General features: G+C 34.8%; 5 protein-coding genes across 8 annotated transcripts in view; 3 read left to right on the top strand and 2 right to left on the bottom strand.

Moving 5' to 3' along the window:
• Positions 1 to 25,143: 25,143 nt before the first annotated feature.
• Positions 25,144 to 29,289, top strand: LOC131643569 (protein NLP7-like). Its single transcript, XM_058913821.1, has 5 exons — positions 25,144 to 25,553; positions 25,893 to 26,458; positions 26,571 to 26,618; positions 26,742 to 27,639; positions 28,063 to 29,289. Exons 1-5 carry the CDS (start codon positions 25,280 to 25,282, stop codon positions 29,157 to 29,159), a joined length of 2,883 nt encoding a protein of 960 aa, XP_058769804.1. The 5' UTR covers positions 25,144 to 25,279; the 3' UTR covers positions 29,160 to 29,289.
• Positions 29,290 to 31,321: 2,032 nt separating this feature from the next.
• On the bottom strand, positions 31,322 to 36,019 carry LOC131612609 (large ribosomal subunit protein eL36x-like). 2 transcript variants are annotated; one of them, XM_058884382.1, is made up of 4 exons: positions 35,995 to 36,019; positions 32,420 to 32,526; positions 31,695 to 31,894; positions 31,322 to 31,572 (listed from the first exon to the last, which is right to left on the bottom strand). In XM_058884382.1, the coding sequence occupies exons 2-4, from the start codon at positions 32,519 to 32,521 to the stop codon at positions 31,542 to 31,544; spliced, it is 333 nt and encodes a 110-aa protein (XP_058740365.1). In that variant the 5' UTR covers positions 32,522 to 32,526; positions 35,995 to 36,019; the 3' UTR covers positions 31,322 to 31,541. The 2 variants fall into 2 exon arrangements, with proteins under 2 accessions (XP_058740365.1, XP_058740360.1); XM_058884377.1 differs by lacking the exon at positions 35,995 to 36,019 and adding an exon at positions 32,669 to 32,786.
• Positions 36,020 to 55,433: 19,414 nt separating this feature from the next.
• LOC131612627 (uncharacterized) lies at positions 55,434 to 58,153 on the top strand. Its single transcript, XM_058884391.1, has 5 exons — positions 55,434 to 56,669; positions 56,900 to 56,958; positions 57,132 to 57,260; positions 57,408 to 57,543; positions 57,613 to 58,153. The coding sequence occupies exons 1-5, from the start codon at positions 55,965 to 55,967 to the stop codon at positions 57,925 to 57,927; spliced, it is 1,344 nt and encodes a 447-aa protein (XP_058740374.1). The 5' UTR covers positions 55,434 to 55,964; the 3' UTR covers positions 57,928 to 58,153.
• A 5,121-nt stretch (positions 58,154 to 63,274) lies between these two features.
• Positions 63,275 to 65,220, bottom strand: LOC131612638 (uncharacterized protein At3g49055). Its single transcript, XM_058884401.1, has 5 exons — positions 64,454 to 65,220; positions 64,227 to 64,303; positions 64,035 to 64,146; positions 63,817 to 63,933; positions 63,275 to 63,712 (listed from the first exon to the last, which is right to left on the bottom strand). Exons 1-5 carry the CDS (start codon positions 65,156 to 65,158, stop codon positions 63,368 to 63,370), a joined length of 1,356 nt encoding a protein of 451 aa, XP_058740384.1. The 5' UTR covers positions 65,159 to 65,220; the 3' UTR covers positions 63,275 to 63,367.
• Positions 65,221 to 69,309: 4,089 nt separating this feature from the next.
• LOC131643570 (U-box domain-containing protein 32) overlaps positions 69,310 to 72,089 on the top strand; it is an 8,326-nt gene continuing 5,546 nt past the window's right edge. The window contains exons 1-3 of one of the 3 annotated variants that reach the window (XM_058913822.1): positions 69,310 to 69,749; positions 69,923 to 70,044; positions 71,104 to 71,225. In XM_058913822.1, coding sequence (XP_058769805.1) covers positions 69,557 to 69,749; positions 69,923 to 70,044; positions 71,104 to 71,225 — 437 coding nt within the window. In that variant the 5' untranslated portion in view covers positions 69,310 to 69,556. The remainder of the gene's footprint in view (positions 69,750 to 69,922; positions 70,045 to 71,103; positions 71,226 to 72,089) is intronic. The other 2 variants (XM_058913823.1, XM_058913824.1) reach the window with 2 other exon arrangements.

Raw genomic sequence — 72,089 nt, forward strand, 5'->3', positions numbered from 1 at the left:
ATAAGTGAGTCCTCTTTTTGAGTCCGCTTAGCGGAGCCATCCCGCTAAGCAGAAGTTAAAGATAAAAGAGATATTTTGTGTGATCCGCTTAGCGGACCTAGGCCGCTTAGCGGACCTAATTTTTAGCCACTTGTGTTTAGGCACTTAAGATGATATTTTGGGGAATGTTTACCTACTTTTTAGAGAACACACTTTGTAATAGAAGTTAGGGCAAAGGAGAAGAGAAGAGAAAAGCCATTTCAAGTGTAATATTCAAGATTTCTAAGCATCTTTCTTCATCTTTATTGAGTTGGATGCTACTAAATCTTGGTTTGTTGTGTGTTTGTGACGCTTCCATGGCTATGGAGAGCTAAGTTTCATCTTGTGTCAAGATTAGAGGTAGTTAGTTTGTAAATATGTATTTATTTTAATCTTTTGTGTATGAACTTGGTTGATGATTAATATATGGTGAATATCTTGTTATTCATCTCCTATTTGTTGCTTTGGATCACTATTGAGAGATATGTTTCAAACCTTGACCTAAAAGATATTCATCTACCAATAAACAAACTCTAGAAATAGATTTGTGAGTTGATAATCACTTGTATCGAGTTTTTAAAGATTGTCATATTGATTGTCGGCATGAGAGATCATCTGCGGTTAATATGATAATATTCACGATATTGCGTTAGAGATAAACGGTATCGAGAGGATACGTGGTTGTATTAATCATTAATAGGTTCATATACATGATCATCAGAGTATATATGAAGCAAACTAATGAACACTAATATTGGCGCAGTTTTTTCAAATCGTTTTCAAACCTTATTTTATTGTCTTTATTTACCTTTTTTATGATCTTTACATCTCATGTTACCAACTTGTTATCCAACCTTAGCTCAAAATACACTAAACTGTAGAACGGCGGTAGTATCACATCAATCCATGCGGAAACGGTAAAAAGGAAATACTTATCCTTCTAACATCCACTTAAGGTCACAGGTGAATACCTCATTAACCACAAAAAAAATATCTCCCACCAACCCCTCTAACTGTTGATAGTTAGAGAACATAAAAAAAAAAAAAAGAACTTAGTCTTTAAAGGGATATACCCTAACCAAGAATCCTTCTAAAAGAAAGTTTGAGAAAACCCAACCCAACTCTCCTAATAACACCATCTACAAACCAATTTAAACCACCAACCTTTTTAGACCCAAGAAAAGACTTCATTTTCCTCCAGGTCGAAGTAGAATGAAAACCTTCAATCCTCCCCCATGTTTGTTGCGACCATTTCAACTTGAAAATGACTATATCTTGGCAAGTCTATGTCAAACCTCTACTCTCCAAAAAAGTGTTATACCAAAATTCCCATCTAAGGATTGACACACTATTGCATTCCCTTATACCTCTTTCCAACCTCTTTCCAACCTCTTTCAAAGGGATATATAACTGCAATTCCATCATTGCAACTCGTATAATCTTCTTCGTTTTCAATTTCTAGGTCTAGGAAACCCCAATCACCTTTTATAAAAGCTTCATTATTGGTTAAACCATGCTCCGAACTGGAAGAAGTACCATCCAAATTTTTATCCTCTAGTTTTTTATCCATTTGACCTTGAAAAGCAATACCTCATCTTTTTCAAATAAACAACTTACATACTCTTTTACGACCCAAACATTATAACGAAAGGACCATATATATAAAATAACATTTTCATATACCAAGGGACCTAACTGAAATACCACTTTAACTCTTACTTTATCAAAAAATTGATTCCTTTTGGTAAGAGACAAGAAAAATTGATTCCAAAACTCATCTTCCTTTATTCTCAACTCACTCAAACTTACTTCACCAAATGCATTAAGAAGGAGATAATCTCTTTATAGTTTGGACAGATTGAAAGGGGAGAAACCGAAAAGGAAGAAAAATTTTACGACATACTTATAAGAAACTGAGTTTTCAAATTCCCAACTAAAATAGGAAAGGCCAAATCAAACTAGGATCAGCCTTTTAAAATTGTAACTTTTTACACGAATCTGAGGATGGAGATGGAAAAGGGGGTCCTCCCTCACTTAGAAAACCTTTTAAGATAGCTTGCTTAAAAGATTCATTCCATACCTTTCCTACCTAACTTTAAATCTTGAGTAGGAGGGGGAGGAAACCTTTTTTGCCCAAAAGACTCCCGGTTGGTTTAAAAAACAAAGTTAAATGGCTTCTCAGCTTATAACATCCAAATCGCATTCCTTTAATCTGTTCTTGAAGTTTCTTTAAATTCTTGACTTTTCTAAACCTTACAAACCTAAATCTGAAACCTGTCTTACTATGTTTATTTGGTATGAAAATTAGGGTGACAAAATGTGTTCGGGCTGTGTTGAGCATGTTCGTTTTACCCACACTTTAGTGTGGGGCGGGATAAGGGTTTAGGCTCGCATCCTCAAATGTGTTTGTCCCGCTCCGATCTTTTTTTCTTTGTGGACTTTTGCAGGTACGAGCATTTACATGAATTTTTGTATTTTTAGACTTAAAATGTGCAATGTCTGCAGGCCTACCCCGCCCTCACTTTTAGTGCGGGGCGGGTCAAGATTTCAAGCTCTCCCTATCAAATATGTCTGCTCTGTTCCGCTCTTTTTTTTGCGGATTTTGCAAATTGGACATAAATGTAACGGATGTGCTCGTTTACCACCTCTAATAAAAAAACTTCACAATTGAACTATATTCATCGAAACGACATCGTAGATACGCGATGTTGACATGTTTAGTGAAGTTAAGGAAATAAAATGAAAGAACACCTTTAAATTATAATGTAATAATTTGACGGTTCTTAGAGTAATTTTGCATAAACTATTATAATATTATAATTTTTAAAGGTATGTTTAATTTTTTAATTTAACATGAAATTTATTTTAAATATTTATTATTTGATCAATAATATTCTTAAATAATTTTTAATACTTTGTTCTAAATTATTTTTTATTATAAAAATACAATTTACAAACAAATTAGAAGCACATGTCATGAGTACTAGTCGCACGGTTAAGTTGTCTAGATTCTTTTATTAAATTGTACAGTATAATATAAGATATTTTTTATGTGTGAAAACTATAAAACATTTATAATATGAAACATACTACATTGATTAACTGTGTACTGATGAAATGTACGTGAAGTCCATATCACTATGCCTTAAATGTATTCCATCTTTTAAAGAAATGTATATTATGTCAAAGAAAATATGATAAACAATTACACATCTTAATCATCATTCTGTTCTAGTTTTAAAAAAAACCATTATATCCTTTCTGTAAATTATTTTTTGTTTTTTGTTTACTTCCTCGTGATTTAAACCTTTAAATCATAAAATAATCTTTATGCGGCAACTTACTTACAAGCAAACACTATCCCTTGTCATCAAATAAAAACTAAGTGCCATATTGGATGTCACTCAGGATTCAGTTGTACATTGACCTTCAAACATTGAATATTTTACTATTGTCTCTTGTATCACTAACTTTTTTAGTCGATTCCTACTAAGTCTACTTAGATATTTAATACTGGTATTAAAAATCTATTAGTTGTATTACGTAAATAACATTTTTATTATTATGGTGAGTGTATGCGTATAATATATGTTTAGAATTTTTTTTTACCAATAACAGATTTGAAATTAAAATACATTAATAATTAAGTTTTCAAAAAAAAAACAGAAATAATCGGGTTTCAGAATTGATTAAAGCGTGCAGGACTGATGAAATGGCGTATGCACTTAATTTTCTATGTTGGCATCAGATGAGATTGCGCATGCATTGCATACTCGAAGAGATGGAATCAAAAATGATGGTAGAATTAATGTCGAGTGTGAAATTCGCCAAAAAATTAACACATGAATTACCTTCTCTATAAATGTGAGTGATGACAATATGGAAAAAACTAAAGTGGAGCAGATACAAATGCCATTTGTTCCTAAAAATTAAAGGGACTAACTTTTGGTTGGAGAAAGCTTTGACAACCAAATTAGAGTCGGTTTTCACCCAAAGCTTAGACCAAGTCATATCAATAGTGATTTCCATAGCCTAGATCACAGCTCCAAATTCGGCATGAATAGATGATGCACAAAGAATATGTTCTGCAAAATCCAGAATGGAGTCTCCCCCATGATTACGAAATAAGTCGCCACCACACGTAATGGAATTTTCATGAATAAAAGCTTCGTCACAGTTGCACTTGTACCATCCATAAGAAGGGGGTCCAAATAACTTCTTTGATAGAGGGAGCCTTAGGAGTGATGGTGTTGACCTTGAACTCTTTAATGTAGAAAAAGTCCAGCATATTGATATGAGAAGATTTGTGAGTAATGTTACCTGAGATTTGAACTTGAAGCATAATCCAGTCAATAACATTACCAATAGATGTCTCGTGCATGCTGTGTTTAGCAAAATTTCTGGCCTGCCAGATTTTGAGCAGCATGTTAATTACGGCAGCACAATGGATCAAAGCTACCTGAGGCGATTTATTTCTGTAATTAATGTCTAACTAGCCAGCAATAGAAAGAAGATTATTAGTGATTTGAAATTTTATTCATAACCATCTCCAGAGACTTTTGGAAAACTAGCAACAAAAAGAATGTGATGAAAAGATTCTGCCTTTTCACTGCATATCGAGCACCAGGAAGCCATAATGAAGTCATCGGTAGAAATCTTATTGTGAATTATTCTCCAAATAATAATGGACCTACTGGGGTAAATATTTATGTGCCAAATAACTTTGCTCCAAGGGAAATCCGGTGATGGTTTGGCTTTGAAATTGTACGCATCTTTAAGCTCTAAACAGCTAGTAGTGTTATGTTTCCAGCAAATAAAGTCATCAGAGCTATCAAATTGAGGCATGATATAGATAATACGCGCTTGCAGAAAAGGGAACCAAGAGAACCAATCGGTCGGAATGTTCCATTGGCCCTACGAAGAAAGATCAACAATCTGAATGTGGGGGTTAATACCTTTAAGGAGCAGAAGCTCAATGCTCGTATCAATAAGAGGATCACATGTCCAAGAGTCGGTCCAGAAGTTAATTTTGCTGCCCAAACCCATGCACCAGCAAGAATTATTCAGCAGAGTTGAAGTTCAGCCTTGATGTTGGTCTAGATCGAGAAGAAGATGTGGTACTTGATATAACCATAGGGTTTGAGGACCCTATTTCTCAAAAGAATGACTTGTTAGCTCCTTGCTTTCGGGGTTGGCAGAATTTTGCTAAAACATGGTGCTTGAAGAATGTTAATCAAGATGTTATAACATTTTAATCTCTTGTTACAACTGAGTATGAGCTTATAGGAAAAACCAGATGTCCTGACATCCTGTATCAGAAGATCAGCACAGGCTATTTGGAATCTTGACAGATTTGACTTGTTTTAAATTTATTCTGTGATATTTCCTTTGGATATATTTCAATGATTACGCAGGTCAAGAATATTTAATCTAGAACTTAGAATTTTCATTCAAGAAGTAAATCCAAGTTTTACGAGTGAAATCATCTATAAAACTTAGAATGTACCTCTTGTTGTTGTTTGAATTTGGTTTAATTGGTCCACATATGTTTGCATGCATAAGACATAGCTTGTTTGATGTTCTCCGTATTCTCTTATTAGGCATAAAGTCTTTATCTAGCTTGCGGGTTAAGCACTCTGTGCATGGTTTCTTTGGAATGTTGAGTGAAGGCAACCCATTTATCATCTTTTTATTAAAATAGTGTCTCAAACCTTCAAGGACTCTTCGCCTCATTGCTCGAAGCATATATGTTGGTAAGATTAGTTAATGAAATACACCATATTTTTAGGTTAAAAATATGAATTATAATTTTCATATATGTATGTATATTTAATTTAACATGAAACTTTCTTTTCTTTATAGCTATGGTTGGATTGGTTGCTATAATCTTTCCATTTTTCGGAGGGCTATTAGGATTTTTTGGAGGACTAGCATTTACAGCAACATCATACATCGTAAGAAATAATACTTATTAATATTATTAATCATGTCTTGAAATATTCTCAAGTATTAGTGTCATTTTACTAATTTTAAAATACTTGATGCAGATACCTTGTGTCTTATGGATTATGGCCAAAAAACCTAAAAGATGGAGCTTTCATTGGATTGCATCAGTGGTAAATTTTATTTTGAAATTAATCAAACATGAATTTAATGTTAGTAGAAAATAATAATCTATGTATCTAACTTATGTTTTTTTTTTGTTACAGGCTTGTATAGCTCTTGGCACTGTGATATCGATTGTTGCACCGGTTGGAGGAATAAGAACAATTATTGTTTCGATAAAAACTTATAAGCTTTTTTCGTGATTATTAGAAGGTAAATTAATTGATGTTCTAGGTATTTTTTCAATCACTAGAACATCATTTCATAGATTTTTCAAGTTTTTAGGTTTTAGTTTCTAGCTAGATTTGGCAGATTTTTTAGCTGCTTAGTTATTGATGAGATTTTGTAAATATCTCATTCAAGATAGATGTGTTGGTTTAGCAAAGTATTACGCTAAACCATAGGTAATATTTACCGGTGTATCTGTTTTCAATTTTTAATGGAATATTTATTTTATATTTACTTTAAAAATCTGTTCTACATTAAGGTACTAATTAGTTAGAAAAATACGGCATGCATTTGAAAAAAATCAGTTACAATTAATTAGGCAGGAGCCGTTTATATTATACTTCAAAGTCGGCAAGAATATTGTCATTGAATAATCTTGTTTAAACAATGTTTTTTAGTTCCAAAATTGATGGAGTACAATTTAACTACTATTTGTTTTATATCAGCCATTTTGTTATTTACTTCAAACATATTTTCTCATTTATAGTTATTTTGAATAAGTCTTCATTCTTTTTCCTTTTTTATATTTTGAATAAATCTACATAACATAAAACATAAGTAGAATAATAATAAATTTAGTTAAGTGGTATTTAAAATATTCATCAAATCAACATCCATTTATACGAATCCCACGAAGATATCAATGTAAAAATAGAGAGAAACAGAATACTATCTCGAATACTTATTAAAAAATTTCTTTATCTCACAACTATTTATTTAATCATATCATCTTGAAACATATCTTCATCCTCTTTAACTTTTCTTTTTCAATTGAAATACACTTATGCAATTATACCTTAGCTCAATATTTTTTCTCCAAAATTGACAAAAATTATTTTAAAATTTTATTTTAAATGGGTCAGCCCAAAGCTCGCTTGGTCGACCCAACCCAGCCCATGAAAAACATAGACCATATGGGTCGGCCCAAAAAGATAGGATTGTGTTTAAATATATGGCTTTTGGGCCGCCCCAATGGACCGAGCTCATTTTGACAGCTCTATTTTGTGCTGTTTAATACAATGTCGCTTGTCAAAAAAACACCATTTAAAGTGAATTATTTAATGTGATATTTTTTTAAAAAAATTAATTATTTGGAACATTTTTCTATAAGAAGGACTATTTTTTTATATGAATTGAAAAAATATATATATTCTGTCAATACTAATTTTTTTTATAATTAAAATGTATTAAAAAAATACAAGGGATGCTAACTCAATACAAAAGAAAACAACAAGGAGGAAACAAACAACCCTTCCCTGTCATACCCCAATTTTTGACCCTAAGATCATACATCATTTGCATCTCAATCATTAATCAAGAGTTTCATCTTAAAGCTCTGCTCTCGGTGTTATGCTCACTTCATCTCTAAGGGGGATCATCAAGCACCAATGTTTTTTTACTTGTATATATTATACTAACCAAAATACCAAAAATATTGCTTTGTGCTTTTGTACGTTTGTGTTTTGTAGGTACTAATTCAATACATCCATCAAAAAAGGCATTTTTCAACAAGCAATCGATTACACAAGTAGAGCAATCGATTGCACCAACTTGTTTTGCACCAGATTTGTCTTCTGACTTCTGTGCAATCGATTGCACAAAGAGAGCAATCGATTGCACCAACTGTTTTTGGACCAGGTTTGTGTAGAGCAATCGATTGCACGAGTGCGAAATTGGAAAAATGAAGGCAATTTTCGACTTTTGAAGAGTGTGTCACCATTTTCATGCGTGGGGTGAATGATCTAGATTGGATAATCAATTATCTACATCATTTTGATCAATCTTATCATGTACCCTCATTTGATGACATATGAACCATTGGATCATAGTTTTGGCTCCAAATCCATTTACCAAACCTAATTTCATTTACCAAACCTAACTCCAAACCACCACTAATCCCAAGCCTAAATACTATAAATAGAGGTCTTCACCTCTTAATTTATCAAGCTTGAAAAGCCAAAGAAACTCTTGCATTTTCTCTTCCCATCCTTTCCAAACCTCTCACCCAAAGTTCATTTTCATAGAATTAGTAAGATTCACCTTGAATCCTACTAATTTTGAACTAGACCTTCATCATTTCACTATTTTCTTTTGTTGTTCATCATCAATTGTGGAAGATTAAGGAATTTGTGGTTGTGTTCTTCAAGTAGACTCAAAGTTTGTGAAAGAAGTGGTAATTCTCTTGATCCATTCCATAAGCAAAGATGTGGTCCTTTGTTGTTTGTGTGTGATGCACCTTTGGTGCTACATTGATGATATTTGCTTGCTTATTTGATGTATTCTCGTGCTCAAGTTGATACAAGATTACAAGGTGTTTGGTTTTATGCTTAAACAAGTGTTTCTCCCTTTGTTGCAGTTTTTTTCAAAAAATTGCTTAGTGCAATCGATTGCTCTCTTCATGCAATCGATTGCACATCTCTGCTTTTGCGAGTTTTTGAAAAATGAAGAAGGAGCAATCGATTGCACCATTAAAGAAATCGATTGCTTGCTGGCAGATATGTGTTTTTTTGCCTTTTTTGAACTTATTTTGGTTCTAACTCTTCTTCTACTCCCTTCTTTTGATATGTTCTTTGAATCACAAGTTTATAAGTCTAATTCCTCTCCAATGTCAATGGACTTAGGGTGTTAATAGGATGAAAATCCGAATCTGCAATATTAAGTGATTGACCTTGAATATGGAAGGAATTTTTGAATGTGGTTCCATCTTTTATTTCTTTTGGTCGATGAAAATCTTCAACATCATGAGAATTCTTTTAGATTCTAGATGAAGATGAGACCTCTACCTATTTTCTTTTCTGCGGTATTGCTTTCGGATAACAATCTATATATCGTTTCTCTCGCATGCATTAGCACATAAATTGTTGACCGGCCTCGTTGTAGGGTGACTTCTACATAATTCAATTGGCAATCGGCTTAACATAGCGCAACATTTCGTGTCCCGAATAAAAAGATCCAATATGACAGAGAATTGTATGCGCTTGATTTAAGACTTATGGAAGTTTGTCGTGTAGTCGCTATGATTTTATCAAGCTTTTGATAAACTTCCATCAAATTTAAATCCGAGAACATCCTTCACTCACCATCGATCTTCATTACTAACACTTTGATGATATACTTGACAAGTTTCAAGATGGTCATCTTTAACAACTAACAATTGACTTTAATTTCCGCATTTTTATTATATTGTTCTTTATATTTCTTGCTTATGCTTTATTTTATCATTCATCATGTTTATGTTTCCGCTATTTTCTCTTTTTCCATTTGGACGCTTTGTTTATGTGTCCGCTATTTTCTCTTTGTCCATTTGGACACTTTGTTTATGTTCCCGCTATTTTCTCTTTGTCCATTTGGACGTTACTCTATTTTTGTGCTAAAACATTAATAAACAACTCAAATCATAAAAAATACTTAAGGCTCTATGGACTATTGGTTACAATCCCGAGCATTTTGGAGACCTGGACTTAATACCTCTGGACCCCATTATGCTGATGTTATTTTGTCTGGCATTGGATTGTTGTCTCTCTGTGTGCACAGGTATTTTCTCGAAATCCCTTGATGGTTAATTCCAAGGCATCGTGATAAGGATTTCGCCCATATACAGCCGTTACTCTGCTCGATTTTCGTTAGAATTGTATGATGCGTTCAAGTCGTGCTAAAGACAGTAAGTTCATCTGGATCCCCAAGTGGTAATGCGGTGGTTTAGTGTTGGTAGTCCAAAGGATGGGAAATTTACCTTGACTCTTAATGTCAAATGTTGGCTTCTTATTTTGGTTAGATTGTTCTTTCCTTAGCTTTTATTTTATGCTCTAAGATAGTCCCTTCATCTCCTCCCCTTCTTAGATTTTCAAAATCTTCTCCCTTTTCCAAAAACCTTCTTATGTTTGCAATCTCTTTTAAAACCTTTATTTAAAAATATCTTTTGCCCTTAGTGGTTTTTCTTCAAAGTTTAGACACGATTAATTGTTGTAGTAAGTTACGATACCCCACAATTTTGAAATTGATTGATATGATGGAATCTTTTCCACTTGAGAGAGCTAGTGGCATACTTGTTGATTTTATCAAAGTTGGAGCCCTTCTCTCATTTATGATGCAAAGAATCCATTTGTTGTCATGCTCAAGATCAATGACTGAGTATTCTTTCCGACGACGAAAAAGTATCTATTCCTTTTAAAACCTTTCCCCCTTTTAAGCGGAACTACATTGGCTCTGACTTCTCCATTGCACCGAGGAGGTATGTAGGCACAAGATGTAATGTCTTGCCGAGCTTATTTTAAAATTAAACAAACCTTTCTTTGCACACACAACACAGATTTTCAAAAAGGTTCTTGTGGATTACCACAAACATGAGAGGTGCTTAAAATCTTCCCCTTATATAATCAATACCCGTACCTAAGATCTCTTTTTGTTTTAAAAACAAACTCTGGGTTTTATTTCGCTCTTTTCCCATTTCCTTTGGAAAAAATAAAGTACGGTGGCAACTTTCACTGAAATAATGAGTCGAGTCAACCAATGGCTTCGATCTCAGATTTTCTCTGGTACACTCCCAAAACCAACCAAGTACAAACCAACATAAATCTTAGGATTATAGTTTTAAATATCCCTATCCATATCACAAATATCTTCGATAAAAGGGAGAATCGATCCCAACCCATCAACTTGATTAACAACAAAGAGTCACTACTATTTCACATCTTGTTGTTAAAAACAACATTGTTTCTATTCAACCAAATACACCAACAAACTAGTGATCAAAAGAAGTAAAAAACAAACAAGTTTAATAAAATTACATAACCTTAACTTGATACTCAACAACAATTGAATTACTGAGCCAACCATCATCACCACATCCACACCAGTCTCGGCTCCCACACCACCAGCTAGCCACTTCAAGAGATCCCTCCAAACTGCACCAGATTTGTTACACCGAAAGAAAAGGTGACCAATGGACTCCTCAACCAACTCACACAACGAACATAAATTATTTCTCAACAAATGAGTCATGCCTTTTTTACTTAATTCACTTTTTGTAGGCAAACTATTGAGCATATGTTAGACGGTGACAACTTATCTAGAGGCATGACCATCTTTGAGGGCGTACAAGGCAGGCTACCGCACAAGGCCTCAAAATTTCCAAGGTTAAACTATAATTAAATAGAGACTTATAAATTATTTGTCAGGTTAAATCTTGATTAAATATGGGCTCTATTTATTTTTCCACAGATAAATTATAGCTAACCTACACAAGGCCTCCAAAAACTTTAGACGGCTATGTGTAAAAACGTTTAAACTATGGCGAGCGAAAGTATCGTGTTTAAATCGAACCGATTATTGGAACCTCGGATATGTGCACAATCTTTTTTTTATATGTGCACAATCTTTAGTATAGAATAACAATGATACAATTAATTAACAAATTAAATTCTTAATTAAAAGTTTTAATGTGATCACTAAGCAACTAATTCCCAATGAAATTTAACACAAAAATTCAAAGTGTCCAATTATTGAACACTTGGCGTGCGATCGGTTTTTCAGATTTTCCTTTAACTTTGATATCAAAATTCTCTTGCAATATAATTGATTGTAAGACAATCAACAAATCAATAATGCTTTGAACAATTAACAGAAAATCGTTACGAATCAATCGCTTAATCAATGTACTTGAAAATTTGATTATGAAAATTTAAATTGCAAGAGATAAAGAGAGATAGAGGACATGAGGAGTTGTTTAGGCAGTTCACTGATCGTCCTCGCTATGGCTACGTCTGCTCTCAATTCCAATTTGGAATTGAGATATCAATCTTATTATGCAAATAATTGTTTACAAGAGATTTGAAGCAATCTAACCCTACTAACCCTATGCTTGATTTTGATTCTTGCACTTCTCTTCTCTTGATCTGAGTTTGATCAAGTCATTCAACAAACACCAATATTGATTCACCAACTCGCGTTACTCCTTTGCAAGAAATCAACGTTCTTCAAAGCTTTTATTCGGTCGAATCCAAATTGCGAGTTGTTATCACCCAAGATTACCAATTGATTCACCGTCTCACGCTACTCTTTTGCAAGAACCTCTCGTTCTTCAAAGTTCTTCACTCGGTCGAATCCAATTGCATAATTCTTGTCGAAAACCTCCAAATCAACACCTTGATCTTGGAGTAAAAAGTAAAAACCCTCACAATTTTTTTGATGAAACCCCCTATGATTCTCAACTCAACCTTATATTACAACCAACCTAAATTGAACGTTATCAACAAAGTCTAGATGGCACCCAAACAATGAATGACTATGTATACGTTTCTTCTCCTTCAACTTTTTCGCTGATTTTGTGACTCCCTTAAGATCACTCCCCTAAACTTAAACATATCTCGTAAATAAATAAATTACTTAAAAATAATCCTAGGATCGTTAGGGATAACTACATGTATCCCTAACCATTTAAATGTTCTACACCACACCAAAAAAAAGACTAGATCACAAGTAAAAAAGAGATGAACAACTGTCTGAACCGAATGACCACACAAGGGACAAAAAATCATGTTGGAATCTAAAATCACCCATCTCTTATCTAGATTTTCTTTAGACAAAATTATGTCTTGTAAAAGTTTCCAAAAGAAGACCAAGATCATAGAAGGGGCCCAAGTTAACCAGATAAGAGGGAGGATCCAAATTTTTGTTGAAATAGGAGCCAAGGGGAAGGTCCTAATATCCCTCTAAACAAGGTAATCAAATGTCGTTGAGAAAGTATTCTATGCTTCCAAACCCACTTATCTACATCCAGAGTAATAGTGGCATATCGATGCAAAGATAGTAACTCTTCTTCAAAGGACAAGTCTCTAAAAAAAGAACAGCCTTATCCACTTAAGATCACAGGTGAATACCTCATTAACCACCAAAAAAATATCTCCCACCAACCCCTCTGACTGTGGAGAGTTAGAGAACATACAAAAGAACTTAGTATTTAAAGGGATATACCCTAACCAATAATCCTTCTGAAAGAAGGTTTGAGAAAACCCAACCCAACTCTCCTAATAACACCATCTACAAACCAATTAAACCATCAACCTCTTTAGACCTAAGAAAAAACTCCATTTTCCTCCAGGTCGAAGTAGAATGAAAACCTTCAATCCTCCCCCATGTTTGGTGCAACCATTTCAACTTGAAAATGACTATATCTTGGAAATTCTCTGTCAAACCTCTACTCTCCAAAAAAAAGTGTTATACCATAATTCCCATCTAAGGATTGACACACTATTGCATTTCCTTATACCTCTTTTCAACCTCTTTCAAAGGGATATATAACTGCAATTTCATCATTGTAGCTCGTACGATCTTCTTCGTTTTCAATTTCTAGGTCTAGGAACCCCCAATCACCTTATATAAAAGCTTTATTATTGGTTAAACCATGCTTCGAACTAGAAGAAGGACCATCCAAATTTTTATCATCTAGTTTTTTATCCCTCTGACCTCGAAAAGCAAGAACCTCATCTTTTTCAAATAAACAACTTACATACTCTTTTACTACCCAAACTTTATAATGAAAGGACCATATATATAAAATAACATCCTCATCTACCAAGGGACCTAACTGAGATACCACTTTAACTCTTACTTTATCAAAATGCAGAGTTAACTTGGATCTAACATCAACCCCCAACACTCTACAAAAAAACAATTGCATGTTCTAGTAAAAATATCTATAGACCAGACATGTAAGGAGATCCCTCAATACGTGAGCCAAACCTTTTTTTGGAGGCAAAGGATGTTAACCAACAATTAAAAGACAAGAAAAATTGATTCCAAAACTCATCTTCCTTTATTCTCAACTCACTCAAACTTACTTCACCAAATGCACTAAGAAGGAGATAATCTCTTTATAGTTTGGACAGATTGAAAGGGGAGAAACCGAAAAGGAAGAAATTTTTTACGACATACTTTATAAGAAACTGAGTTTTCAAGTTCCTAACTAAAATAGGAAAGGCCAAATCAAACTAGGATCAGCCTTTTAAAATTGCAACTTTTTACACGAATCTAAGGATGGAGATGGAAAAGGGGGTCCTCCCTCACTTGGAAAACCTTTTAAGATAGCTTGCTTAAAAGATTCATTCCATACCTTTTCTACCTAACTTTAAATCTTGAGTAGGAGGCGGAGGAAACCTTTTTTGCCCAAAAGCCTCCCGGTTGGGTTAGAAAACAAAGTTAAATGGCTTCTCAGCTTATAATTCCAAATCACATTCCTTTAATCTGCTCTTGAAGTTTCTTTAAATTCTTAACTTTTCTGAACCTTACAAAACTAAATCTGAAACCTGTCTTACTATGTTTATTTGGTATGAAAATTAGGGTGACAAAATGGGTTCGGGCCATTGAGCATGTTCGTTTTATTCACACTTTAGTGTGGGGCAGGGCAAGGGTTTAGGCTCGCATCCTCAAATGTGTTTGTCTCGCTCCGATCTTTTTTTCCTTGTGGACTTTTGCAGGCACGAGCATCTACATGAATTTTTGTAATTTTAGACTTAAAATATGCAATATCTGCAGGCCCACCCAGCCCTCACTTTTAGTGTGGGGCGGGTCAAGATTTCAAACTCTCACCATCAAATATGTCCGCTCTGTTCCGCTCTTTTTTGTGAATTTTGTAAATTGGGCATAAATGGAACGGACGTGTCCGTTTACTACCTCTAATAAAAAAAACTTCACAATGAAATGTTTGGTGAAGTTAAGGAAATAAAATAAAAGAACATCTTTAAATTATAATGTAAATATATTTGATGGTTCTTAGAGTAATTTTGTATTAGCTATTATAATTTTATAATTTTTAAAGGTATGTTTAATTTTTTAATTTGACATGAAATTTATTTTAAATATTTATTATTTGATCAATAATATTCTTGAATAATTAATACTTTGTTTTAAATTATTTTTTATTATAAAAATACAATTTACAAACAAATTAGAAGCACATGTCATGAGTACTAGTAGCACGGTTAAGTTGTCTAGATTCTTTTATTAAATTGTACAGTATAATATAAGATATTTTTTATGTGTGAAAACTATAAAACATTTATAATATGAAACATACTACATTGATTAACTGTGTACTGATGAAATGTACGTGAAGTCCATATCACTATGCTTGTTTGGATGAGGTAATTAGAAATTTTAAGGGAATTTAAAATTCAAAGCAATTCAAATGATTCAATTGAAATCCATTCATTTTAAATTATTTTGTTTGGATGAAGTATTAAGGTAATTCATTGTTAGATTTTTTGGGTATTTTTTTATAAAATATAAATTTTTTGGACCAAATAAAAAAATTGAAAAGTAGGGACCAAATTGCAATTTTTAAAAATTTGAAGGACCAAATTGTAAATTTTAAAAATTATTAAGGACCAATTTGCAATTTTTAAAAAATTTTTGGGGTCAATTTTATAATTTTGGAAAATATGAGGACCAATTTGTAAAATTTGAAGAAATAATACTAACAAATACATTTTATGGAACATGAGAGGAATTTCAAATTCTTTGGTTTTTGGTGTCATTTCAAAATGATTAAATTTAACTTAGATGAAATACTCCATAAATTTCCATCATTTTAACAATTCTTCATTTTTGTATCCAAACAATGGATTTTGGTCAAATCATTTTAAATTCCCTCAAAACATTACTTTCCCTCATTAAAATGCTCCATCCAAACACAATCTAAATGTATTCTATCTTTTAAAGAAATGTATATTATGTCAAAGAAAATATGATAAACAATTACACATCTTAATCATCATTTTGTTCTAGTTTTAAGAAAACCATTATCCTCTCTGTAAATTATTTTTTGTTTTTTGTTTACTTCCTCGTGATTTAAACCTTTAAATCATAAAATAATATTTATGCGGCAACTTACTTACAAGCAAACACTATCCCTCGTCATCAAACAAAAACTAAGTGCCATATTGGATGTCACTCAGGATTCAGTTGTACATTGACCTTCAAACATTGAATATTTTACTATTGTCTCTTGTATCACTAACTTTTTTAGTCGATTCCTATCAAGTCTACTTAGATATTTAATACTGGTATTAAAAATCTATTAGTTGTATTACTATAAATAATTCATTAACTTCTGCCCTTGGGGTACATGTTAGATTTTCCCTTTTATTATTATGGTGAGTGTATGCGTATAACATATGTTTAGAAGATTTTTTTTACCGATAACCAAGATTTGAAATTAAAATACATTAACAACTAAGTTTCCAAAAAAGAAAAACACAAATAATCAGGTTTAAAAATTGATTAAGGCGTATAAGACAGATGAAATGGCGCATGCACTTAATTTTCTATATTGGCGTCAGATGAGATTGCGCATGCATTGCATGTAAGCCATGTGGGATGGCGCATGTATGCATTTTTAAACAAGATGCGTCATCTCATATGGCGCATGAATATATTAGCTTTTTATATAAATAATTGCTTATTCCTCCACCCTTCTTCACACATCTACTTCTCTTAATTTTTTTTTTCTTCACGACATCTAAATGATTTTCAAATGGGATAGGTATGCTATTTTCGGCTATCAAACCCACGATTAAAATGAAATTTTAGAATATTCATTCAATGGACCATCTTAAAAGGTCTTTGATCAGTTGGTTAGACGGGGATATCCAAGATGGTGAAGTCATTAGAAGAATTCAGAGACAAAGAACGGTCACCTCACTTGCGACTGGAAAACTTCAACGTTGATAAGAGGATGTCGATGTTATGGTGATGATGCATGAAACAGATGAAATTGTTTTGACTATTGCAATTTCTTAGATATTTTGACATGTTAACTAGTTTTATAACGTGTTTAGAAGAGATTGGTTTGTTGTAACCAAGAGCTTAATGAAAAAAAGGCCTGGTTCAGATCTTAAAATAAATTACATAGTGTGCATAAAAATTTTCTGTTGTTGAGCTTGTAGCACGATTGGTACAACTTTTTTGGTTGTGTCAGACCTAACGCATATACTACGTTTTCTTTTTAGCTTGTCAACCGTATCCATTTCAGTTGTAATACGCTTGCTTTTGGGACGACCCTTTCTCTTCCTTCGAATTTGGTCGTTGTGTCAAACAATTTCCTCTTCGTACGTGGGCCAATAATCCTCTTTTGCTACCACTGGAAAGCCATTGTTGTATATATTGAGCAAAGTGGGAGATAAAAGTGATAATGCATCTTGATGAGCATACACACATGTCACAATGATATGGAGCAAGGCATACGAAAGGCTTGAAACTTTCTTCAATCGCACCAACGAGCTGGCAGTAGAACCCTATACTTTTGTTTTGGCAGCTCCTCGTTGTGGTCAATCGTCTCTTTGACAGTGAACTTATGGTTATGGAGGTCGAACCTGGTAACATGATAGGATTTGGAATTTTCACTTTCTTCCTTCATAAATTTCATGCAGCTTTCACTCCACAATTGTGGATTGTAACACTGCACTCCATTTTCACCTCTTTTTGCAAACAATGAAGCCATCCTAAAATAGGTTGATTTCACCAAAGCGGTTACAGGGAGGTTTTGTATGCCTTTAAAGACATCGTTCATTGATTCAACAAGATTTGTGGTCATGTGGCCCCTTCGTTGTCCATTGTCATATGACCTCGTCCATTTCTCCACTGGAAGATTATCAGTCCACCTCCCTGCATCAGGATTTGACAATCTAATCTCGTTGTGATAGTGTTTGAATGGTGGTTGAGTTAATGCATACCCCGCGTTCACAAGATTTTTCCTAAGAGCCCTGTCTTTTATCTTCCGCAAGAAATTTTGGGTGATATGTCTAATGCAGTAGACATGAGTAGAAAGGGGTCGTGCTAGCCATTAGCAGGATTATTGTATGCACTCTCAATATAAGTATGTTTGTCGGGAATTAAACAGAGATCAGATTTCAAATCAACATGTGATCGGAGATTCTTGAGAAAGAAACTCCAACCACCACTAGTCTCTCCTTCCACTAGAGCGAAGGCAATTGGGAAAATGTTGATGTTGCCATCTTGTGTGACTGCCATCAGTAACGTCCTTTTATATTTCCCGTGCAACAATGTTCCATCTATTTTACTAATAAGTTTGCAGAATGCAAACAGTTTGATGCAAGGTTGAAACGCCCAGGACAGTCGATGGGATATTCCATTTCTGTTGACACAAGTACGGTATGGGGCATACGCCGACAATGTTTTCATAATAGAAATAGGTCCAGGAGCATATGTGTGAAGTTCATGCAAATAGCACGAAAGTTCTTTGCATGCAAGGACGGGGACGAGGTAATTAGGTCTTGCTATAATTTATATTCCCACAATGTAACTGTTTACTTAAATTAATATTATTCATTTTTTTAATTTTAATTTTAAATGTTTTTTTATTATTTAAAAAATTTATTTTGCACATAGGCGCCATCAGAGATGTCTTCTCCGGCATTCATGTCATCTAGACACTATCTCATCTGACGCATACATATAAATTTTAAGTGCACGCACCATTTCATCTGGCTTGCACACTTTAACCAATTTTATTATTTTATTATTTGTGTAATTTTTTGAAATTTTGATTATTAATGTATTTTAATTTTAAATATTAAATTATTTGTAAAAAAAATTTGTTAAGAAGCTCTGTTGTTTAGATAAATTTTAACAAAAAATCGGTATTTTTAAGAAAAAAACAAAAAAAAAATGTATAAATGAGGCTGAACAAAAAATTAATTTAAATTTCAGTTAAAGAAGCCAAGAAAATCAAAAGACATCAAATAGCAGAGATTATTCTTATCACTCATAATAAGTCCTAAAATTCACATGTGATATGCCTCTATTTTTCTTTTAGCCGAATATGCCACAGTAACGTTTGCATACATTTTTTTTAATAAGCAATTTATATATAGTAACATTCAAATATGACACATTGAGAGGAGCACATTCTCAAGACCCAAATATTTTACTGCTAGACCAAATACTCAGCACACTAATGTTTGCATAGATGATACAAGTAATGAATTGTTCATAAAGATATTCAAATGTTCAAATTACAAAGCTTTACTTACTCTTTTATTAATATTATTTTTATTCGGTCATGTTAGTTATATGAGTTTAAAGGTAGTGCACTGACAGTGTAAACAAACTTTACACATATATCCAATCAAAATCCTTACTCTTGTCATGTCATATTAATTTTTTAAAATTAAAATTGTGTTTTAATTGAATGCATGGTTGTGATTGGTTGACAGTGTAAAAATATTTTACACTGTCAGTGCATATCCCTTTTTCTCTAGTTATATTCGCTTAAAAAGTAGAGTTATTAATTTTTAAATTATAAATATCTCTTCCTATTTAACTAACACACATCAACATTTTTTTAGTCTTCTAAACTTAATTTATTTTATCTCAAACCCTTAATGATATTATATTATTGTGAATTTAGATAAAATGGTTTAAGATTCTATTTTTTATTTATAATAAAGATCAAATATATATATATATATATATATATATATATATATATATATATATATATATATATATATATATATATATATATATATATATATATATATATATATATATATATATATATATATATATATAGGGAATGTATCAAGTAGGAGGGATTTTAAATAAGAGATAGGAGGATTTATTAATAACTATTGGATTTGATAAATGGTCTTGATGAACATTTATGGACTTAACTTCATCAAGATCATTTATCAAATTCAATGGTTATTAATGAATCCTCCTATCTCTTATTTTAAAATCCCTCCTACTTGATACATCTCATATATGGGAATGTATCAAGTAGGAGGGATTTTAAATAAGAGATGGGAGGATTCATTAATAACTATTGGATTTGATAAATGGTCTTGATGAACATTTATGGACTTAACTTCATCAAGATCATTTATCAAATCCAATGGTTATTAATGAATCATCCTATCTCTTATTTTAAAATCCCTCCTACTTGATACATCCCATATATGGGAATGTATCAAGTAGAAGGGATTTTAAATAAGAGATAGGAGGATTCATTAATAACTATTGGATTTGATAAATGGTCTTGATGAACATTTATGGACTTAACTTCATCAAGATCATTTATCAAATCCAATGGTTATTAATGAATCCTCCTATCTCTTATTTTAAAATCCCTCCTACTTGATACATCCCATATATATATATATATATATATATATATATATATATATATATATATATATATATATATATATATATATATATATATATATATATATATATATATATATATATATATATATATATAAACGATACAAAAAAGGGAACAAGTTAGACTTAAGGATTAAGAAAATTTAAAGAAAGGTATACCTAACCTATTCTTTACAAAATCATTTTGAATACTCAAATTAAAGAGATGGAATCATAAATGACGGTAGAACTAATGTCGAGCGTGAAATTCGCCAAAAAATCAGCACATGAATTACCTTCTCTATAAATGTGAGTGATGACAATATGGAAAAAACTAACGTGGAGCAGACAAAAATGCCATTTGTTCCTAAAAATTAAAGGGACTAACTTTTGGTTGGAGAAAGCTTTGACAACCAAATTAGAGTCTGTAATTAATGTCTAACCAGCCAGTAATAGAAAGAAGATTATTAGTGATTTGAAATTTTTTTCATAACCATCTCCAGAGACTTTTGGAAAACTGGCAACAAAAAGAATGTGCTGAAAAGATTCTGCCTTTTCACTGCATATCGAGCACCAGGAAGCCATAATGAAGTTATCGGTAGGAATCTTATTGTAAATCATTCTCCAAATAAGAATGGACCTACTGGGGGAATATTGATGTGCCAAATAGCCTTGCTCCAAGGAAATCTGGTAATGGTTTAGCTTTGAAATTGTATGCATCTTTAAGCTCTAAACAACCAGTAGTGTTATGTTTCAGCAAATAAAGTCATTTGAGCTATCAGATTGACTCATGAGATAGATAATACATGCTTGCAGAAAAGGGAACCAAGAGAACCAATCCGTCAGAATGTTCCATTAGCCCTACGAAGAATGATCAGCAATCTGAATGCGGGGGTTAATACCTTTAAGGAGCAGAAGCTCAATGCTCGTATCAATAAGAGGATCACATTTCCAAGAGTCGGTCCAGAAGTTAATTTTGCTGCCCGAACCCATACACCAGCAAGAATTATTCAGCAGAGTTGAAGTTTCAGCCTTGATGCTGGTCTAGATCGAAGAGAAGATGTGGTACTAGATATAACCATAAGGTTTGAGGACCCTATTTCTCAAAAGAATGGCTTGTTAGCTCCTTACTTTCGGGGTTGGCAGAATTTTGCTAAAACATGGTGTTTGAAGGATGTTAATCAAGATGTCATAACATCTTAATCTCTTGTTACAACTGAGTGTGAGCTTATAGGAAAAACCAGATGTCCTGACATCCTGTATCAGAAGATCAGCACAGGCTATTTGGAATCTTGATAGATTTGATTTGTTTTAAATTTATTCTGTGATATTTCCTTTGGATATATTTCAATGATTACGCAGGTCAAGAATATTCAATCTAGAACTTAGAATTTTCATTCAAGAAGTAAATCCAAGTTTTACGAGTGAAATCATCTGTAAAACTTAGAATGTACCTCTTGTTGTTGTTTGAATTTGGTTTAATAGGTCCACATATGTTTGCATGCACAAGACATAGCTTGTTCGATGTTCTCCATATTCTCTTATTAGGCATAGAGTCTTTATCTAGCTTGTTGGTTAAGCACTTTGTGCGTGGTTTCTTTGGAATGTTGAGTGAAGGCAACCCATTTATCATCTTTTTATTAAAATAATGTCTCCAATCCCTTATATAGCCTAAGTGACCATATCGATAGTTCTAAATATGAGGTCCATTTTCTGACTCGGTTTAAAAACATACAAATTAATTCTTCTGGTATCACAGAATCCAGGAAGAAAAAAATTATATTTCCACTCATATTTTTCTGCATAATTAACCCTTTTGTAGGATGATATACCCTACACTTCCCATGTTGAATCAATATAGATAATTCTTTTTATTAGAGTTTTCATATGCTTAACAAATTTTTTGTCAACTCAGGAATATATTTAAATAAGAAAATACCTTATCAACTTCATTCACTTGCATCAGAACACTTCCTTTTCCCACATCAGCCAATTCTAGTAATATTGTCGAATTTTACAGGTTGCTTGAAGTTTTCATCCAATTATGAAAAACCACTCCTATATTTCCCTCATATGATTGTTGCAACCCGAATCAACAAATTCCATGTCATACTTCTTGGCTTGTTCAAGTTCAACATAAGACATTAATAAAAGCTTATCTTCTTCCTCTTTCATTCCAATATAGTTTTTTCTTTTCTCCTAATCTTGACACTTATATTGATGGTGTCCTAACTTGTAACATCTGAAACACTCAATGACAGCTTTATAAATGGGTTGCCTTCTAATAAGAGACAAAAATATATTAAATACATAGGCACTTATTATTATTTTTTTTACAAGAAATCATATGAAAAAACGCTAATTTATTAGTGATAGGTGATAAAGTGCTTGTTTGAACATTTTAACTATGCATTGATTAAAAACAGGAAAAAAGGATCAATAACTCACCAAAACAACACAAGTGACCAAGCCAAGAACTTTTTCAACAAATCAAGGATCACTAAGCTAAGAATACAAACGCATTTAGCGAGCAAAGGTGCAACCTCTCTAATCCAGCGAACTCAATTGCACTTAGCGAGCAAAGGCAGTTCAAAGACTAGGAAGGGTTTAGTGGCTAAGCGATCTTGGACAATTTGATTTGCAAGCATATGCGACAAGGATAGGCCTATAGTAGATGACATTACTTAACCTAGAAGAAAGTAAGTGAGCTACGTGGTCCTGGCAATGAGCTTAGCGAGCATAGGCGACAAGGCTAGTCCTAGGGTAGCTGGAATTATATTTAACCTAGAAGAAAGTAGGTGGGTTATGAGTTTAAGTAGTGCGCTTAACGGTCCTACCTTTCAGAAGCCTATAAATAGGGGTGTCGGGCCTTCGTTCTCATATCGCATTTGATCGCAGTCGGTGGAATTCAAGGTGGTTCCTCAGTGAAACTGGGTTTTCACTCATCATGGATCCTAGATGTTAGACCTATAATTTATTCTACACAAATCAGAATTAGTGTTCAAATGTCATTATTATTCTCGGGCTTAAGCATCTTTGAATAGATCACATTACATCATTAATTTGTTTTATAAAATAAAAACTCCACAAAATTCATTTAAATATATTTACTCACCACTTTTTTTATTAGCATGTACTAGCACATTTGAGTTTGTGTGTCCTCTTGCTATCAATATACCATCAGCTACCAACTCAGTTGAACTATCATCACTATTTAATCACCACTTTACTTTGCTAGTCTACTCAAAAAAATTTACCTTATACTCGTACTCTTATCCCCCACCTCAACATATCAAAGTATTTCAATTATACCTTTTTTATTATTAATTTTTTAAAAAAAATTGAACAATTTTGCACCTCTACACTAGTTTATCGGAAAATTTAAATTTTTTGGTAGTTTTGATACTGCTCACTTGATAACTTAATTAAATTTTTTTGACAGTTTTAATATTTCTCACTAGATAACTTATTTAAAGTTTTTCGACGTTTTTCTTCAGAATTTTTGAATTTAAACAACGTTTAAAAGTGGCTAAAAGTGATGTGATTTGTAAAAACATATAGGCTAAATTGCATAAAAATTACTGTTTACTTTAGGTCACAGTTTTTTATGTTATCTGAATTTGTTTTAACTATTTTTGTATGTGTGGTTTCTTTTTTTTAAAATATGACCAAAATTCTGTAACTCTATTTCTTCCATCACTTTACTCCCCTCAACCTCAAATCAACCTCCTATTCCTGTGTGATTTCGTTGAAGAAAAATCCACTCTCTACAAAAAAATATCAAGTATTTTTGAAGGAATAATATCTCAACATAATAGGAGAAAATTGTACTCTCATTCCATGGCATATTCTTATCATGTGAATCATTCCATTTAAACCATTCATTTTAAGAACAAGAAAGGAAATGCAATTTCATGCACACAACCATAACACAAACAAACACTACGTTATATGGCCACATAACATATAACATATTTATCTTCTTGGTCTCCAAATCTTCCCCACCAATCGTAGTCAAATTTTCTTTTCTTTTCTATTTTGGTTCCTTTCTTCTTCCCCTAGTGGTTTGAAACTTTGTTACAAATAAAATAATCATAGACAAAGACAAGTGCAAGTGCCCCTCCTTTTGTTAGTTGGTGCCCACAACACCAAAGTAGTTTTTCGAATTTTAATATTATTAGAGTCAATTCATTATTCTAACTATCCTTACATTGGATTATTAGTCTCATCGACATACTCTAATAATATATCAATATTAATTTTAAACTAACTCATTTTTACAAAATTCTCACGCCAGATTTCACTATATATAAACTATTGAATTTAATAATAAGATAATTATCGATCGTTAATTGGTTCAGTGATAACTGACGCTGAATTTGTAGAGAGGACAACAGTTCGATCTTTCCACAATTGCGATCGAGACTTATACGATTGTCTAATAAAAAAATCATCAATTTATCAAATCATTTAAATTGGTTTTAAATATTAGTATTTATTTCTCAATTTTAGGACAAAAATAATTATCATTATTTATTTATTTTTGAATGGAAGGAGAAAATGATTATTAAATCATTGTTTTTTTCTTTAAAAAATTATTGAATAATTTATTCATCTTTTTGTCTCAACTTGCAAGTGGGAGGACCATTGAAGTCTCTAAGGATTCATCAAATTAACCCATTTACTCTTACAAGATTGTTCTTCACAAAGTTTCAATCTTTATCACTTTTGCATCACACCCACAAACAGCACTTTGAGAAAAAAAATGTCAGAATCTGAGGAAGAAAACCAAGATTTTCCTCCCAAAACAAAAACATCATTAGAAGAACATGGTTGTGCTATGGATTTTGATCTGGATTTAGAAACTTCATGGCCTTTGGATCACATGTCCTTTATCTCAAACCCTATGTCACCTTTTCTGTTTTCCACCATCTCTGATCAACCTTCCTCTCCTCTATGGGTTTTTAGTGATGGAGAAGATGACAAACATGCCAAACTTGCAGCTTCAGCTTTCTCTGATTGCCACAAGATCTTCTCTTGTATGTTATGTTTTGTTTGTTTTGTTTTGTTTGGTTTGGTTCCTTTCTGATTGGTTTTCTGTTGACTTCAATTTTGAAATTTTTATCATCTTTTGGACTTGCTTAAGCCCAAGTTGACTAGAAATTGAACTGATGCAACAATTTTTTCTTTGTTTGATTTGAAAATGTAATATGAACTAGAATTTATGATTATTTTCCAGTATTATGTGTTTTCATTTGCTTAATTTTACTTGTGAGTTTGGGTGCTGCTAGTGTTTTTGAAGTCGGTGCTGCTAAACATGTGTTTTTTTTAAGTTTATAGGAGCTGCATTTCTTCTAACTAAAGCTACTATTATTCAGGTGATTTGAATTCAGTAACTGAGAAGCCGGATGAGAACGATGGCAACAAAACGTTTTTGCCGCCGCTGATGCCGCCAATAGAAAATTTGGATGGATACTGTGCAATCAAGGAAAAGATGACACAGGCGCTTCGCTATTTCAAAGAATGGACTGAACTGAATATTCTGGCTCAGGTTTGGGCACCGGTGAGGAATGGTAACCGGTATGAACTTACAACTTCAGGTCAACCCTTTGTGCTTGATCCGCATAGTAATGGACTCAACCAGTATAGAACGGCTTCCCTGATGTATAAGTTTTCGGTGGATGGAGAGAACGATGGAACTCAGGGACTTCCTGGTCGAGTTTTCCAGCAGAAATTACCAGAATGGTCTCCTAATGTTCTGTATTATTCTAGTAAAGAGTATCCACGCCGAGATCATGCTCAACATTATAACGTTCGTGGAACGTTGGCTTTGCCTGTATTTGAACCTTCGTTGCAGTCGTGTATCGGTGTGATAGAGTTGATTATGACTTCACTGAAGATTAACTATGCTCCTGAGGTTGAAAAAATCTGCAAAGCCCTTGAGGTTCAGTTTCTTTCAACTTTACTATCTAAGCTTTATGGTTTTCTTATGTTTGGTGATTACGATGTGACGTCTAAAAACATGCTCAATTACATGCTTTTGGTTTTACTTTCAGGCGGTAAATTTGAGGAGTTCGGAAATTTTGGACCATCCATTCACTCAGGTATTTTCGTATAGTTTAATTCAGTGTCGGTGTAAAATAGTTTTACACTAACATAATTAATTGTACTGCCACGTAAACCTATTTTGTTCCCACAGATATAACTTGGCAATGCTTTTAAACCAGATTTGCAATGAAGGGCGTCAAAATGCGTTATCTGAGATCTTGGAGATATTGACAGTGGTGTGCGAAACTCATAATTTGCCTCTCGCGCAAACATGGGTTCCTTGTAGGCATAGGAGTGTTTTGGCTCATGGTGGCGGTTTCAAGAAAAGTTGTTCGAGTTTTGACGGTAGTTGCATGGGGCAAGTTTGCATGTCTACAACTGAGGTAGCAGCTTATATTATAGATGCTCATTTATGGGGTTTTCGAGAGGCGTGCGTCGAGCATCACTTACAACATGGTCAAGGCGTTGCGGGAAGAGCTTTTTTGTCCCAAAACATGAGCTTCTGCACAAACATTACGAAATTCTGCAAAACAGATTATCCTTTGGTTCATTATGCTCTCATGTTTGGGTTAACAGGCTCTTTTGCAATCTGTTTGCGGAGTTTTCATACAGGAAACGACGATTATGTATTAGAGTTTTTTCTGCCTCCTGGGATCACAGAATTTCATGAACAGAAGACACTCTTGGGATCTATATTGGCAACAATGAAACAGCATTTTCAGAGTCTTAGTATTGCTGTTGGTGTTGAACTTGAGGAAAACGGTTCGGTTGAAATTATTGAAGCAACAGATGAAGGAATCCGAGTTAGGATTGAATCTATTCCAATTGCTCAATCTATTAAATCACCACCTATACCCGATGCCTCGCCAAATATGGAGGAGGAGTTACCACATGATCCATTAGAGATTCATGGTGAAAATTTAGGTGGAAGCATTGATCCAAAGCCCTCCTTAGAGAATAAAAACATAAAGAAACCCTCAGAGAGGAAGCGTGGAAAAACTGAGAAATCAATCAGTCTTGAAGTTTTACAACGTTATTTCGCTGGGAGTCTTAAAGATGCTGCAAAGAGCCTTGGCGGTACGTTCCTACTCTGACATATAGTGTGATAAAATTGTTATCTGTGTAGCTCTCACATAGACAGGCCAGAACGCAACACTGACTAATAATAATTTTTAAAATGGATATAATTGAATGTAACCACATGTTTCTGCATCGGAATCTTAACACGACTTAAATCTGATGTGTCGCTGTTACACAGATTATTGTCCTTATGAGTCTGCTGCAAGCTTGAAATGTATATTCATCTAAGATTAATATCTGCTTTTGCAACGAGAAGAAAAAAATCTAAGGTTAACACTACAAAATGAAGACTACTAAACTTATCAAAACATAACGCATTGTATCTTTATAACGAAATTAGTTGCAGCTTTTTATCTCAAGAATCATGAAAGAAAGTAGTAGCTCTAACACAAAGCTCTTGATTATGTTCTTGTTGTACAGTATGCCCTACTACAATGAAGCGCATCTGCAGGCAGCATGGTATATCCCGTTGGCCATCTCGAAAGATAAACAAGGTTAACCGTTCCCTGTCAAAGCTCAAGCGTGTTATTGAATCTGTCCAAGGTGCTGAAGGGACGTTTGATTTGAATTCTCTCAACACTAATCAACTTCCAGTTGCTGGTTCTTTTCCCGAGCCTTCAAATCCGAACAAGTCCAGCCAGCAAGCTTCATTAAACAATAGGCTATCAGAGCCTCAGATGAAAGAGAATGAATTTCACGCCCCTAAAGAAACTAACATACCAATTGTATTGGAAGATCAACTGCTTGGAGGAAGCAAACATGGTCTTGGCAAGGACCGAAAAAGGACTCGAAGTAGGAGTATCTCTAGCGAAGATAGCATAAATCCTACTTCTCATGGTTCGTGCCATGATAGTCCCCCGGATGAAATTTCAACTGTAAAGGATCTATTCATTCCACCCAACAATGAGCAATATGTTGTGTTGAGGGGGTCGCCAGAGTCGAGAGTGCAGCCAACAAATGTATTCAACTCTCCAACTGCTCACCGATTGCCCGACAATATCTTAGCAGAACTTCAAGAGCCGTTTGGAGGAATGCTAATAGAGGATGCAGGTAGTTCAAAAGACTTGAGAAACTTGTGTCCTTCAGTAGCTGAGGCCATTTTGGAGGATATAGCTCCAGAACCTTATGGGAATAACCTTCCATGTTCATATCTGGCTCCTAAACAATGCATGGACGCTACTAATAAATCGGTGACGCCTTTCGCAGCTAGAAAAGAAATGAAAACTGTGACTATTAAGGCAACATATAGAGAAGATATTATAAGGTTTAGGGTCTCTTTGAACTGCGGCATTGCGGAATTGAAAGAGGAAGTTGCCAAAAGATTGAAACTTGAGATTGGTACATTTGATGTCAAGTACATGGATGATGATAATGAATGGGTTTTGATAGCCTGTGATGCAGACCTGCAGGAGTGCATGTATGTTTCAAGATCCTCGGGTGGAAGCAACATAATCCGAGTTTTGGTAAATGACGTAATGTCAAATCTCGGAAGCTCCTGGGAGAGCTCGGGGGAGTGAAGGTGTCTGTACATAGGTTCTTGTGTTCTTTAGGAAAGTAGGTTGAAAATTTGATTTTAGTTAAGATATGCTCAAATTGTAATTTGTAAGAAGTTTAAGGTTAGATATAAAGAATTTTCACTCTATTGAATATTTTGTATTACTCAAAAGTAGTTCATTATAATAAAAAATAAAAAATAAAAAACTGGGACTAATTTGGTGATACATAATGTGGTCACGTTTAAAAATTATGTTGATATTGAGATTTAGAATTGTTGGGTTCACATGTTAGATGAAACCCAAATCTTTATTTTTATCTTGCTTTAACAGTGACACTACTCAACATACTGTCTTAACAGTCACAGGAGTGACAAGTGAAACAAAATTCAACAAATCGGCTCAATCAAACATTTATTGTTGCACAGCACTTATGGTTAAAGGAACCCCAACATGTGTCTTTGTTCGCCATCGATATGCTGTGTAAGGCTTATTGTTCAAGGCACATATATAATATAACAACTTAATGGACGGGTGTACTGGTGAGAATGGAAGCGAGGAATCGGTCTCACATCTTTTTGAATATTCGGTTTTTGATGGTGTTAAGAGATCCATGATCCGTGTTTGTTCAGCTCTTCATAATGCTGGATGGCAAAAAAACTCTAAAACTTGATAGGTAGAGGTAGAATGACATCCAAGAAGCTAGTTGTTAGTTAGGATTGGACTGCAATCGTCTAGAGCATTTTGAAAACATAGAAACAATAAAATCTTTTGAAATGAGGAAATTCAAATAAAAAAAATGTGGAGAATAACTTATCAACGAGGAAGTGACTTAGAATAAAGTCAAATTCAACATACGAAAACATAGCCATGTGGTATATAAACCCCAAGGTATAGCCATGTGGTATATAAACCACAAGGTATGCCTTAGTATCTCCTTAGATTGATCAAGAAATGTAGGTGAGTCCGTATCTTTGGTTTTTTTATCAGACTTTTTTTTCAAATTTTCTGTCAGGCACATCGATTTCTAGTGGTGCTAACTACTGCTCGAATGCAGTTTTGCATTGCAAAGGGTGGGTCTGATTCGCCGGGTCTGATTCTTTGTGAGCATTTTTTTCAAGGAGGCTCCAGTCAGTTTCAATTGTTAGTACATGTGTTGTTTGTATTTGCAAAACTACATTTAGAGGTGTTTTGGAACATATGCAGTAGATCAGTCGGCTTTAAGAGATGTTTAGGAACATCTGCAACAAATGTCTTAAACCAGCCACGACGTGGAGTTCTGGAGTTTCAATGTGATGTGGAGTTCTGGAGTTTCAATGTTGGCAGCAATATCGTCCCGGTCCCTAGTTAGGGGCTTGTGTGTTTGCAAGATTGTATGTGGCGTGAAGAGTTTCGGTGGAGTTGCGTTTAATTATGTATGGATGTAACTTACTCTGTACTGGTTGGCCATTTCTTATGACTGCATTTTTAATGCAAACTTTTTGCCCGCTTAAAATAAAAACTTACATGAATAACCTCAAAAATATATCTGCAAATGTCAGCCGGAAAAACATATGAATCAACACGTTTCTTTGGCTCAATTCATCTTACGCAAACATTGATGAATAATTGTATAGAACAAATTTCGATTGCTTTGAAGTTTAGTTAAAATCTTTCAGACCTGAAAACCTATGAATATTAGTATAAGTTTCTTTCTTGTTTATTATAAACGTGACAAAAAACAATTGCTGCTATCCAAGAACTAAGAATAAATGTTAAAATCAACTAAACGTTTTGATTAGCCAGTTGGCTTAACTTTACGTTAGATTTAAGCCCATCTGCTTGTAATTAAACTTCATAATTAGTGCATAGTTTTTGGTTGCAGAGTAGAAAACATATCATAAAGTAGAGCCCAGTAAAACTACCTATTTAAAAGAAGTAAAGCTCTAGGGAGTCTTGGATTGGTCATAAGGCTGGATGACAAGATTTCAAAAAAAAAAAGTAACCTCTAAGAAAATAGTTCTACCATACAATTGTTCCTCAAAACATGAATAAATATATTTTCATGTGCTGCTCAGTTTAATTTTCCTCTAGCTAATTTCTTAAAAATCCTCTTAGTTAAAAGTAACAAGATAATATTTACTGTACCAGTTATCAAATGAAGGATAATTCATACAGCATATAATATTAATTTGAAATCATGAATATATTAAGGAACAAAGAACTTCATAATGTAAAGCCATAAAAATTTTCTGATATCTAGTGATACACAAAAAACACAAGTTTATACTAGGTTCAATTGCAAAAATGATTAACTCATAAGTCTCAATTAAACAAAGAACATTCCTTCTAACAATAAAAACTTGAGAAAATAAAAGTAAATGAAAACAAGATAGATAGTCTCCCATCATGTGAAACCATGAAGACCTATTTCTTCTTATCTCCAGCTCCACCAGCCCTACATAATGAAAATATCTTAATAAGCACAAATCATAGCCAACCAGGACACAATTCAGGAATGATTAACAAAATATCTAAAATATCATAAACATAACGCTAATATAAGAAACTAGGACAAACCTCATCTTTCTTAGAACATTGGACATCTCCTCTCTCTTCTTCTTGGCACGCTTGTGGGTTCCGAGCTTTCTCTTTGCGACCTTCAATGCCCTCTTATCCTTTCCAACCTTGAGCAACTCAGTGATACGCTTCTCATATGGTGCAAATCCAGCTACCTCCCTGATGAGGTTCCTCACAAAGTGAACTCTCTTGCTTGTTTTCTGATTGAGTAAATAAATTCTTTAGTACCACAACAAAATTGTTAATTACAAATTAAAAACAACATCAAACAAAATGCCATATTGAATTACCATATCTCTATGAACATATAATGAAACTAAAAGATTAACATCTTTTTAATTAGCATGAGACTGATAAAACGGAAACTAAAACAGAAACTAAAAGCTTAAGAACAAAACTAAAGTGAATGATGCTTATCCAAATCTATGATTTCAATTTGAATCAATACTTGTATATACAGACACAAGCAACTATATACAACAACATTTTTAAAAACAGACTTTCCTAATAGTAGTAGAACTATGAAATACTAACTAAACTTAAATCTAAAATACAATAGATCTCACAAAATGGTAGACAAAAATTTTTAACTTCATAATACGATATAATTTAGGTTTTAACTATAAAAACAGCTACTACAGATGCAAAATACAATCACAATCAACACAAATGGAATCATGAGACTGAAAAATCAAAAATCAAATCGCAGAGAAAAAACAACTCACCCCCTTGCGAGCTGAGGGACGTGGTGCCAATTCCTTCTTGGTGACGATGTGACCCTTGTTCAATCCAACGAAAAGACCCGTACTGGGTTGTTTAGGAGCCATCTCTCCTGTACCAGAATAAACAAACACGCTTCAGAATGGTTGAATGGTTTTAATACATAAAAAGATCTATGAGAAATGATTGATACAAGACATAAGATTGAGATCAACGAATGAGAACAGAATAAGAATGAAGGGAAAATCGTTTACCTCTCTTGCCGGTGATTTTCAAAACCCTAACTCTTGCTGTAGAAGAGAAGAAGCTAAACTAGGGTTCTTCAAGGGACTGCTTCCGGTTTATATTGCTAATAATTAAGTCGGGTCGTGGATTCCTTAGTGGATGGGCCTGCATCAGCCCATTAATCTTTTTTTTATTCTTTTTTGTTTAACAAGTAAGTATTTAATGTGTATATTATTTATTTATATTCACTTTGAATAAAAGTTTTATGCATGTCTTTAATTTGATCACTATGTCATTTCACTTTTTACAAATCTACTTATGTGTAAAAAAATTATATGCATCTTGTACAAGTTTTATGCATTTATTTAATATGATTTGATTGAATATATGTGTAAAAAAAATTATATTATAGTTGTATAAAAACAACTTTTAAAAGTAAATGTGATATGGAATGATAAAAATTAGTAATGGACCCGTGCGTTCGCACGGGTCACGTAAAGTCGAAATAAATATATAATAATAGATAATAAATATATATAAATCATATACAAATTAAAAATAAAAAATATTTTAAATTATAATTGTCATATAAATATTAATTTAATTTAATTAAAAATATATACTTTAATAGAAAAAATAAATGAAATAATTTTAAATAGTCATCTATCTGCGTGCGAACGCATCATACAATATCGTTATAAATCTACCTTGAGCAGTCATCTACCCGTGCGTTCGCACGGATTGCACAATGTTATAAATAATAAATAAATATAATATATGTGATTATACTTTTTTGATTTGGTAACCGGTACCAAACTTTTTTGTCCAAATTTTATTTATTGTCATTCATACCCCTATCTTATTATAAGTATTTGAATTTTTTTCACTTATTTTAAATAAAAATTTCACTTCCTTTAATAGATATATTTTTTCAAAAATATAGTTAGAGATTAATATGTACATATAAAAAAAGAAATAATTAAGTAGTTATCTATCAGTAGTAAATAAATATAATATAGTGATGGTTAAAAATGTAAATAAAATATATACAGATTAAGTAGCTTTAACTCGTCAAAAAATAAATATTTTAGTAGAAGAAAAAGAAAATAATTAAGAAATCATTTACCCGTGCATTCGCAAGGTTCGTACAATGTCGTTATAAATAGTAAATTAGTATAAAATGGTGATGGTTAAAAATATATATAAAATGCAAAAAAAATACCAAATTTTTGTTTTTATAAGAAATTATGTTATCATCAATCATAATTGTCTCATGTTAAATGTAATTTGCAATTATTATTTTTAGTATAAATGTTAACGTTTTATCCTAAAAAAAATTTTGGTTGGGGGTTTTTCGAATTATATATTAAATTATATTATATAGTTATCGTTAAAAAATATATAAATTAAATAGTCTCGGCCATAAGAAAATTTATGTATTCATACAAAATTTGTGTATAAGAAAATTTGTGTATTCATACAAAATTTGTGTATAAGAAAATTTGTGTATTCATACAAAATTTATGTATCTATTAATCATAATTGTCTCATGTTTTTTTTTTATAAAAATTAATATTTGTATCATTTTTTAGTATAAATGTAAGCTTTTTATCATTAGAAAAGTTAATATTGTTTTCAAATAAATTTCATTTTTTTCTTATAAAATATTTGTTATTTGTATGAAATTAAATTTAAAATTAAATATTTGTTATTTGATTTTATTATTTTATTCTTTTCAATTGTTATTTTAAAATATATATTTATCTCATTTCAATGTTCATGCAAATGCACCTGTATTGCTCAGCTAACCTCCATGATGCTAAATACTTAAAGAATAAGCAATATTAATCATAATAATATTAATAAGTAAATCATAATAATAATTAGTATTCAATTAATTTTGATAACTTCTTGTTACATAAAAAAATCATTTAACGTACGATCACGTTTTCAAATATTTATTTTTAATTAATTTATTATAAATACTAATTATTAATTATTTAATGACTTTTCATATATAAAAAAATTTAATAACCACATTTCCAATTAATCTATTTTTTCAATTAATTCCGTTATTAAAATTTAAACGAATATATTTGATATAATTTGGTAATTGCTATTAAACCAAATATATATATAGTAACAAAACAGGTTTGGCTCGTCGGACATGCTATAATTTTTATAATTGCTTATAATTTTAATTTTACAATTTCTATTAACAAAAATTATAAAATAAAAATAATACACAAAAAAACATATTGGTCTAGTAACAACTTAAAATTGATAATATTTTACTATAAATTAAAATTTGATATATTTTTTTTTTGAATTTGCTTCTATATGAATTTGCTTCTATATTTTCCTTTCTCCCAAGTCAATTATAACCATTATTAATAATGAGATTATAATATAAATTTTACAAAAGTACTATTACAATTTTCTCATAAATTAAAAATATTAATATTTTTTGGTACAAATTAAAATATTGATATAAATGTCATTATACTGAAACTTAAAATTTAATATCATTTAAATAGGTTAACAATTAAAATGAGAAAAAAAAAATTCTTTTCCTCAATGTTTACTCACATGTAATAAATATTGAGGATTTTCAAATTATTTTATTATTATAATATGTTATCATGATTATAGAGGTTTGAATCTTGTAAGACACGATTCTTATTATTATAATATGTTATCATGATTATAGAGGTTTGAATCTGACACTATTTTTATTTCCGAAGTCAAATTAATTCATTTTTGAAACAAATAAAGAGAACAATTACAAATTACAATGAAATGGTGCAGGATATTGGAGAAGACCATTATTTATAAAGCTGGAACATTAACGTTTTTTTGAAAATAAAAGAGCCACTCATCCAACCAAAGAACTCAATCCTTTTAAAAATAAAATATAAAAGCCAATTTTTTAACTACGAAAAGCTGGAACATTAACGTTTTTTGAAAATAAAAGAGCCACTCATACAACCAAAGAACTCAATCCTTTTAAAAATAAAATATAAAAGCCAATTTTTTAACTCCTTTCATAGCTGCAATCTAAAAAAAATTAATTGGAATAAATATAGAAGTAAATTTTATGTTATTTTTGAAAATAAAAACTAAATTATAATTAATTAAAATAGTCACATTTTTTACTAATTTTTTAATTATTTTTCAAAGTAATATTTTATTTTCAATCCAACGAAGCCATCTCTCCTGTACCACAATAAACAAACTTGAAAATAAGTTTAATGGTTTTAATACATATAAGATCTATGAGAAATGATCGATATGAAACATGAGATTGAGATCAACGAAGGAGAAACAAACTAAGAATGAATGGAAAATCGTTTACCTCTCTTGCCGGAGATTTTCAAAACCCTAACTCTTGTTGTAGAAGAGAAGAAACTAAACTAGGGTTCTTCAAGTGACTGACTGCTTCCGGTTATTTATATTCACTTTGAGTAAAAGTTTTATGCATGTCTTTAATTTGATCACTATGTCATTTCACTTTTTATAAATATATTTATGTGTAAAAAAATTATATGCATCTTGTACAAGTTTTATGCATTTATTTAATATGATTTGATTGAATATATGTGTAAAAAAATTATATTATAGTTGTATAAAAACAACTTTTAAAAGTAAATGTGATATGGAATGATAAAAATTGGATTGTCTGCAGTGACATTACGTACATAAAAATAGAAAAAGAAAATAAAGAAACAAAGATGATATATTTGATGGTTAAGATAAAAATTAGAGAGAGATTTAATTATAATCTTATGATACTTTCAAGGATGTCGTGTAACATCTGAGTCCGACGAGGGGGAGGAGTGGTTGTCGGTGCACGAGGCATAACAATGAGCGACTTCTGGAAGCTTCTAGACAAAAATTGAATTCACATCGAAATGAGGGATCATGAGGTTGTGTAAATATGAGAATGCATGGTTGATGAAGACTTATAAGGATTGATTTGTACTACCTATACCAACAAGATGCATCTTCTTTTCGGTAGCCTAAATATTAAATGCTTTGATTATTTGTTGAATTAATAAAAAATGTTCTTTTATAAAATTGTCCACATGTGCTAATAAACGTTATCATTTATGTAACCTCACACTAACCCTTTAATTTCCACTTATTTATAAAACCTACCTTTAATGTTATATTATACAAACGAACTGCATCGATTATAACCCATTAATTGTCAAAACCCCCTTAAATACATGTGATCTTAGCGGGATCACAAAGTAAAGAGTGGTTGGCGGGCGTTGTGGAATTATTTCCAAGGCCAAGTATTCAACTTGGCTCTCAAATGTTGTACTTGTTAAAAAATCTAATGGAAAATGGAGAATGTGTGTTGATTATACTGATGTTAACCGGGCATGTCCAAAGGACGCCTACCCTTTACCTAATATCGATAGACTGGTCGACAACTCGGCCGGCTACAAACTGTTGTCCTTCATGGACGCTTATTCTGGTTACAACCAGATCCCCATGGCGAAATGCGACAAGCAATGCACGGCTTTCATGACCGAATCGGGCAACTATTACTACAACGTAATGCCCTTCGGACTCAAAAACGCCGGGGCAACCTACCAGCGGATGATGAACAAGGTCTTCCGAGGAGAAATCGGCGACACGCTCGAGGTATATATGGACGACATGATCGTCAAATATCGAGAAGACTCCGACCACACACTACATCTCGAGCGGGTCTTCAAGCAGGCCAGGTCCTGCAGGATGCGCTTCAATCCAGAGAAGTGTACCTTCGGAGTACGGGCAGGCAAATTCCTCGGTTTCTACTTAACAGAACGAGGAATAGAGGCCAACCCCGATAAGTGCCGAGCATTCTCAGACCTCCCTACCCCCACCAACAAAAAATCCATCCAGGTACTCAACGGAATGCTCACGGCATTATCCCGCTTCGTCGCGAAATCCGCCCAGCATGCACTCCCATTCTTTAAGCTTCTTCGGAAAGAAGCAGCTTTCGAGTGGTCCGAGGAATGCGAACAAGCATTATCCCACCTCAAACAAGTGCTCTCCAAACCCCCGGTGCTATCCCGACCAGACAGCAACGAGGTTCTCTATCTCTACTTGGCCGTTTCAGGCGAGGCGGCCAGCGCGGCCCTGATCCGAGAAACGGAAGACGGGCAGAAGCCAGTGTACTTCACTAGCAAAGCCCTACAAGGGCCCGAGGTCCGCTATCAACAGATAGAAAAAATCGCACTGGCCCTAATAACGGCCGCCAGAAGACTGAGGTACTACTTCCTCGCCCACACTATCATCGTCCGGACAGACCAACCGATCAAGCAACTTCTCAGCCGACCAGACATGGCCGGGAGAATGCTGAAATGGTCCCTCGAACTGTCCGAATTCGACATACAATACGAGGGCAGGAAAGCGTTAAAAGCCCAAGCACTCGTCGACTTCGTGGCCGAGATGACGACGATCTCCAACTTCCCAACACCCACCGAGAAAAAGTGGACCATCTATGTTGATGGCGCCTCAAGCCACGCGGGCAGCGGGACCGGTATCATCTTGGAGAACGACGATGGACTCGTCATCGAAGTATTCTTAGTCCTATCCTTCACCACATCGAACAATCAGGCCGAGTACGAAGCCCTCCTAGCGGGCCTACGCCTCGCCGAGGACGTGGGCGCTCGGGAAGTCATGATTTATACCGACTCTCAACTGGTCGCGTCCCAAGTTAGCGGCGATTACCAGGCCAAAAACGACACGCTAGCCGAGTATCTATCGCTCGTCAAAGAAAAGATGAAAGGATTCACAAAGGCAGACGTCGCACACATCCCTCGGGAACACAACTCGAGGGCGACCTCTTATCCAAGTTCGCAAGCACAAGAAAGAAGGGAGGGAACAAGTCGGTGATACAAGAAATCTTGTCCGATCCAAGCGTAGGCAAAAACGCGCAGACCATACAAGTGTTTGCCATCGGAGACGCCCATTGCTGGATGACTCCGGTATACAAATACCTCATGAACGACGAGCTCCCCGATGATCCGAAGGAAGCTTCAGCCATTAAGAGGAGAGCCTGCTCGTACACAGTCATCGAAAATAAACTCTATCGGCGCGGCTTCTCCATTCCCCTTCTTAAATGCATCGACGGCTCGCAGGCAATGGAAGTACTGCAAGAGCTTCACGAAGGGATTAACGGCCAGCATCTCGGCGGCCGGTCGCTGGCGAGGAAAGCCCTCAGAGCCGGCTATTATTGGCCGACTATGCAGCAGGACGCCAAAGAGCATGTTCAGAAATGCGACAAATGTCAGCGGCATGCCGACATGCACCTAGCGCCCCCCAACGAGCTTAAATCCCTCTCCTCTCCTTGGCCTTTTTCCACCTGGGGAATGGACCTCCTCGGACCGTTCCCGGTCGGCTCGTACCAAAATAAATATCTCGTGGTCGCCGTCGATTACTTCACGAAATGGATAGAAGCCGAGGCGCTTGCCAAAATCACATCTCAAAACGTGCTCCGTTTCTACAAACGAAACATACTCGCCCGGTTCGGGGTCCCTCAGGCCATAATCACCGACAATGGCACCCAGTTCACTGACAAAAAATTCCAGGAGTTTGTGGCCAAGCTCGGCACGAAACAACACTTCACCTCAGTCGAGCACCCTCAGACGAACGGGCAAGCCGAGGCAGCCAACCGAGTCATCCTCCGAGGATTAAAGAGAAGACTCGGCGAAGCCAAAAAAGCTTGGGTCGAAGAACTACATAGTGTGCTTTGGGCGTATAGGACGACACCCCATTCGAGCACAGGCGAGACTCCTTTCCGATTAACCTACGGCACCGAAGCCGTAATTCCCGTAGAAATCCGAGAGCCTTCTCGGCGCACCGAATCCCCCCTCGAGGAAGAACTTAACGACGAGGCCATGAGGGAAGAACTCGACATGGTGGAAGAGATCCGAGCAGGATCAGCCCTCCGAGAAGCTAAACTAAAACAGCAAATAGCTCTTCGCCATAACGCCAAAGTTATAAAGCGCGAATTTGAAATCGGCGCCCTAGTACTTCGCAGAAACATGAAAGACTCGCGCGAGGGCAAACTAGCCCCAAACTGGGAAGGCCCGTACCGAGTTTATGACAAAACCGAGAACGGCGCCTACTACCTCGAGAATCTTCTCGGTGAAAAACTTGCTCGACCCTGGAATGCTGAAAAACTCAGACGTTATTATAGTTAAACATAAGCTAAAACGCCCGGCCTCTGACCCAAACTCAGGTAACAGACGGGCACGGATCCACGTCGTCGGTACGAACGTGAGTATTCCACGACAGCAACGGTCGATTCCTCTCGTCGGATGGATGGACCGACCCCTCGGCGGATTCTACACCTAGACCCCCCGTGGAAGTACTTGCATGGCAGAACCCTAGCTCGCGATGGGATCGTTCACGCCGCGAACGCTTGGCCACAACCGCGGTCTCGCGCTCGCTAAAAGCGCATACCTGCTCTGCGCACCCGGCCCGTACTCAACACGCCCGGGCAATCAATCTAGGCCGAGCATAGTCCACAAAACCAATAATATCACAAGTATACAGGTGACTCTCCGGCATATCCGAGCACAAGCCATCAGTTACCTAGAACAATCGCAAAATACTCTAAGTATAGGGGAAATACCTCGTCATACGAGCACAGCAGGAAAGTTATCAAAAAGAACAAGCATACAACGATAACGCCGAAAGTGCAGATAAACAGATATAAGCAAGCAGAATTATAAAACATTAAAATTGCCGACCAACTTGGTCAACGATATCCAAAAGTTACAACCAATAAAGCCGGGCACGCAGGCCCCCAAAGTACTCCGGGCATTACCCAACAAAAGATAAAATGGCACGCAGGCCGAAGAAGAAGGGCACGCAGGCCCAGGACCACTATCTACTCTTCACTCTCTGGAGACTCGGGCACCAATGCGCCATCCACAATCTTCGAAGAAAGCCCGATATTATCTTCCTTCAACCCAGGGTTTAGAAGCCTCAGTTGACGAACAGCACGCTCGAAACCGACTTCAGCCATGTCGGCCAGGCTTATCTTCAGGCCATCTATCTTCTCCACGAATTCAGCCCTGGTCCGCAGAACGACCACATCTGACGACTCGTCAGCCGAGGGAGCCCACTCAAGCTGAAGGTCGGCAAGCTTTTTCTTCTCCGCCGCAATCTCCCCGTCCTTCTGCTTCAAAACCGCATCGATCTTCCTCTTCAACTCCTTGCGATCGGCCTCCATGGTCTTTATCTTGTCCTCGGCAGTCTTCTTAGCAGCCTCCGCCTTCTTCAAAGCCTCGGCCGAACCCGAGCCACCATTCGCTAACATTTGGGCCATCCCCAAGACCCTCATCACGGCGGCGCTGTCGCACGCCAGCTGTTTCTGAAGGGACGGGGGGTCCATCTCACCGATCCGACGAGCTTCATCCGGAGAGGTGACCAGCGGGAACTTCTCAAAATAACCCCCGTCCTTATAACAGGGAGGCAACACGAAGGCACGCTCGGAACCCAAGTGCGACGGCTCATGGCGTCCCCCCTCTGAAGGACGAGGCCTCTTAGGGGACCTCTCATCTAAGTTCACCCGAGGAGAGCCTGCCGAGGCCGAATTCTCCGCAGCACCAGTTCCCCGATTCTTCTTCTTCTGATTCCTCTTTGCATCCAGGGCCATCTTCAGGACTGGGTCCTCCTTCTCCGGCATGGCATCTGCGAAGAAAAAATAAAAGGAGTTAGCGAAGACACAGGACGGAAAACGAAAACATAAAAAGAGTTAGCGAAGACACAGGACGGAAAACGGAAAGCGGGGTGAATAAGCACGACCTAACAACGCCCGAGTCTCCTCGGGAGTCCGACAAGATAGCAAAGCCTTAGTATTAATAGGCCGCTGCTCCACGACCGACACACCGTTCTCGTCCAATACGGGACTCCCATTCCTCGTCACCCACCGGGACATAGTAAAGCTGTCCACATATTTGCATAGGACCGAATAGGACTCTGCGTCTTGCTCGTCCAGGTCCCCATCTTCCCAAACGTAATGTTTAGGGGGAGACGAGAAGTGACCTTTCCACCAGAAAAACGGGAACCTCGTACAGAATTCCCTTGCTACCTGCCCGTCCTCACCCCTCACTAACTCCCCGTCGGCGTCACGAAGGACCACGGTATCCGACACGTCATGGTAAGCCGCCGGGCTGAGCGGACGAACGACAAAGTATCGATCCTTGAAACCTTTCACAGAGTCAGTGTACATCCCGAAGAGCTTCCGCTCGGCATTCTTGAACGAGACCCAACCGTATCGCCCGTCTGCCGCCTGTCTTTGAACACGAAAGCACCGGCCGAACAAAGCGGTCGTGGCACCAATACCCAAATAATCACAGACAATCTCGAATGCTCGCATAAAAGCAAAAGCATTGGGATGCAATTGGGACGGCGCCAAGTTTAGAAACGCCATCATCGATTTCTGAAAATCGGAGAAGGGCAGTCGGAAGCCGAGCTCCTTGAACACGTACTCGTACATCGCAAAGCCATCCCCGTTGAACCGAGAGCATATGCGCTCGTCCTGAGACGGGCACGTCACTTGGTAATTCGGCGCTTCGCCCTCTCTCAAAACCTCGATTTCTGTAAAGACCCCATCTAGAGACTCAGTGTATCGAGAAGTGACCGTTAAGGCTTCCTCGGCTATCCAGTCGGCCGCAACCGTGCATTCGTAACTAAACAAGGGCATTGGGGAGACCCCTCCCTCGGCGTCCGGGCCAGGAGAATCAACATGGTCGTCATCAGCCAGGGAGGGCGCATTTTGATCCTCGATGATCTCGACGTCTGAACTTGTGGCCGTTGAGGCATCCGACTCGCTACTCCACGACGAATCAGATCCCGAGCCGGACTCCGAGCTAGCGCTCGAATCAGATTCACATGCACGCAGAAGGGAGAAAGTGAATTCGACAGTTCATCAAATCCACCCTTCCACCGCAATGCAAGCGAAAGGGTAGAGCAGGAGCGGCGGAGCCCCCGGCTAAACCCCCATCGAGGAAAGACGCCCGTCAGCCGAGGACTCGCGAAATGACGCGACATGACAACGCCACATCATCAGGTCCACCGACCTATACTAACCCCCGGGCATCGCCGGGATAACCCGAGGAGGAAACAACGATCGCTCGTTGATTCCAGCCTACGTCTACGACGACGACCGCGAAAATAAAGCACACAAACCCTACGAAAAAGAATAAAGCAACGAAGAGGGAAGCAAACTTACGTGAAGACATGATGACGATGACCGGATGAGCTTCTCGGTATGGTGAACAATTTGGAAGAGTATCTCCCGAAGAACGCCTGTCTGATGCCGAGCAGGTAAACAGAGAGAGTGAAACTTCCAAATGAGAGGATTCGCCCCCTTTTATAGGGAAAGGGCTCGGAAGGCGAAGCGTCGCTTCTCCTGACAAGCGCCGCCTCCTAGACCCTAGGCCATCATTACCTATGCCACGTCAGCGCGTGTCTCCCACGCGCGGCGTTTCGTCCCTCCACGGGCTGTTCCTCCGAGCACTTCTGCATGAGCACATCTGGTTGACGAGGAGCCATCTCATCGAGCATCTCCCCGGCCGAGCATCAGGTAAAGTCACAGCTTCTTGACCAGAAAACTCCGACTTGGGGGGCTCCTGTTCTGGACTGGGCCAAGGTTAGGCCCACTATGATTTTCGGCCCAATAAACCTCAGAGGCCCACGTTCCTCTACGGCCCTCTTACGCAGATAAGATGTCCGAGCATACGACACCGATATGCTCGGCACTGACGACCCCGCGAACGCCTTCGTTGCCGAGGACTCTGCTCCGCGCAGGGATCCTTCATATTCGACCCTCCGAGCAACATGTATTCCACGTGGCTCCTAAAAGACCGCGTCTCCCTTGAACTTCGGAGCGGTTAACCAGGACAGAGGGCATACACGCACCTCCGATATTTCCGCTCAGGAAACCTGGCAGTCTCCTAGTTGGGCTTGGGAATCCAACCCAATAGCGAGATCATGGCCCAGCGCTGGGGGCTATAAATACCCTCTTTAACTAGAGGGTCAGGTATTCAATTCTTACTCACTCTTAGCTAGTACTTGCGCTCCTTTGCTCGTCAACTTACTTTGGCATTGGAGTACCTTGCAGGTACACCCCCCTCCTCCTTCCTAGAAGATCCAGTCCGAGCAGCCTACGACGATTCTTCTGATCAGGTACGATCATAATCCATCTCCAAGAAAAATACATAATATTTGATATCACCTCATCATGACTAAAAGAGCCATTATCAAAAATAATTGTGTTTCTCATGTTCCAAATGCACCAAATAAAAGCTAACCAAATTGTGTTTATAATAGCTTTTATGTTGTTGTTTGTCACCTTTTCTTGAATACTCCCGAATTGCTTGAATTCCTCTTGAGAAAAAATTGCATCATCACCCAACCATAAATAAATTCTATTCCAAACCTCCTTTGTTACATGGCATTGGTAGAAAAGATGATCCAAAGATTCCGGATAAATAGAACAAAAAGGGCAATCAATGGAAGATAAGATAGACACACCTCTATTAACAAGTTGATCCTTAAGCGGTAGTCTTTTGATGAAGAATCTCCACGAAAAAATCTTGATCTTTGCCGGAATCGTTGTCTTCCAAATTACATCCAATAGCTTGATTGTGGAGTTTGGCCAAGCTATCTCTTTTGCACTTGACATCAAGTGCGAGACACTAGACACCGTGAAGACTCCGTTAGAGGTGAGATTCCAATGGAAATCATCCTTAGCCGTTATGTCCAACACAACACCTTGAAGAAGCTCAATTAAATCCCTAATTTCGTCACCAATTGCCTTGCTCGTTACGGACAAGTTGATTAAAGTGACGTTCGGTACCAAGTGAATCAAAACCTCATCACCGAAGATGGCTTCCCAATTCCACGAATTGTTACCATTGTTCGGATTAAGTATGTCCTTCACCGCACATAATTCATTGGTTGTACAATCAAACAAGAGTGGGAAGTAAACACGTAGCAGTTGGTCTACCAACCAAACACTATGCCAAAAGAGAACATTATTACCTTGCTTTAAGTCGCATTTGATCCGATCGTTGAACCCATCGCCTAAGGCCTCCTCTTTGTAGTCATTAAGAACAATGTCTCTCCACCATCTAGAATCATCCCGATTTAGGAGATCCTTGCTAGCGGCTAACACTTTTATCTTCAGTTCATGATATCTCAAGCATATGAATTTACTCCATATTGCCTTGTCCTCTTTTAGGATTCTCGGAAGTAATCATATTAATGTAATCGGTGTAAGCAATAATGATATTATCATTTGCTTGTGTTTAGAAAAAAATACTATTCATGAATTTGAATAAATTTCAATTAATAAATATAACATGCAAGGTAATTATGTCTTTCTATATTTCAATTTATTTATTTTTGGAATAAAGAGATTGTGTTATTGTTGCCTATTTATTTTAAAATAGTAGAATGCAAAGAGATACATTTTATAACAGTAGAGTTACATTTTGGAATAGAAATCATGACAACACTAACCAGTAACCAAGACCATGAGAAGAGGAAAAATTGTATTGAAAAGAGAACAAATTTTAAAACTTAAATTTAAATTCAATATGATTAATTAATTATCATTATAAGAGAAATAATAAATTAATTTTATTAGTTAATGTATAAAAATCAAATTAACCTAAAATAAGAAAAATGTAGCGCCCCACTTTTTCTATTTGAAACACGATAAAAACAAAAACAAACAACAACAAAATGTTAGGACTTTACTCTCTTTGGCTTGACATGCTACCTCTTTTATTTTCATGTGCTCCAATTTGCACATTATAAACAATTAGTTCATTAATTTACCAAAAATTATTTTATTCAAAATTAATTTAGAACTATGATGATATATATCTATTAAATTGGTTACTTTAAAATGACCGCGAACAAAAAAGTAATAGAGGACACAGAGTTCATCCTCGCGGAAAAGAACGAAGCGGACGTTAGTTTCATCTCCAACAGAGCAAAACATTGATCAATAATTGTTCTGTAAATGTTATATAATATAATTTAGTTAATTAAGTTACTACAGAAAAATCAAAATTGAAATTCATATATTATAAACTATAAAGAGTAAGAATATATAAGTATGATTACTCGAAGAAAGCCAGTAACATACTCTCTGAAATTACACAAAGACTCTTCCTCGCCCTAATTTTCCTAAAAGAAAAAAAAAACAACAAAATTTTCAGAACAACATAATTAAAATGTTTGTTAATGGAAATAATACTAATAATGAATGAATGAAAGAGGTTGAAGAGACCTTTTAGATAAAATGCAAATTGAGCTAATGTTACATGTTCTTCATTTATGATCTCAACATCAGGAACTTTAGAAGAAGCCCTAAAAAATCCATAAAAAAACAAAGAATCACGAAGAGAAGATTAGAAGAAGCCCTAAAAAATCCATAAAAAACTAAAGAATCACAAAGAGAAGAACAATAACTATTCCGTGCAAAGAAAGCTTGCAGACGAAAAAATGATGGGAAGGAAGATGGAAAGAAATTTTCTGCTTGATAGAATGGAACTGAATAATATAAAAGAGTCTGATGGACAGGTTTGCTGTTGATAACACTCCATAAATCAACAACTCGAACGGTCAATCTCCATGTTTCCTTTGAATCGTTAATGTCCTTAACGGAGCTAAATTTTCGGATCATAATCTGTTTAGTGACAACATAGAAGGAAAAAAAACATCAGCATCATGACATAGAGTAGTCTAACAACAGAAGGAACAAAAAAATATTGATTGAAAGAGAGGAAGACGGGAAAATGGGGGAAGGAGGAAGAAAATAAACCTCAGAAGTGGACAGAATAAAATGAAGAATAGTGACAGCATGTTCCTTGAAGAGTCTGACTTTATAGATGGAGGGAAGAAATTGAAAGGGTTTAGGGTTTTTCAAAACTGAAGGTTCCAATGCATTGGAAAGACTAAAACGTGTTGCAATGTTTTTCATATTCCAATAAAAAAATTTAATTAATTAGACTGCTGCAACTAAATAGGTTTAGGTGTTAATGGAAATAGTGAAAGACATTGGAAACTATAAAAAATGTATTTGGAAAATGGTATTTATTAGTATTTGTAATTGAAAGAGATATAGTGTGTTTGCAAATAATATGAAAAGGTTTATCTACTATACAAACATTTACTAAGAGATTGACCAATCTGACCGATTTGTCCCTTGCACAAATTGCATTTACAAAAGAAAAAAGGCATTTTCGTAATCAACTAAATACAACACAAAATTTTCACATTTTTCAACAAGTGTTACATTCTCATTGGTCCAACTTGATTTAATCTACTTTCCCTCCATAACACCCTTTGTTTCTAGCACAATTTTAAATTTTAAATTTTCACTTTCTCCCATACTCTCTTTTAAGATCTGTTTTGTGAACCCTAAACTTCTCTCTCTATCTCTTTCTCTACTCATCAACTCATCCATCTTCTCCTAACCCTAGCAGAAAATAATTTCCTTCCATTTTCTGATTGATTATGTATTGTGCCATTGAACTTTATACATTTATGACATTTGGAGACGATCCAAGTCACTTATTGGTTAGTTAGTTGAGTTTGTTACGTTTCTAGTATAGCTAGCCACGACGTTGGAGCATCCAACGACGACGTTTCACAACAACTCCGCTACAACCTTCGATGAAGTTTCCATGGAACGCAGCAAGAGCTTCGTCAACTCCTTGTAGGTTCTCTCTGATGATTTTCACCTTTTTCTCTATTTTTTTGCTGTGAGTTTTTTTATTTTATATTTATATATTCTTTTAGGTTCAGATCTGTGTTTGTTTCGATTTGTTTGGTGGAGTTTGTATCAAGTATATTTTGTTATGTTTGTTGCCAAATTGTTTTGTGATTGTGATTTTATTCAAGATTATTTCGGGTTGCAAACGTTACCGATTAAATTTTCCTGTAAAGTCTGCTTCGGCATTTCAATATAAGTTAGTTGTGTATAGAACTTATGAGATGCCTTTTTTTTACTCAGAACTTCTGAAATGCTAGGGGCTTGCTTTGAGGTTATAGGTGAATAAAATGAAATAAATTTTGGATAAAAAGCATGCTTTAATTTGCTTTGAGGCTTTGGTTTGTAATCATAATTTCAAACTATCTATTTTCATTTTATGAGACCTCTACAAGGATTGTTGTCTATAACTATACAACTACTTTTAAATAGGGGCTTAACTTGGATGTAGATTGTATCGTTAATTGAATTGATTTTCAATTCTGTAACCGCAACTGAAACCGCAACTGCCACTGTAAGATACTTCTGCTCATTTTTCCAGCCCTCTTTTTTTAATTTTGTTTATCGTATATGTATTTTGTATGGTTACGGGGATTGGAAATTGGAAGTTATCAAACAGAGATTTAGCAGAAGATGCTTTGGAGTAAATTTGGGGATGAGGAATGGCTTTCTTATTCAATACGTTTTCTTATACAAGATTCAATGGTTATATATTACACATCATTTCATTGCCTACATATGAGTTTTGGTGAGGAATCATACATGACAAGGTTCAATGGTTATATATTACACAACATTTCATTGCCTTTAACTTCAATCAATGATTTCTATACTTCTGCGATGGATGCCGCTAATGATTCCACTGATGAAGAAGACTACAAGGAACTATGGGTGAGAAATTTTCTCATCAGTCTTATATTTTCTTCGCATTTGTATCTTTCTCACTCATATATTTTTTTATGTTTGTAGCATTTCTCTGCTTGTATATATTTGTTTATGTATTTTGTATTTACGAGGGATGGTTCAACTCATTATTTTGTGAAGATACTGGATGAAAATGATGACTTTAAGTTGCTACCATTTTGTTTTACTGCCATTTTTCTATGTTTATGCATAATGTGTTTTTCACCATTAACATTTCTCTGTTTTCCTAGTTATGGTTTGTAAGGTATTTCATGATTGTGCACTACTTATCAATAGTTGCAGTACTGAGGTATATAGGGGCCATCCAATAAACACAACTCCAATTCAACATGAGTTTTGTAATAGTTGCATTGCAGCACTTATGCATCTAAGTGACATAGCATAAAATTATTCAAAAAGAAACCTGATGCATGAGTTGTTCTGTAAACAGAGTTCAAGCTATTAGATATTTCAAGTAAGTTAAAAAAACATTTCTTTAACTTTCTGATGTATGAAAAAGCATATTTTTCCTCAGTTAGTGATGCGTATCTTGCAGGCTAGGCTAGGTCCTGGAAGGTTGCACCATTGTATGAGATTGATAGGCGCTGCTGAGCGAGGAATGCAACTGATGGCTCATAGAGCTCTTGGTAGGAAAGCTTTTGGGAAAATGATTTCTCAACATGGCTCATTTATTTCAGATTTGGCCAAGGTATTATTGTGAGAAAGCCAAAAACAAAACTCTCCTTTCGTTTCACTTTTTACTCGATCTTTGCTAACTTATATCGAACTGTTGTTGTTCAGTGCCGAGTCGAGCGAGAGAAAACTAGATTACTTGTGTTGGAAGCCGCAGACCAGCTTGATCGATATGGAAACAAAAAAGCTTGAGGGATAATTGCAATGGCTAAGGTAGCTGCACCACAAATGAGATTAATGGTACTTGACATGGCAATCCAAGTGCATGGAGCGGCTGGTGTATCGTCTGACACTGTCCTATCACATTTGTGGGCAACCGCAAGGACATTGAGAATCGCGGTCCATACGAAGTTCACTTGGGTACCATAGGCAAGTTAGAATTAGAAATACAAAGAGCCAAGCTTTGAAAACAAAAAGAAAGTCGCCCGTGCCTGTTTGGAATCGCGGTGAATTTGTTCAAGCTCCGAAGTAAAGCTTTTACCACGCGGCGGCTCGCCATGATTTCAAACACTACAAATAAAAACTTATATGAATGAAGATGTCACAATCCCACTTAATAAAGTGTTCCAAGGAAAAAACATATATTTACACTAGCAGTGTTCTGATGTACTAAATATGATAAATATTTGTTTTGCTGCAGATAAAATTTGAGCCGATGTTGAAACAGTTATTGAGTTTTGATCCAGATGAATGGACTGGAAGTTTAATTGAATGCTTTTTAAAAGATAAAAAGAATGTCTTGCTTGGAGAATTGTTGTCTATGTGCTATGTGCTATGATTGTTAGTCCTTTTCTTTTTTGGATGCGTGTTGTTGCATTTACATGCCTAAGGTCTTGAACATTATCAGTTTCGGAATAAATCAATTATTTTATCATTTTGGCAGGAGATATAACTCACTCTGTGTGACAATAGATTTTGAAAGAAAAATTTGTCTCTGGTGGTTAGTTTGTAACTATATTGTAGATTGTTGATGTTGTTTATGCTTTTTATAAGTTGATGTTTAATCATTGTTCTTTGACTTTTAGTGTAGATGAAGAATTAATCATATCCTAATAACATAACATGTTTGATGATAGGCCAACCATGAACTACTGCTGTGAGACTATATTTCTGGATTATGTTATATATTTAGTGAGCTAAAGTGTGTATCTTTTAGATTATACTAATAATGAACATTTTGTATGTTAGTTTTCAACTCCAGACTATACACACTTTTGCTATGGGTTATAAGTATAGCTTCTCACATTAATAACTTTTCTCTTCTAAGAATGTGTTCAATTTATAATTATAATTAGTTACAACAGGCCATTATAATTAATTACAAAATATTAATAAATTATTTTCTTTTAAAAAATTATTAATAAAAATTGAGAATACTTAAAAAAATTAATAATGTTTTGTTTAAAAAAATTAACAAATATCTTAATATTATTTTGATACTTTTGAATATTTAACACATTAACACAATTGTTATTTTACACATTAACACAATTGTTTGATAACTCTCTTAATGATTAATGGATATTACACACAAAATTAGCACATAAATACAATAATAAAATATTTAATTTTACGGGTTACTATCAACACAATGCATATTTTATTTTAATCAACAATGACTTTTATTTGAAAAGTAAAATCTTTATTTTCAAATATCAAATTTTTTTTTTCTTTCTCCATCTCATTGGACCCTTTTTTCAAAAATTTTCTTTTTTAATCTTATTGGTCACTACCAACACAATGCATACATACCCGTGTTGCATACATACCCGTGTTGACCTATCTTAAACCTTTTTTTGTGGATAATTATTTTAACTTAGAACCTAATTTTTATACTACTAATATCTTATTAGTAAAACTTTTTTTAGATGGTTAATTTCCATTTTATGTATGCAATTTGGTCAAACTTCTTTACTTAACATTTTTTGTATCGTTTATAAAATATTACACCACAAATAATGCACCCCGGCGACAGCACAGGTCTCCGACTAGTTGGTATATGAAATTGTGTCTGCACGCCTACGCCTAATAAAGTTGGGTTTAGAATAATTAATATATTTTCATTAAAATAGAGATTCAGTGTAATAATTATTATTATATTCAGTATGGATATTAGAGATTAGCGGACATAACAATAATGATAGTTAAAGTAATTATTAATAAATTCAAAGCATTCGAAAATAATAATTTAATGATGCGATAATTACATGTTTACCCTTGAAATTAACTCTCTTAAACGTTTTTAGTTGGTTAATAATGTAATAATGGTGGTAATTACTTTTTATATAGTAAAGTAGATTATTTTTTTGAGCTCTACCAATTTTATCATCTATCTAATATCATTTATAATTTTTTTATATTTTTATTATTGCTTTACAATTCTACCTCTCTAATGTTTCATTTCTTTCTTTCTTTTTTTCATTAATAAACTAACATATATTTCATATAAGTAAACTATTTATTAATTTTATATAAATTTTATATTAAATAATTAAATAAAACGATTGCTTTATGATTTAAATTAGCAACACAATTATTATAAAAATCATTTATATACCACTAATTCATTTTACTCCTTCTTTCACTACGTACCAATCATTGATCACCATCTCAATCTTATTTTATTTTACTTCTTTCTTTACCACACCACTCACTCATATTAATAAAAATATTATTGGTCTCTAAAATAATATTCATTTCTTTTTTTTTCTGTAACTATTTTTTCCACTAATTATTATTAAATAAAACATAATTATTTGTCATAGACTTTAAGTCTTTTTAAATTATATTAAATTTTTATATTATTTCGTGAATTTAATTTTAATAACCAATTTTTTTAAAAAAATTCCAGAAATAACAAATATTTCAAATAAATTACCAAAATAGCAACTTTATTGAAAAAAAAACACGTTGTCGCCAGGGGGTGGCGACAACACTTAACCTATATTGTTGTCGCCAATGGGCCTGGCGAATGCATGCAAAAAACAGGTGTTGTCGCCCCCCCCTGGCGACAACACCTCCCCTTTATTTTTTTTTCAATTTTTTTATATTATTTTTTTTACCTATTATTTTTAACTATATTTTTAGTTTGGAAAAATAATATCAATAAATAAAAAGTACCAAATACATTAACCATTAATCATAATTAAAAAAGTACATTAAAATTAAAAAAATACATTAAAATTAAAAAAACACAAAATACATTAACGATAATAATAAAATTTCTATTGACCGCCACGTGGACCATGGTACGATCCGCACTCAAGTTGTCTAATAACTCGTGTCAAAGAATCACGAGTCGGGAGTGTTCCCCTATTCCTGCGACGACGCCCCCCTCTATTTGGTTCCTCTTGTGTTTGAGTCGACAGTCCCTCAATGCATTCTGGGTCTACAAAATTTGTGAGTCGTCCTTGACCTCTAGAATTCTCGCTATAGGAAAGGCGGGTGCCCGCGGCGCCTTCAAAGCTTTTTACCTAAAGGAAACATTTGAAAAGACAACACAACAACACAACAAACAACACAACAAACAATTAAAATCTAGGAAATTATAGCGGCTAAAACAATGTCATCTATTCCGTCCATTATTTGTTCCAGTATCAAGCCTCTGAATCCTTTTTATTTCTTCCCCTGGACTGTACTCCCCTTCTAACTGTGACATCAGAGTCCGCTTCAGGTTGTTGAAGTCGCGGATGTTCCAAAACGTCACCGCCATAGGGGGTTTGACCGGGGAAAAAATTACATGCCCATAACATCTCTTATATTCCGACGCTGGCACAAGACAGCTGGATGATGTTCGTTGCCATGAGTTCGGCCTTATGCGAGACATAATCAATAATGTGAAGTGAAAATGGAAAAATTGAAGGAGAAAATAATGAAGATTGATTGCATGATGGGCTGCTATATATAGGCAAAAATATTAGGTGTTGTCGCCACCCAATGAGGCGACTGGGACCACTGGAAGATCATTTATTGCACAATTAGGTGTTGTCGCCATCCAAGACGGCGATCGGGACAACTGTATGCAGCTAAAAAAAATAATATAAAAAAATTGAAAAAAATAAAATAAAGGGGAGGTGTTGTCGCCAGGGGGGTGGCGACAACACTAAGCATTTGTACATAGTCGCCAGGCCCATTGGCGACATCATTGATATTGGAGTGTTGTCGCCACCCCCCTGGCGACAACGTGTTATTTTTTTTAAAAAATGGACATTTGTGTAATTTATTTGAAATACTTGTTATTTTTAAAATTTTTTAAAAAAATGTGGTTATTCAAAAAAAAAAATCTTATTTCGTTTCTAATCTTTTAATGATGTGTTTCTATTTCTTTCTTATGCTTTTATGATTTCTTTTTATTTATTTATTATTCTTTTCTTTTTAGTCATTGGTTGCCTACTTATCTTGAATTTTAAATTCTATTATTTACATATTTAAGATAAGTTAGTTTGTAAAAATTTAAAAATATATATTATTAATTATTTATAAAACAAAAACTATTAAATTGTTAATAATTTTTGATCGTCAAGGCAGCGGAATCTGGCTTGGAGAGCAAGATGGGGGGGTACCTGCAAGGTTCTCCGATGCTTAAGTTAGTAGCTATCAGAGAATGAGGGTTGAGAGTGAAGAATGGAATACCCGACCCTCTAGTGAAAGAGGGTATTTATAGCCCCCAGCGCTGGGCCAAGGTTCCCTAATTGGGCCAAATCCAACTGGAGGCCCACGTGCTAGGGAACTGCCAGAACGTCCCGTGCTAGGGCTGAGTCAGCAGGAGACTCATGTTCTGGGTGAGCATAGCGTAGGGTTCGGAGATGGTTGACCGAATCCTCTGCTGCGTGACGCGTGGTCTTCGCGCGTGGATAACTCTTGACGGTTATCCAGTAAATGGGCCCAAATGACTTGGGCCTGCTCGGCTAGTGAGAAGAGCTGGGCCTGCTCGGCCCAGTCCAGAACAGGAGCCCCCCAAGTCATTAGTCTTGTAAGGGTGATGACTTCAACCAGGAGGTTAGCCGAGCAAGAGCACGAGCAATGGTTTTCGACGGTAGACTCCTCGCACGCTTAGGTTGACGGGGAGAGGAGTTTCTGCCGGTCATAAGACCGAATGGTGGTCGGCCAGTGCCCATGGGAACCGGGGAGGCGGCTGTCCCTTGGTTTCCACTTGACACGTTACTGATCGTGCCTGATCAGATGAATCGTCAAGGCAGCGAAATCTGGCTTGGAGAGCAAGATGGGGGGTACCTGCAAGGTTCTCCGATGCTTAAGTTAGTAGCTATCAGAGAATGAGGGTTGAGAGTGAAGAATGGAATACCCGACCCTCTAGTGAAAGAGGGTATTTATAGCCCCTAGCGCTGGACCAAGGTTCCCTAATTGGGCCAAATCCAACTGGAGGCCCACGTGCTAGGGAACTGCCAGAACGTCCCGTGCTAGGGCTGAGTCAGCAGGAGACTCACGTTCTGGGTGAGCATAGCGTAGGGTTCGAAGATGGTTGACCGAATCCTCCGCTGCGTGACGCGTGGTCTTCGCGCGTGGATAACTCTTGACGGTTATCCAGTAAATGGGCCCAAATGACTTGGGCCTGCTCGGCTAGTGAGAAGAGCTGGGCCTGCTCGGCCCAGTCCAGAATAATTTTTATAAGAAACACAATCAATTTAAAATACTCAAATGATTTTTTAAATATATATTTAATAAAAATAATAATTTAATAATATTTATTCGTGCATCACATAGTAGTAGACTATTAGTATTAGTATATAATTACATTCCAATTATTATATAGATAGTATAAATATGTTAATATTATAGTTATATTTTCTATTTTGTGATAATTATCTTATTTAATTTGTAATAGACATTTTATTTGTAATAGAAAACTGTTATAAATATAATTATTTTCTATTTTTAATACATTTAATTATTTTCTTAATTCTATTATTTTATTAATTAATATTATAAATATCATTAGAGTTTAAATGCACAGGGTAAAAGAATTTTACACTGTCATTCAATTAGAATATAACGTTCTTCTATGTCATATAAATTTTTTAAAATTTCCAGTCTGACTTATCCTAATTCATGATTGTCATTGGTTGACAGTGTAAAACTATTTTACACTGTCAGTGCATATCTTTTTTTTCCATATCATTATTCTTCATTTTAAATTTATAACAACGATAACACATTAATAATATTCATGAATTATTGAGTTAAATCAATTTTTTTGTTTATTTATCATCTTTATTTAATCAATACGAAGCGGTCAAAATACAATGAATATTATATGACCCAAAATAATATTGTTTACCGCATAAATTATTTTTAAAATATATTTTAAGAAATTCATAAATAAAAATTTATATAAAAATAAATAAATAAACTTGTAAATTTTTAATAAAGTCCATGCAAAAAATTTCTCAATTTTAGATTTACATCTTCCATTGACCTCTCCTTCAAGCTCAATGTGGATGTACCTCCATTACACTAGATCTCTCACCAGCTCGTCAACGGTTCATGTGTGAGAAAAACCCAAAAGTTTGATCCTTTGGTTTTCTGGGCACTACTTTGAGAATAACCCACGTTTCTCCAATTTCGAATTTCTGATCAAAGCCTCCGTTTTTGGATGAAATTATCAAGTTTGATTCCTTGAGTTTCTGGGTTTGCCTGTAAGCCATCTCTGTTTCCTATTTTGATATTCATCAAATTCATATTAGACCCTTTTTTGTATTATTTCCGATTGTATAATCTCTATAGTCCCTTATTCATGTACTTTGCTTGTTTTTGTTTCGAGTGTGGAATAAATCAACTTCTACAGTAGTTATCACAAAGAAGTTAAGAATAGTAGTACTATTGAGAGATTTTCCAAGTTCAGGATATTTGCCATTTGGTGTAAAACCAATTTGATTTTAGAAAGTACTGAGTATGCTTAGGTTGTTGACACAATGTCAATTCTCTGTGGCTTGCCTCTTGTTGAATGTGTGTATTGTATAGCTTGTGTTCGTTGGGCTTGGAAGAGATGTCTTCATACTGCAGGCCATGACAGTCAAACTTGGGGGGTTGCTACAACAGAAGAATTTGAGCCTGTTCCGCGTCTTTGTCGATATATTTTATCTGTGTATGAAGAAGATCTTCGAAGCCCTCTTTGGGCACCTCCTGGTGGTTATGGAATTAACCCGGATTGGTTATTACTTAGAAAGACGTATAAAGATACACACGGGAGGGCTCCGCCGTATATTCTGTATCTTGATCATGATCATGGGGATATAGTTCTTGCTATAAGGGGACTGAATTTGGCGAAGGAGGGTGATTATGCTGTTCTGTTGGATAATAAATTGGGGAAGAGAAAGTTTGATGGGGGATATGTTCATAATGGACTGTTGAAAGCTGCTGGGACGGTTTTGGATGCTGAGTGTGATATTTTGAGGGATTTGGTAGAGAAGTATCCGAATTATACTCTTACTTTTGCTGGACATTCGCTTGGATCGGGAGTAGCTGCAATGTTGAGCATGGTGGTTGTGCAGAATCGGGATAGACTTGGAAACATTGAGAGGAAGAGAGTTAGGTGTTATGCTATTGCTCCTGCTAGGTGTATGTCGCTTAATTTGGCAGTCAGATATGCGGATATCATAAACTCTGTTGTGCTTCAGGCAAGTTATCAAGATCTTATTCGCTTACTTGAAAAATCTTTGGCATTCCTCTTAATATTTTTGCATCCAGCAGAATGTGATGAATGATAAATTAGAGGATTTGTTGGTATAGTGTGCTTCTTTCATTCCTTTTTTAATTTACCGATGAGGTTATGCGGCATCACAAACTTCAGCTTATACTCTCTTATACTTGATTCATGCTGAAACGTACTGTTCTTTTCCTTGGTCAGGATGACTTCTTACCACGGACAGCCACCCCATTGGAAGATATATTCAAATCTCTGTTATGGTATGTTATAGCATCCCATTTACTACTAACTTTGTTATTATCATTCTTGTTATATAAGTCTCAAGTATATGTTCTATATGTTTAAGTCTGAGAAACTGTCAACACTCAACAGTTAAGTGGAAAACAGAAATGATTGTCGTTGTAATTTTAATGCTGTTTTCTTGGATTGGTAGTTTGCCGTGCTTGTTGTGCTTGAAGTGCTTGAGGGATACATGTATATCGGAGGAGAAGATGCTGAAAGATCCAAGGAGACTATATGCACCTGGTCGCCTTTACCACATTGTTGAGAGAAAGCCTTTCAGGTATGGCTAAGGATTCCACAAAGAAATACAATAATAACAACGTATCTGTTTGATTGTCTAGCATTTGTTTATACGGTTACTTTTAAAACTAAGCTTATATATCCTTTTTCGTTTGGCTTTTCATTTCTTAACACCGTTTCTACGCAGATGCGGAAGGTTTCCTCCAGTTGTGAAAACGGCAGTGCCAGTAGATGGAAGGTTTGAGCATATAGTTCTTTCTTGCAACGCTACATCAGATCATGCCATTATTTGGATAGAGAAAGAGGCTCAAAGGGCTTTAAATGTACGGAATCAATCAAATTCGACTAATTTGACACTATTTAATATTTGACAACATCTTTGCCAATTGCAGTTGATGCTGGAGAAAGATAATACCATGAAAGTACCTGCGAAGCAAATCATGGAGCGCCAGGAAACAATGGACAGACACAACCAAGAGTACACAGCAGCATTACAAAGGGCGAAAACGTTACATGTTCCACACGCTTTTAATCCACCATCACAATACGGAACTTTTGATGATGAGGGAGAGGAGAGTTCGAGAAAGTCAGAAGCCGAGTTTTCTGTTAGTTCAACCAATAAGAGTAGGGCAGACGAAAGCTGGGATGCATTGATTGAGCGTCTTTTTGATAAGGATGAACATGGAAAAATGGTGTTCAAGAGATGAATGATGATAGTGTAATTTATATGTATTAAATATGAATTATAATTATTGTCATGAACTAAAATTCATTCATTCTTTTGTGATTTTTGGTAGATATAAGAGGAAATAACATAGACGGAAGATTGGTGAGTTTTGTACTGTAGAAATTGTTGGGAATCACTTCTCTTATGCTTCATATATGTAAGGATACTCTTGAAGTAAATGTGCGTGAATGCACTTTCTCTGTTCAGTTTGAATTAGTTATGTCAGTTAGAGTTGTTTCAGCTTGACTTTGAGAACTGTGTACAATTTCTCTCATTCATTAATAATTTTTTCATCATTGCACCCTGCATTGTATGGTAAATTGAGGTGCTCTTATTTACAAGACAGAAAAAATGTATTTGCATCAGATGCAATATATTATTATTATTCTTTGTCGTGTAGAAACAAAGGGAAAAGGTTAAGTGAGAGGCTGTCAAACTAAAGCCCCACACCAACTCATGCAAAAATGAAACAAAGCTACTCTCATGTATAAAATGTCTTCGATTGTAATATGCAACTTTCAACTAGCATACTTTGTATGCAAGTTTGGACGGGAGGAAAATGGAAGATATTTTGTTTGCGAGCTTGAACGGGAGGAAAATGGAAGATTTTTAAAATTGAATTTTTAAAAAAATATAAGGAAATATTTAACTTTTTTTTTTTTTGTATAGAATTATAAAATAGTTTATTATTTTTATATTTTTAGAATATTAAAATAATATAAAAGATAATTTATGTAAATCCTTCAAAATCCTCAAAAATCCTCCTTCAATTTCGAGTCCCCTAAATTAAGGGTTTTTTTGGTGTTAAGAAGACCATGATAAGTCTCTCACGTGAATTCCAACTTTTTTTTTTATAGTTTTTTTCTATTTCAAATTATCTTTTATGTTTTAAAAATTTAACCCCCTCAACATGCTAAAAAAATTATAAAAAAAAAACACTGAAATTCATGTCTCTTACCATAAACACCACCGAAAAACAAACCTTCTAAAATCTTCTCAACTAAAAGTATTTCCCTCAAAACTCCCAAACAAAACCTTAATCAATTGTTCCATCTTATATATTGGGTCAGGTTGATGTGCATAAGATATATCCTTATGTAGTAACATTTTAGTTAGAAACGAGTAATAATATCATAATCCATGAATAATATATGCATTATTTGTACACATCTATTAATTATGAGTAATTATTAATTGTGAGTAATGAGTACACTATTCTGAGTAATATTTGTAATATCGAATTTTAACTATTTTGAGTAATATATTCATTGTTTTGAGTAATATTTATACTATTTTGAGTAATCTGTATACTATTTTGAGTATTTATGCACCGTGCATAAGGATATACCTTATGCACATCAACACATCCCTTATGTATGGATCAAATCTTCTAATCTTATACTTAAAGTATAAATATTAGTAAATGTTGTCATAACTACCCACCATCTCATGTTTTTGTTTTATTTATACTTGATTACTAACTTAAAATAACATTTTTAAGTGATACAACTTCTTTTTCCTATCTATTTTTGGAGAAAGTTAATATGTGCCCCAATGACACAATTTAATAAGCTATTTATAAAAATATTTTTTTCGTAACATGTGCATTTAATGTGTTGAAATTTTAAATATGACTTTACTATATTTAATTTTTTTCTAATTATAGTATCTTTAATATCTTAGGGCACATGACAATTTAATTGCAACTTTATTTTTTTTTTATACTACCAAAAAAAAATTAATTATCAATTTTAAATTTTAGTTTATTGGCTGCTAACTATCCCATTTATTGTAATTGAATTATTTAATAAAAAACTAGGCACAAAAATAATATTTATTAAAAATATACGCTTGCAAAATACAGCTACATTGATAAGATCTTTACTGTTCATAAAGAGGCACCAGATTTCTTAAAGTCTCTTATGGGGACGGATTCTCTAGATATTAGTAGTTTTTTTTAAATTCAATGTAGTTTCTTTTTGTTTTCAGACTTAAGTCCCCTCTCTTTATAAAAAAAAAAGAGAAAAATACAATAACCTCCACTGAACTCTAGCAAAATGTAACTAACATCCCCTCTATTTTTCACATGACACAAACCTCCCTTGCAGTTAACCTAATGTTAAATGCCGTCAAATATAAAATAAAATAAAACACGCTCTTATTTTCTCTGTCTCTTCTCCTTTTAAATTCTAGGTCTCTTTAATTTTTCCTCCAAGAAATATTAATTTTTTCACTTTTTCTCACCATGGAAGCATCATCTAACAACACCACCTAAAGTATTAGGTATTCTTCTTCATCAATATCGTTCTCATTGCTTTCATTCTCGACAACACATTCTTTGTCACTTTCGTTCTCGCCACATTTTCGTCTACACTGTATTTGCGGCAAATCGTTTTCTCAACGCTTTCGACAAGCCGTCTTTGTTGCTTTCATTCTCTCCATGCTCTCGGTTATTGTCGTAACAATTATAAAAAATTATAACTGCAATTTTGACCAAATTTAGTTTGTGGTTATAGATATATATGGTAGCAAGTCTATTGAAATTTATAGTTATGCTTGTTGTTGTAGATGTTGCTTTTGTTTTTTTAAAATTCATGTGTGGAATGGGGTCTGGTACTAAATTTCCATAACAATAATGCATATAATTTAAATAATAATGCTTATGCTGCAAAACTAATGTTGCTGCATATAATTTTGTTGTTGTTTCAACATCCATTGAAAAATAATAGTTGCTGCATCGAAAAACCATTGCTAATGCTGCATATAATTTGGATAACAATGTTTTGTCTGCAAAATTAATGTTGTTTCAACATCCATCAAAAAACAATAGTTTTTAATTTTAAAAAATAATTAATAATATATTTCACAGACTACCTATTTCTGCTAAAAAAAAATATATAATAAATTGTATAATCTGCTAAAATTATTTTGGTATTTGTTCTTAAAATTAAAATTCGTACAAAAATCTACCTATTTCTTATCATTTTTAAAATCTTAAAGAACGAATACCAAAACATCTTGACATGCAAAAATTATTTTTAAAAAAATATTGAGACAAAAAAAAAATTGTAGATTTTTCTATTTAAGCCAATATAATATATTTATTAAAAAAATATACCAACAAAAACGAAAAACGAGTTTATTGAGAACTCGTCATCGTCTTCCCCCTTTAACGGTATTAGGGTTTGCTGCTCTTAATTTTCTGCCAATAACATCTCATAGGTTCGTTTCTACAATTCAAGAATTTCCATTGCTACTGGTATTTCCTAAATTTTCTGTCTGAATGCATTCTGTGTTTTTCTTATTTAACATTGTTATTGTTATTTTGATTGACCCTTTTGCAATTTGATTGAAAATGCAGAACTTTTTTTCATTCTAACTAAATTGGAACTTATGGGTGGTCATAAAGAAGAGAATAGTAGCAATGTGAAGAAAATAAATTCATCATGTGATGTTGAGGCTTTGAAAAAGTGCTTGGAAGAGAACAAAGGGGACTATGTTAAATGTCACTCACAAATTGAGGCTTTTAAATCATCATGCTCACTCAAGAAACCTAATTCTTCTCTTGATTCTTCATCATCACTCAAGACAGGTGTTTGAGTTTGAATCGTGATTTTTTTACCAATAAAGGGAACTAAAAAGAAATGAAATTTGAGTTTTTCTAGAGTATTTATAAAGCTGTATTAGTATTTAATGGTTTGCATGATTGTAAATTTGATGAGTTTAGATGAAACTTGTGATTGTTAACTATTAAGAATGATAATCAACATTGTGCTGAAGAAGAATAATGATATTTATGCCACAATTTTGTGGAGTTTTCCCCTTGTTTTAATCAGTTTAGTTTTATCTTCGTGCTATGAAGATATGATGTTTGTCATGGTTATATAATTCTTTTGTTTAGTTTTCTTTATACTATTTGTGTTTTTCTTGCCTTTTTTATTTATTTGTTTCTAACTGCGTTTTAAAGATCCTAGCTTGGGATTAACTGTGACTGCTGTTTAACTATTGTTGCATAGAATGAATGTAAGTTATATATTAAAGGGTAAAGCACCAAAGCCCCTTATTGTGTGCACTGTGCATGTATTATATGTCTGTTATCTGGTACCAATAGTTGAGAGATGAATATGCCCGAATGTTTGAGGACAAAATCTCTGTAACACCGACACCTCTAAAAAAGGCGTGTCCCTGTCCGACACCGACACTTGTGATTAAATTTAAATTATTCATTAATTCAAATTATTATAGCTGTCGCAATGTCAGTGTCGTGTTCGGGGTGTCCGTGGTTCATAGAACAAAATGCTTGCAATTACATCTCTTGTAGCCTGTAGAGCATGATCTTCTTTAAGGGTGTGCAAGGTGCGCTACACCACATGGTCGCAAATTTGTCATAGTTGAATCCTTACCAAATAGAGCATCACAATAGATTTGTCAAGGTTGAATAGTTACTAAATAGAGCATCATAACAGCTTTGTCACGGTTGAATCGTTACTAAATAGAGCACCACAATAGCAAATTCCGTGTTTATGGTAGTCATTCTTGTTCATTTGGTTGCGGCTGATTCTGTTTCCTTCGTTGATTGCTCATTGAATTCTTATGATTTACCTCAAGATAAAATATGATATTAAGGCAAAAAAAAAATGGGTTAAAGGGGTGAAAAAAGTCTTGTGAAATTGAAGGTTTCAACCTCACTAAACTATCGTTGAAATCAAACAATAATATTAATTTCGTAGATAGCAAACATGTGTGTGACATAGAATAATGACAATCAAAATAAACGATCTTAAGTAATCAAAATAACCTATAAACAATGTAAGCAAATCAACAACAAATAAGAGAAAGATAAAAAAACGATAACACATAGAATTTGTTTACTCAGTTCGATTTAACCGATCTATTCTGGGGAGCGAGTTCAATCAAACCGATCTCCTGTGACTAGAGAAGAGCTATCTAATTCATTATACTATATATGAGGTTTTTTGGTTTGGTTTGGTCTATAGCCGGTTGCTTGGACAACTTGGTTTAAGAGAAGGATTGTTAGCTATTAAAAGGTTGTTGGTTTGTGAAGTAACTGCAAATCAGTTAATTTAGTTGTAATTGATTTTCAGTTAGAAGATTACTTGTTTTTGTATAAATGTCTTTGGCCCATGGAATAAACAGTGAGGTATTGAATGCATAGTTTTCTGACATAACAAGCTCCTATTATTAAATTGAATATCACTGTTTGGCCGTATATTAGTCTGTTCGAATTCGAAAACTCACAACTATGTGAATTTGGTGGTTATCACCACTTAGTAGAGCGATACAAGAAAATGTTGATGCAAATGGTGTTAAAAAAAAACAAATAAAAATATCCTACTTTTACAAACATTAAGAATCACACAATTCACTGTTCTGTTATGGAAAATCATGTTAGATACATTTCATTGAAGAAAAGATTGCATTTCTGGCAGCATCCTTTTAGCATTTCCAATTCTAGAGTCAGCAATATTGCTAGAACTCAATCTAAAAACTTGCCATGGCCAACATAATCGTCTTACTTTATGACTACTCCGTTCGCTTTTCTCTGCTTCCTCTAGTTGTCTAGTAAGTTCCTCAATCCGCCGACGAAGCTCAATTCCTCTGCTATCAGCTAGCTGCAATGACCTCTCTGCTGCTTCCTGTGCTGCTATTGCAGTCATTGCAAGTTCTTCTTTAAGCCTCAGTTTTCCATTAGATATGTCCAATGCACTCTTTGTTCTCTGTAGTTCTTGTTTTAATGCAGCCACCTCATGGAACATTCAAACATCATCAGTTTAGATAAAGACTATATATACTAGGAAAAGTTGAAATAACAACGAAAATTTATAAAAAAATGTTGATTCTGGTTTACCATTTTGTCGCGTTCTTCAACTTCTTTCTTTCCTGCTTTAACTTCCAATTCACAAGCTTCCTTCCATCTAGCTACTTCTTCTTCTGCTTCTTTGATTTCCATCAAAAACTCCTCTACCTTTTACAATATGACAGAAAGGAAAAAAATTAGTGAGAATGAGAGGTTTAGGTAAGGAATGATTATGGATTATCCCATTTATTGATCAAGTAGGTGATTACATTGTGAGCCAAGATTCTCTCTCTATCTTCTAACTCATTGATGTAGAGTTTATTTTCCGCAATCTCTTTGTTTTGTTTCTCTACGAGACACTGGAGTCGCTCCGTGTCTGACCTGGCATGAAGTCCAAAATAAATAATCCAAAACCAAACTAGATGAAGAAGATTATATACATAATTATACGGTAAAAGTACCTTGATTCTTCCAAAGATCTTCTCGATTGAATGATTTCAAGACGTAGATTCTTCATTATCCTTTCCACCGTCGAGGCCTTGGAAAACATTGACCACAAACTTCAGAACTAATGTAGTTTTTCAATACTTTATTGACATTAACAAGTCGACACCAATAAATTAAACAAAATCACAAATGCACACACATTTTTTTCAGAAGTGTCGGTACTAGAGAGATAATAACTTACCAGACTAACAACTTCAACTTCAGTGTCACTACTATCTGATTTGTTACTCTCAGAAGTACTATCCATTAGTTGCTCATGATTACTACTTCCTCCCATCATGAATCCAAACCCAACTTTCTGCAATCCAAACTCAGCAAACTGCAAAAGAGGCATTCTTTTATGATCATGTCCCTTAACTCTCTTCTCTAAAGCTTCTTTCTCCAACAAAGCTACCCTAAGCAAGTTATTCATATCCCTATTCTCTTCTGTTAAACTAATCAAACTACTCTCCAACTCTCTCTTCTCCTTTTTCCTTAACTCCTTATAACTTTCCACCTTTGTTTCAACTTCAATAGCAAGCCTTGAAATCAACCTTGCCTCTTCTAATAACAACGTTGATTCATCGACCGATTCTGATTTCATGCAGACTATTTCTCTGACAAAAGTTTCATCCTTTTCTCCCTCTAATCCCTCTATTACTCTTGATAAGGAGTCTTTTGCCGTAGTGAAGGAGTCAAAAGCCGTTAACATCGACCCGTTTTTCTGTTCTCTTTCAACTTTTTCTTTGATGTCTTCCACTTCATTTTTAATCAATATATCTTGTTTTCCTCTCAAAACAGTTTCGAAGTAAGGAAGTTTATCTGAATGAAAAACATGAGAAGTGTAGGGTGGATTTGGATTGTTGAGTTTGGGCTGTTTGAAGGATGGTTGAGAGGATTGTTCCATGTTGAATATAGAAAATAATATAAAGGATTGAATTTCATGAACAAGATAGAAGCAAAATAAAGTTAAGGGATGGAAAAAAAAAATAGAAGAGTTTAGAAATCAGAACTACCAGTCAACTTTGATACTTTACTTTCAAGTTTTGGCGGGGCTGATAGGTTGGAACTAATAAATGGTCTCTATGCTAATTGTTACTTCACATCAAATTGTGGTTTTAAACTTATTACCAAACATACACTAAATGGGGATAAATTCAATTTAAATTTCAATTCTAATGGACTCTAGCTATACTCACTGTCACTATGTGAAATTTTATTCATACCCATTTCACATTATAAATTAAGGAACTGATTATTCTGTATTGTTTTTCTCTCTCACTTATTATTTTTGGATTTTGAAAATCTTCTTCTGTATTGGTTATTCATTCAAGTAGTTTAAATTCCTCCACTTCCAACAACAACCACAACATTCAATCCATGTTCATACTTATCCTTCAATTTTATAGTAAAAAAATATTTTATTTTACTCCTTTCATCACATATATTCTAAATATTTATCTTTCATCACATACATTCTAAATATTTATTATTCTCAAAGACACATTGAAAAACTTTTTTACCTATAGTATTTTTTTTCATGGTTTATATTTCTCAAATATGTAAACAAGAAAAATGTCTAGCAAAAATTTCTAGTATTGTTTTTTTTTTTTTTTTTACAAATATCAGCTTTGCATAAATATGTATCCAACTGAATTGATTTCTCCAAACTCTTTATTTCTCTTCATTAAGTTTGATAGAGAGTTGAGACACTGCATTAAGGGAAATTTATTTGTCCAATTAAGATAGATTTTTTGTTTATGTTTCAGAAACTAATAAACTCATGGTAGAATTGAAATATTTTGATTGGAAAAATGACACGCGATAAGAAGAAAATAATCACGTTCAATTATCCAAGATGCTTTCAATATTCAAGACGTGGCTATTATCAAAAGTTCGTACTGCTAATGGTGAAAAATTAACTTACGAATTAGTTTAATAAGTAAGGAGGAATTGGTTCAAGGATTAACCTCATTGGCAAATCCACAATACTCCCAACTTCTTTATTTTAAATATATGATGCCAAGGTCTCAAATCAACATGGATCGTACACGATGACAATCAGTAACATATCATGCATGGGAGCTAGTTTCAAACTGAAGTAGTGACAAAGCATAACAGTCCACAAAAAAGTGCATAGATAAATTTAGGAAACAAAAGAAATTAATAATCTAATAATTATGTAGTCAAGACTTAAACACAAGCTAGTGATTCAACACATTCTAAATCACAAGGGAATAATGCTAAAGTATTCTTTCATATTATCTTCAATAAACATTTAATGAAACATGCATTGGCTAAATATGAAGTAAGGAATGTTGCTGATGAAAAACAACAGTTTCCTGCAAAATGCAATGCAAATTCACGAAAGTGTATTTTACCGGGTATCAGTTTATACTTGAATGCACTTAGTCCCTTAAGGATCAATCAAGAATACATAACAGAAATACTAACTTCTGGAAGACAACTCAGTCTCACCAACTCTACTTCCTTGCTACTACTTTCTGCATTCCAATAACATATACATCTATCAATTGTATATGTATCGGAATCCTCTGAAAGACAATTGAACATACTAAGCAATGAGGTTGAGTCTGTAAGGAATCACCTATCGATATTGTCTGTTGTCAACTTAACATATCTCTTGGGATGGTTGGCCATCCCATCGAATACTTGCAGTTTCGAGCCCACATGTGGCCATAAGCTCTCTCTTTTAAGGTCCATCTTTCCTAACAACTACATACAATATATTATAGGAGCCATCGTCGTTAATCACAAGGGGAAATTTCGTTGGGGACCTCCTACCTTTTATGAGTCCCCAAACCGCAACATAGACTAATCTTGAATCTTTGTTGAGGTAAACCCCCCTCATTTTTGTGAGTGGCCAACATCTCATAAATCTTCCTCTTCATGGTTGCCTTGGATGGGAGATTTGTCCGAGGTGCTCCTCTAGTGATGACCGCTATATACGTGAGCTTCGCTTTGTTGGCTTCATTGCTTTCTCTAGTGATCTCAACATCGATAATTTGTGAGGGAGACTTACCCTTAGGCGAATCTTCCCTGTCTCTTTTCCCCCTTTCACGTACTCGGTCAGCGAACCCCTTTGATGAATCCTTCGATGGAATCTTTCAGTTGAATGTAATCGTCGGTATTATGGCCATGGTCTTTATTAAAGTGGAAATACTTTAACTTGTCAGGCTGAAATGTCTCTTTGACAGGGTAATGGGGTTAGATTTTGCTTTTTTGAAACTCTGTGTTTGCGGTCCTAGTAGATCTTCTCTTGAGGAGACTTTGGTCATCGTCCTTCATTTTTGGGCAGTGAAATGCATAGAGAACCGTTCTCAGAAATACTTTCTTGATGCGATGCTCCCATCGGGCAGACCATAGAACCATAGTTTGGCCAATCCGACCAGGGTCAAGGTAAACAATTTGCATTTGGATGCTTCATCAACAATAAAGTAATTCAATCGATCATTCACGAGCTGCATGTGCTCGTCTAGATCTCCCTTTCCATCCTATTCACCTAGCTTGGGTGACTTTTCCATGGATTTTAGTATTTTGCCTTCCAAAATCCTGGTGTATAATGGATGCTTTTATTGAACCATTACCGACTGGTTTTCCGCTCGATCTGGGGGAGAAATATGGTTACATCAGTCTCCCTCAGGGCTTTGAGGAAGACTTTGATGCTTGCCTCTCCTATGGCGATTTTTTAATTTAAGAGCTTCGCCTTTCTTCGCCGCGGTCGAATCGGAGTAACAATATGTGTTCTCCTAGATACAACCTCTTGAATAATGTTTCCTCGTGGAGGAGCATTATTGAGGCTTTCTTCAAGTCGCAACAAACTTTTCTCTATTGGTTATGAATTTTGCTATCGAACGATGTTGTACATGTTGTTTAGTAGCTCATTAGCGCCTTGGACTCCAAGGTTTGCTTGTAGTAGTTGGAAACTGAGTAAAACTTCAAGTTGTGCAAATGGAGATGGAATCTGAGGTCCAATTGTAGGTAATTAAACATATCCAACTATTTGAGGAGTTTGAACTAGACCTGGATGGTATGAAACCTCCGCTTCTGGATTCACAATGTTTGTTGAGGAGATGCATGTAGAGGTGGTTGATTGATCGCTACGTGAGCTGCAATTGTGGCGTCAACTTCTCGAGTAACAGCAGAACAAGTAGCTTTGGACCCAACCATCACTTGGAATAGTAGAGACCAAATATCTAAAAAATTGAGGATTAAGAGTTGAAATAATGCTTCGACAAGGTCGAACATGATGGATATTTGTATTCGATCCTGAACGCACTCAATTTAGTAATATGGAAAGGCCTCTAATTGAAGAATCAGAGAGCGAACATGAAATCGTGAAAAATGCGGGAATTAGAAGTCATTTCCCATAGAAGGAGCCATTGTTTCGTTCTAGAACTAGAAATGAAGTGAAGATTAAAAGTGATGGTGAAGAGGGGGATGACCTGCAAAGTTAGTACTCCAACGCTCAAGTTAGCATGTGAGGAAGAAAAGTGAATTGAAATTGTGTTTGTAACTTGTTACCTAAATTTGGCGCCTTAAGAAACAACAAACTCACTTTTATTAGAAGTGAATTGCGGAGAGTCCTTGATTCTGAATGCAGTTGAGATCCTTTGTGATTGCCAATAAGAGACATCTCATGTGCTAAACAAATTCCAAAAGAATTATAGTCTCTTCATGGTGGACGGTCGAAATCGATATGGGCGGTCCGAAATAAATGTTATTTTAGTTTATTTTCAAAATATGGATAGTAGATGAAAAAATTGTACTTCATTAAACCATAAACCATATGTAATGTCTTGAACCACTCTACATGCATGTAAAAAGTAATTAGTCAAAATCACTTCTTTTTAAAAAAAAAATCTTAATTACTAATCTTTTCCATCTTTAAATAAATAATTGCTGATTAATTCATACAAACATCGACGTTTCTTTTTTTTCTACTTCGTTCTCTAAACTTGCTAATCCAAAGTCATTTCACAGTTCACCAAAGCACTAACCTATGGGACCACCTATATATAAAAAAGAAACTAGCAATGTACTACTAACATTGTTTTTTAGCGCTCATTGATTCCATTAATATCGATTACTTCTTCATCACTTCAAATTTCCGCACACTCTAAAAACGTCTCTACAGTCTTCACACTTTCATCGCGTTTTCTAACTTTTCTTTCACTACCTTCGCGAATCGCCCTTCGCTCACCGAGTCACCATCCCTAACTCAGAACGATTCCCAATCCACCGCAACCTAGGGGCTGCAATTACTAGGTTGTTATCGGATCTGATGGGTAGCATCCAAGAAGCGGTATCGGTTGCGGAAGAGCGAGTGGAGGATGTGGTAAACGACACCGTTTACGTTGCGGTGGGAAAGAACGCGAAGAAGAGCCAGCGACTGTTGCATTGGGTAAATCAGAATTTCTCAGGGAAGGAAATTTGTCTTCTTCATGTTCATCAAACCGATCCTCTGAATTCGTTGAGTGAGACTCTCTTCGATTCTTAACTGTCAATTTTTAGTGAAAGCTTTGTTGAATTGAATTGAATGGTTGCGAATTGATGGAATATTTGTTGAAATTGAAATGACTAAACTTTGACTTGTGTAATATATAACAAAGCATTTTTTTTGTTTTGTTTTATTTTCCGGAATGTAAAGCAGACTCAGATGCCTCTGAAATAGAACCTAAAGACGATGTAATCGAGGCATTCCAGGAGACTGATAGGCAAAAAGTGCATGAACTCCTAGACCAGTTCATCCTCACTCTGGTTCCGGAGGGGGTATTATCTCTTTCCGATTTTTTTTACCTGTATTGACTAGCTATTTACTAATATGTGTTGTTATCTGCTGGCACTGAATCTGAAGTCTAATTGTATTTGAAAGGTGGATTTTAAAAAAAAATTAAAAGAATACCATGATATATGATTATGTAACAATTCAATCACACTTGACTTTATTCATGTTTAAAAATATTTTATAGCTTGCTTCATTTAGAAAAGAAAAACAAGTCCTCCCCTCCCTTCCAAAATCTCACTCCTAAACAGACCCTAAAACTGCGCACTTTAGTTCTTCCGTATAATTTAAAACTGGACACTTTAGTCCTTCGGTTTAATTTATAGCTGGACACTTTAGTACTTCCATCTAATTTCCTTAGAACATAAACAAACAAGGGTCTTGCTAACAAGTGCCCTCAGGACACTCTTTAAGCATACTAAATAAATAAAATATTCTTTATAAAAGTCATTATTTCAATTTCCAATGCATTTTTAATTCATTGAATGCACGCGTTTTTAAAAAAACCTACTACTTTAATCACTTAAAAAGTGCCCAAAGGGCACTGGTTAGCATTTCCCAAACAAAAATAGTCCTGTTCAAGTAACTGTGACCAATTTTTCTGCCAACTTTCTTGATGTGAGAATTCCAATTTTCCTTCTCCAATTTAGGTTCATGTGCACTCTGGTCATTAAACTTAAAATATGACATCTTTTGTTCAGTTCTGATGGAGAGTTAGCCAGAAGAACTAAAATATGCATCGATCTACAGTTTAGGGGTCAAAGTGCACATGTTCAATTCTGATGGAAAGTTGTGCATTTTTAAAATTTTTCAGAACCAAAGTGCGCATGTCACTAAGTTGGAGGGGGAAATTTTAGCTTTTTTCTTTATTATAAAGACAACTAAATATATATAACAATAAAAGTAGTAACTGCTTTCTCCAAAGATGTCAAGAAAAAAGGAATTTTGAATTTTAAGTAAATCTGTTTAAATGATTGGTTTCCCTCTTTAGTAACTATTTCTTGAAGAGATCTAGACTTTGTTTACATTACAGCATATGAGTGTAGGTACATGCCTCGAAATTGTTGATTGAGAAGGATAATATTGAGAAAGGGATCATAGAAGCTATTGCTCAATACAATATTAGATGTCTTGTAATGGGAGCAGCTGCAGACAGACAGAAGTTGAGGTGCCAATTCCAAACCTCATTGTGCTTTTTATTGTAACTCATTGCAGGGAGGAAATAGGAAACTGCCTACTGTGTTGTGTGGCTTTCTATCTACTAAGCTAGTCTAATTTGAGGAATGTGAGGAGCCAATCACGACCATTGAATGGTCAGACTTGAAAGATCATACCACATGGCTATCATTCTATCGTTTTAAAAAGTCACATAATAAGATTCAGATCTTTTAATTTTTATTATCCATGAAAGGTCCAATGGTCATATTTATCCTAATTAGCTTTATAACTCAACGGAACAAAGTTTGAATCCCCGACGGGAAATGTATAATATCCCCATTCCCTCTAAAAAAACTCGTCATTATTAGGATCCATCAATACCTGCTGATCAAATTTTAGAGAAATTTGACATTTGTAATATTTAGTCATTTAGTTTATATTTTCATTCAAGTGAGAAGTATAATAGACTTTAATACCACTTATATCAAAGAAGCCTTAATCAAGTTTGGATTAATATTTGATACGTATTATGTTGAGATGATATATGAAATTGGAGCTTCAATCTAATTGCTTTGTAAAAATAAATAAATCATTCTATAGAAAATTAAAGGGATAGTTTAAGATCAGTTTTTTTAAACTAGTATCAACAAGTTATATCTTTATGATGCAGAAGAGGGTTGAAGAGCATATATAGAGTGACAGAACACATAGGTAGACAGAAATAAATAAAGAAGAAATGACTAGTTTTGTATTATTAATGATTGCCAGCTATCTGTATTTTACGTTTAATATGTTGATTAGTTTAAAGGCAGACTGAATTGTGCTATAAGAGAACTGGATTTGCCGAAACTCCAATTTATTATTTCATTTTCCT

This window comes from Vicia villosa, linkage group LG1, assembly GCF_029867415.1.
Source record: "Vicia villosa cultivar HV-30 ecotype Madison, WI linkage group LG1, Vvil1.0, whole genome shotgun sequence".
NCBI classification, from domain to species: Eukaryota; Viridiplantae; Streptophyta; class Magnoliopsida; order Fabales; family Fabaceae; genus Vicia; species Vicia villosa.

Bases quoted from the DNA above. Each gene is read 5' to 3' on its own strand.
- LOC131643569 (XM_058913821.1), top strand. From the start codon at position 25,280: ATGTCAGAATCTGAGGAAGAAAACCAAGATTTTCCTCCCAAAACAAAA. The intron at 26,619-26,741 runs GTATTTTCGTAT...CTTTTAAACCAG, and splicing joins TGGACCATCCATTCACTCAG to ATTTGCAATGAAGGGCGTCA. The intron at 27,640-28,062 runs GTACGTTCCTAC...CTTGTTGTACAG, and splicing joins TGCTGCAAAGAGCCTTGGCG to TATGCCCTACTACAATGAAG.
- LOC131612609 (XM_058884382.1), bottom strand. From the start codon at position 32,521: ATGGCTCCTAAACAACCCAGTACGGGTCTTTTCGTTGGATTGAACAAG. The intron at 31,895-32,419 runs GTGAGTTGTTTT...TTACTCAATCAG, and splicing joins GTCCCTCAGCTCGCAAGGGG to AAAACAAGCAAGAGAGTTCA. The intron at 31,573-31,694 runs GTTTGTCCTAGT...TTCATTATGTAG, and splicing joins AATGTTCTAAGAAAGATGAG to GGCTGGTGGAGCTGGAGATA.
- LOC131612627 (XM_058884391.1), top strand. From the start codon at position 55,965: ATGTCAATTCTCTGTGGCTTGCCTCTTGTTGAATGTGTGTATTGTATA. The intron at 56,670-56,899 runs GCAAGTTATCAA...TTCCTTGGTCAG, and splicing joins TAAACTCTGTTGTGCTTCAG to GATGACTTCTTACCACGGAC. The intron at 56,959-57,131 runs GTATGTTATAGC...TTGGATTGGTAG, and splicing joins ATATTCAAATCTCTGTTATG to TTTGCCGTGCTTGTTGTGCT.
- LOC131612638 (XM_058884401.1), bottom strand. From the start codon at position 65,158: ATGGAACAATCCTCTCAACCATCCTTCAAACAGCCCAAACTCAACAAT. The intron at 64,147-64,226 runs GTACTTTTACCG...ACTTCATGCCAG, and splicing joins AGATCTTTGGAAGAATCAAG to GTCAGACACGGAGCGACTCC. The intron at 63,713-63,816 runs GTAAACCAGAAT...ATGTTCCATGAG, and splicing joins TTGAAGAACGCGACAAAATG to GTGGCTGCATTAAAACAAGA.